We start from the raw sequence: 59,853 nt of genomic DNA, 5'->3' as shown, positions 1-59,853 counted from the left end.
AGACACTGTAGCGTTTTTGGTTTCGTAGATCAATATCGAGTTATTCGATCCTCATAGGGAAAAATATCTTCATTCATTTCAACCTTTTCTTTGGCTTTATCAAGTAGGCATTATAGTTCTGCTTGTAAAGACCAAAATCTTGACAAAACTCTTTATTTTCGTTGATTTCAAAAGGTTTTACATTCATGTAGCAGCAGCTATCGGTGTGATTCCCATAAACATCACATTGCTTGCACCATACCTTGCTTGCACCATTCCCAATAAATCTGTGAATGACCTTGGTTCCTCTTTGATGACTGAATCTATGACGTCTTCTTTTAGTTTGAATTGCTCCCCTTCTTGATGTCTGATTCTTCTTCATTCATATCAACCTGTTCTTTGGCTTTATCAAGGTAGGCATTGTAGTTTTGCTTGTAAAGACCAAAATCGTTGTTTTCTTTGCTTTCAAAAGGTTTCTCATATGTACCACCAGCTATTAGTGTGATTCCCATAAACATCACAATGCTTGCACCGTACCTTGCCATAAAATCCCATATCATCATTGCTGGAACATGAACTAGATCCCTTATTGAACCTTTCACTTGGTCTTGACATGTTAACTACAATTGTATTTTGATGACAAAACATCTTCCTGTAGTCAAATTCTATGGGAGCTGAAAAGTTGTCCTTTTCTTCATTTTGACTTTTGCTCCCCTTTTTGAAAGAAACCTTTTGTGGTGGCTTGAATTTGCCACTATTTTTCTTATACCATACCTTACTTGGTCCGTCTCTTTTAGGTAGTTTGGAAGGATCACCATAAATATCAAACACTTCATGGTTTGAATACACAGGATAAATCTGTGGATGACCTTCGTTCCTCTTTGGTGACTGAATCTATGACGTCTTCTTTTGGTTTGACATTTTGACTTTTGCTCCCCTTTTTAAAAGAAAACTTTTGTGGTGGATTGAATTTGCCACTATTTTTCTCATACCATACCTTACTAGGTCTATCTCTCTTAGGTAGTTTGGAAGGATCACCATAAATATCAAACACTTCATGGTTTGAATACACAGGATAAATCTGTGGATGACCTTGATTCCTCTTTGGTCACTGAACCTATGACTTCTTCTTTTGGTTTGAATTACTGCCTTATGAACATTTGTAGCTATAGCAACTTAATGAATTTTTACCTTCTTGGCTTGATTTAGTTGATGCTTCCTTACTCTATATTTCTTCAGATTTATTTGAGTCTTTATCATCATTACTGAAGTCTGTCTTGAATTCACTGTAATCGGTCTCTGACAAAGCAAACCTATCTTGTTTATCTACAACTACATTTTTATATTGCTTCACAAACTCTTTCTTGTCTTCAAAAACAGTCTTGAATTAGTTTAAATAAGCTTCTCTTTGTTCCTTATCAATTTTTAATGGATAGTTATCAATGAAAGGAAGAGGAACACATTTCTATTTATCCTCAGGTTTAACTTCTTTCATCCTTCTAATAATATTACCAGTTGAAAACTAAATTCTTTAGAAAACTAACTTGAATTTCCAATTCTATACAATTAAGCTTTTCTTCTGTAAATATCTTATTCAAACCCTCAATTTCAACCATGTATGTTGATTGAAGCTTGAGACCCTCTATACAATCATCTTCAACATTTTTAATTTGTTGCTCATAACTCTTCTCACTTTCTTCATATACTTCAATGATTCAATTCCTTTTACCAATTTCTTCCTTCAAACTTCCATTCTCCTTTCTCAAAACATCAATTACAATGTTTAAATCAGAAATAGAAAGATCAGTAGATGCTTTGGAAGATTCAGCATCTGACTTAATATTTTCCATGAAAGCATAATGTCCTCAAGCTATTTTCACTTGAATAATAAACAAAAGAAATTATAATACTGAAAATTTATAGATCTGACAAAATCAGGTTAGATCTGAGCCAAACAGATATATTAAATGGATTTAAAGCAAGATCTAGACCAAACAATAATCAAATAGAGTGTATATCTAGGATTAGAATACTTTTAAACCTCAATACTTTGTAGATCTAAAGCAATAATAAAGAAATAAGTTAAGGTTATGTCACTCTCAATGGAACAGTGCTCAACTGATGTCATCATCTTCAATTCTTAAAAATATTCAGCTTAAACAACATAGATCTGGAAACGAAACACTAATTCAGCACCTCGATAGTCTTCACAAAACAACACAGCTCTGATACCACTTGTCAGGATCGTGATGTCACACCTCAACCTAAGGCGGAAATGCCGGGGTGCGAACCGTTGGTTCACAGCTCACAAGGTACTATCATACAATTTAAATATGACAATATCTAATTATTTATTTATTACAAAATTTCAATCAAGTACACAAAGTTTAACAAATTACCAAAATAAAAATAGTACACATATATCTTTTATTTCATTAACTAAGGTCTCTCTAAGTGTTTCTTCATCTCAGCTTCAAACCAAATGATAACCTGCAAATGCGTACAAAATAATATAGATTTGTCAACATGAGGTTGAGTGAGAAAAGTCACTAGTTTTGACGCTAATCGTAATGTATAATTAAAATGAGCAAAACTAATATTGTGAATATAAATCAATCAAACCATGTGCAAATAGTTATGTTAGAATTCATCGATGGAAACAGTAAATACGTTATAGAGCCTCGGATCTAGTCGCAATACCGATACGTTTAGTTCGTGATCAATCAATACATTAAAAGAACAACACATTAATGGAGGATGAATACATTAAGGCCTGGAGAAAATCCGACAGCATAACGTTACATGGAGGATAAATAAGCATAGATCCCTATGCTAAATAACTAACTTAACCAATTGATAGGCATGACACATTCGTTAGAGCTCATTCGTTAACATCACTAACGAATGAGCCTTTCCACTAGCAAATAGCCTCTCATTCATTAACCTCCATTAACAAATGAGGTAATACCTTAATGAATGAGTCACCATTCGTTACGTTGTAGTAACGAATGGGCTCCTAACTTAACTGTTGCGCCTAGTCTTTAATGAATGAGCCTCATTCGCTAAACATGCTTAGTAAATGGGCCATTTTACATTAAGTGTAAAGACTAAACTACCCCTATCCTATTCGAACAGTTGCGGACACCAAATATGTGCACTAACAAACTCCCCCTTTTCCGTAGCTGTCAAATGCTTTCCAATACTTTAGTGACGAATACGTTAACGTCAAATAGGTTAACGTTTAATACTTTAACTGCAGATCATCGGCCGTAATACTTTAACTCCCCCTTGGCTGATGATTCTCGGGCTTGTGCAACAGACAAAGTATAACTCTTTGTAAGCAAACCAACAACTTGTAGCTACTCGTATCAAATCTCCCCCTCAAATAAGCATGTCCAGGTGATCATCCCAATCATCCAACTAGCATATGATATGGTTCAATCAAATGAATCAATTAGCAGCAAGTCATCGGCTATCTATCAGCACTTGGTAAAGTAAAAATGTCTTTACATTTGAACTCATCACACATCTTCATGAACAACCCGATCATTCCACATCTTTCACATCGGTCTTCACTCTCTTGATAACGTCTATCCCAAATCATTACTCTTTGAAGCTCTTCGGCAACCAAATACGCTTGGATGCACTACTGTTTTGGGCATATGATACCGAGATCCAACCTTTGTTAATCAATCCCGAACGATCAGATTCTTCAATCCAATAACAAGACCCGTATAATCCTCAACCAAATCAACCCATTCAAGAATTGTCCCCTTTCAACAGAAGCAATCCACCGAATACTCATAACCAACATTGTCAGGATAAAATCCCTCAGAAAGAAGTAAACGGACAGAAACTCATATCCCACATAGTCAGGTTTCAATCTTGAACAAACCAATCCACAATCGAAGAATAATAGCAGTCTCGAACTCAGTCAAACGTAGCTTTGCAATCGGATATTATCACCCGAATTGCAATAATTTTTCAAGAAATCCTTACAAGCGTAGGAAAATACCAATCGAATAAACTCTTTAAAATTTTTTATCTCCCCCATTTCTTGAAAAATTCGGCAAGGTCTTGAACAAATCTTCTAAAATCTTAAAAAAACGCCTCTTTAACTTAATCGGGTACTCCCTGTCGGCCCATCGAAATGCGTGAAAAGTCAGCCGGAAGATATATCACCAAATTTTTTGAGAAGAGTGTCCCGCATATTCGGAATATCCCAGAAAAATTTCGTTTAAGAAAATTTTCCGAAGATACTCTTTGTTTTTTAATCTCATACGTTAACCTTGGTCTCTTTCGCTACAACCCTTGTCTCCTTTCGTTAACCAGATATCCTCATTCGTTATGCTGATCTTCATTCGTTAAGCCCGTTAACGAATGAGCCTATACGTTAAATCTCATTCGTTAAATCCTCCTATTCGTTTGAACAGTGTACGAATGTGGTCTCATTCGTTGAAAATTCCACATTCGTTATGTCCCTTAATGAATGAACTCATTCATTAAAACTCCGTAACAAATGAGTTTAAATTAACGAATGAGTTGTTGGGCGGTTACTGTAACCGAAAAACCGTGATTCGCAGGAAAACTCATATCTTCAAGTTTATCAATGGTAGATACATCAAATCTTCAAATTAATCCAACAAAACACATCTGAAGACTCGGAATTTGATCAGGAACATGAATCTTCAATCAATTTCATCAATTAGTCATTGAATCCGGTCAAATTCCGATCAAACCATAACTTAACCATCCATGGAAGATTCTTCAATTCACCATTACTAAACATCAGAATGCATTACGAAGCATAGAATTCATCTTATGAACATGAATTCACTTTCAATTTCATCATTCATCCATCTAATCAGTTCAAATTTGATGAAATAATACATTAATACGAAGAACACGAACTGTTGCATATCACGAGCAACCTCCGGCTCTGATACCACTTGAGAATACAATTAACTCGAGCCGGATCTAGATCATGACGACATCGTGACGTTTGTAGACATGATTATACTGTTATGATTGATGAATTACATTAGTGTGTGTTTGTATGTGTATTCTGAAGGTATTTGGACAGAGTAACAATGCAAAAGGCGATTAATCGGAAAACTGTTATTACTTTAATGATAATTACAACTATATATAGGGGATGACCACATTCGTTAAGTTAACACTTAACGAATGTGTCATTCGTTACATTACAGACTACGAATGAGAAGTTTCATTCGTTATGCATTACATAACGCGAATGGCCCTACATTCGTTATCTCATTCGTTAAGCTAGGTTAACGAATAAGCTTACATTATACGAATGTGACACATTCGTTACAAGGTAACGAATGTGCCTTACAATTAAGTCGAATGGGCAGATTACATTAATTACCAAAATGCCCTTTTACATTAAACTTAATATAATAATATAAAGACCGGGACGCTCGTATGATGTATCAACAGGCAAGGCTAGAATCGGAGCATGCGTTAACCTCTTCTTTAATTTGAGAAAAGCCTCCTCCTGATCATCACCCCAAACAAACTTAACACTCTTCTTAGTCAACTTGGTCAACAACAAAGCTATTTTCGAAAAGTCAAGAATAAATCGGCGGTAATACCTCGCCAAGCCCAAAAAGCTAACGAATTTCAGACGGCTTCCATCTTTGCAGGGTCCACCAGTATGCCATCTGGGTTAATAACATGACCCAAGAATTGGACCTCGCGTAACCAGAAAGAGCACTTAGAAAATTTAGCGTATGTAAGGCCCCGAACCCCGGGAACCCCACAGTTGGTATTCATTCCAAAACACTCGTAAAAATAATTGAACTTAAAAACAATTCTTTGCATTAAAATAGCATTACAGAGTATAATTCGGCGGAAAACGTAAATAGATGAATAAGTTCCCAAAATCAAAATTTATTTATAACTTTTAAAAGTCTTTTGAAATAAAAGGTTCATAAGTAATTCTTCATTCCAGTATGCCCTTCACCGTCCAAGTAGCTCCGTGCACATTCAAGCGATAAGGCATCCTCTTCCTAACCTGAAACTCACACTAACATGCACACAAAGTCAGCTTAAGCTGAGTGAGTTCAAGTTTTAAATAAGTAGCAAAATTTTTAATAATCATTCCAACGGTTTTAAAACGGTAAACAGAAGTACATCGGTTAGGTTACCACATTCAATAAATAGTCATTCTTACGTATGAGCATCTCTATACGTGCATTCCTATATATATCAATATATATATATATATAACATTCAATAATAACATTCAGGGCCAAGAAAATATACAACCCAAATACGTAACATTCGGCGCATGCAAACACAAAGTAGGCATACGCAGCATTCAATAGTCGAGACGACTACAACATTCGCCAAATATTGGCCATTCTAAATATATATAAATATATATATACATACCCATTCTATTACATTCCAAGGCCTACCGATACTAGCAAGCCTATGTAAAACCATTCAAAACATTTCATCAAGTAAGAAAAACACTTAGGTGTGCATGCTAGCCCAAAACTTAAAAAGAGTTAAACGGCATCAAGAACTCACCTGAAATCAATCGAACACCTGCAACGAGCTAGGAAAATCCCTAAGTGCACAATCACAAGCAAGGGCATGTAAATTATACACAACATGTTACTAAACTAGACCATAAGAACACTCTTGCCTAACGGGCCGTTCAAGCCCAACACTATGGCCCAAGGCCCAACAACTTGGCCCAAGGCCCAACACTTGGCCCGAGGCCCAACAACTTGGCCCAAGGCCCAACACTTGGCTCAAGGCCCAACAACTTGGCCCAAGGATAATCAAATCGGGTCGAATGCGCGTGTAGTAAACCTTAAAACCATTTGTTAAACGAATCAGCCCCAAATGGACCAAATTCCATTTTAAATCTTTTCATTCATCAAGATTATGTCACCCGAGTTGATAGGGTTGACGGTTCCTTTTTACAACTCTTACTTTAACATATAAATGAAAATCCGCGCACCACCGACTCGATTGACGAAGCACTAACCACAACAGCCCCGAGCATCAAAAAAATAATTTTTCCACAGCCCTTAAACCCCCCTAGGGCTGTACAAACTGATTCGGTTGGTCACCCGATCAATCAACGCATCAAACTCAACAATTTGCAATTCTACACCCGATAAACCCTAGTTTTCGAACTAAAATCGATTGACCGACCTAAACACCTCCATTGGCCATGAAATTATAATATGATGTACATGTCATACCTAGTGGGATTTTGACGCGAAAACCTCACTCAAAACAGCTCCGGAAACGCTCAATTGGGCAGCCACCCGGTTAGACTACAACAAGACGTTTTTCGATCAATACGCGCAATATGAGGATCAATTAATGTGAAAAAGACTTGGGGAATCGTAGTACATACCTTGAATTGAAGTTCTAAGGTTTAGAATTGGCTGCAAAAAAGAAAAATCGCGGGTCTTGGCCTTGTTGTTTCTGCCGATCGCAAACAGCACAAGGGGGGCTAGGGTTTGTTATGTTATAACATAAGATATTACACTCTAGTCCCTCCAGATTGAGGTCTAAGGCAAAACGGAAGGAATAGTTAGGTTCTTTAACGTACCGGGATGACGTAAAGGCTTTCGAGAAAAGTCGGTTAAGTCCTGAGAGTTATACATACTCTACACGCTATAGTTCTTGAAACCGGAATTAACGGGTGTTACAGCGTATAACTTATTTCTTTGCAGGGCATCCAAAACTACCGTGAGGTGACGAGCGTGATCGATCTCGCTCTTGAAATACACGAGAATGTCATCAATGAAAACAATAACAGAACGGTCAAGCATCGGTCGACACACCCGGTTCATAAAATCCATGAACGCAGCCGATGCATTGGTCAAACTGAAAGACATAACGAAAAATTCATTTCGTTCGGCGCTAGACGGTAAGGTGCTCGAGCAACGGGTTTGGCACCAGGCACAAGGTCTATCTGAAACTCGACCTCGCGATCCGGCGGCACATCTGAAAAATCATCTGGAAATACATCCGGGTAATCCCGAACAATGGGAACAACACCAACTGTAGCAACCTCGGTTTTCACGTTTATAGCATACGCCAGATACGCCCCACAACCTCGCTGCATAAGTATTCCCGCCATAAGCATGGATTTAATGTGTGGTGTCGCACCACTTCGTTCACCGAAGACAATGATTTGGCTCCCATCCGGAGCCCTTACACGCACAAGTTTCTGACCACAGATAATCTGAGCCTCCACACTAGCAAGCCAATCCATCCCAAGCACCACATCGAAACAGCCATGCGGCATTAAATACAGTCGCACCGGAAATCTATTCCCAAACAACTCAATGAAGCAACCCTGAATAGCTCTAGAGACAGAAACGGACTTTCCTACAGCGACCTCAACCTCAAATATATCATTTACACGCTCGAGTGATTTATTTAGCGCGGAACAAAAGGCGGTAGACACAAAACTCCTACTGGCACCCGAGTCAAACTAGACCAAAGCCTATAATTCAACAAGTAAAAAGGTACCTGGAATGATATTAAGCTACTACTTAGCTAAACAATTACACATACGTTTTCGAAAGAATGAGGAATTTTAAAGGTTAGGATATATTAGAAGGATAAGGAAAAGAGTACCTGAAACAACGTCCGCGTCGTCTTTTGCTTCTTTCTTAGAGATGTGGAAAGCCCTAGCCTTGGCCTTCAGTTTATCTTCCACCTTCCTACTCGAGGAAGTCCGCTGCTCGGAACCCGCCGTCTTAAGATCAGGACACCTAGATGCCAGGTGCCCATACCCCCTACACAGGAACAAGTCAACGTCAAGCATTCAAAGTGGGAGTGCCCAGTCTTCGCACATCGGAAACAAGGAACAGGCCCAAATCTACATTCCCCCCTATGCGGTTTCCCACATGTTTTGCATCTATCCATCATCGCACTCCCCCTAGAATCCGAAGCCTCAGATCTCGCTTTCTTCCCAGCTGAAGTAAAGTTATTTCCCCCGAGCCTTTTGCCATTGGAGTTAAAGTTTGAGTTCAAATTCTTCTTAGCTTCGGACGGTATTATCTTCTCTCTCTGATCATACAAGGTACCAGCCATGGTAACCACCGAATGGAAAGAGCTCATGTCGGTGGTCACCACACCCCTACGAATATCCACCGGAGGACCCTTCACATACTTTTTTATTCTTTTAGTCTCAGGAGTAACCAGATCCGAACATAAACGAGCCATTTAGTTGAACTTCATAGTATACTCACGGTGGGTCATATTACCCGCTTCCAAGGTCAAGAATTCCTGCTCAATCTTATTCAATTCGTGCGGAGGACAAAACTGATCGAGAACCAACTGCTTCAACTCCTCCCAAGTCATCCTCCTAATAGACTAATCCCCCATGGCCTGAGCCAAATTGTCACCAACACAACGCCTCGGAACGAAACGAGGCAGTAGCGAAAGTAACCATATCCTCCCCCTTACACTTACTGATCCTCAACACGGCTTCCATTTCCCTCACCCATTGATGTGCTGCCGACGCATCCTTAGTACCATCAAAAGTGGGAGGGTCACACTTTTTGAAATCCCCATACGAACAACCCCGAGCAGTGACACTAATCGCACGAACCTCTTCTTCATCCTCGCTCGGTACAATCACCTCAGCTTCATCCTGATTCTTCTTAACCTTTTCTCCCTTATCCGAACTCTTACCAACAATCGTTTCTTTCATAGCCATAACAGCCTTAGCAACGATTTCGGGAATTGCACTATGAAGGACCCGATAAACCTCATCCGCGATGGCCGCGCGCATGGAAGGATCTAATGCGGGGTTATCCCCCTCCTCGCGAATCGGGGTCTCTTCTTGCTCAAGAACCGGGTTCTCTCTCTCAGTCTCGACACATGGCCTACGACCAAGACTGCTGGGACGACCTCTCTTAGCTGTACAAGTAATGGCCATGACTTATCCCTACAAAGACAGAACTTTAACACGAACAAGTACAAGTGGTATTTAGAACATGGGAAGGGTAAACTACTAATGACGTTGATCAAGTGTGATTAGTCATTACTTTACCCGCCCGTCCTAAGCACCCCCTCTTGGCATGCAGCTACTCGCGGTTAGCATTTCTAGTCCTCTCTATTACAGTTCGAGTCCAAGCATTCAAGAATGCTTGGATCCCTCGAACCTTGGCTCTGATACCAACTTGTAAGACCCCGAAACCCAGGAGTCAAACAGTTGGTCATCATACCCAAATTTTTCAAAAATTTAAAATCAAAACAAGTTCATTTTATTAAAACTAGTTTAGAGTAACAAGCAGCGGAAAATAAATAAGTAGCAAACCCCAACACACATGTGCCCAAAATCCAAAATAGAACAACATTCATTTTATTTAAAATCTTTGACTAGAGATGCCTTCAACCGTCCGAGTAGTCTCCAGCACGTCCAAGCGGTAACCTCCGATCCTTAACCTGAAAGTCAAACTAACATACACACAAAGTTAGCTTGAGCTGAGTGAGTTCACGTTTTTGTAAACAACATTCATAATTTAGTTTAAAGTTATAAATAATAAACAGTAGAAGGAATAATAAGCAACTAAATAAATAAATACCAAATAATTTTTCCTCGGTCGAGTGTGCATACACGGGTTTCCCCACCACGAGTCAAGACTCGAGTAATAAATTTGACCCGGACGCCGTAAGCCACAAGCACATGGCACGAGCCTCCCCACCACGAGTCAAACTCGAGTAATATATTTAACTCAGACACAGTTTATCAAAACCTAAACACATAATACGGGCCTCCCCACCACGAGTTAAAACTCAAGTAATATATTTGACCCGATCACGGTTTAGCAAACGACTTGCCTCCCCACAACGAGTCACGAGACACGAAGTCAAGGAATCGAGTAATATATTTGACCCGTCTAAATCATGATTATGCAACACGGGCCTCCCCACCACGGGTTAAACCCAAGTAATATATTTGACCGGTCACAAATCATCAAGCACACACATCAATAGGCCTACTCACATATATCTTAGTCACAAAGAACTAAATAACATCAACAAGTGTAGGCTATAGGGTAATATGTATAAGTCATTCCCAAAATATATCTAATACAAGTAAGTCTACACGTATTCGCTTAAACAGTTTAACGAGTGAAAACATAGTAAGGTGTGTATGCTAGCCCAAAACATAAAAATGTTAAAAAGGGCATCATGAACTCACCAGACACGAGTCACACAAATAGCAACGAGCTAGAAAACCCCTAAGTACTCCCACAAATCAAAGGCCTGTCGGATTGCACACAGTGATTACTAACTGAACCGTACCGACTCGCTTATCCTACGAGGCGTTCTAACATGGTTAATTGACCTAAATCCTCATCCATACAAATTCCAATTAAATCAGCCCCCGAGGCCTTCTATTTACTAAACCACCCTTAGTTTAATCCGGGGACAAAGGATTTCCAAACAACACCCGAAAGTCGTTAATTGTGTCGAATACACGCGATAACAAGTTGTTTAAGTAATTATCAACCAAATCAGCCTCGGGTGGATAAAATTTAGTATAATTACAGCCAACAAGTCCACACGACACTTCACAAGTTGAATGGGTCGGCAATACACTTGTACAACACACAAACTACCAATTAAACGAGAATTTGCGTTGTACCGACCCGTTTGAGCAACCGACAACCAATTCAACCCCGTTTACTTAAAATTAACTTTTTCTCAGCCCGTATATCATATCGAGGCTACACAATCTGAATTGGTTGTTAATCCCCTCAAACAATGCGCGAAACGCAACAATCAACAATCTAGACAACCGAAATCCTAGTTTTCAATCTATCGACAATTGACCCATCAAACTAACTTCATTGCTCAAGATATTATAGTATGATATATATGACATACCTAGGAAGGTGACAGGGCAAAAACTTCAAATGATTCAGCCCCGGAAGAAACTCAATTGGACAGCCACCGGTTAAGCCTAAACCAAACGCTTTTCGACCAATAAGCGAGCAATTAAGACAAATTAAGGTGAAAAAGACTTTCATGGAGGAAGTACTAACATGGAATTGGTCGGAATAGGGCTGGAACGTGGCTGAAGTGGCACAAAAACCGAGGTGGGGGCTGCTCTTTGGGCACCGATTGGACAGGAGAGGGAGGGGGAGAAAGCTAGGGTTTTTAATATAAAAATTTTACACTTTGATCCCACAACTTGCAAAACGTGATGTCTTGAGCCAAAATTTAAATAACATGACTTTCGAGAATGGCTAGGAGTTCCCTTAAGAATGCCAGATCGGTCCCGGTTAATATACAAACTCTACAAGGCTTACTTTCTTATTAACGAAATTAATGGGTGTTACACGTTAAGTAACGGCTAATTCCGATTGCAAAATAAAATAATCACCACATGTGTAATATCAACGAAAAATCCACCACAAGGTCGATTTTTTTGACTCTCACCATACCATCGAATCGGATTTAAGTCATCATAAAAAGTAGGGATGGTAATAGGTCGAGTTTAGCTATTCCCAGATCAATACCCGATTATTAAAGCCTGTCCCAAACCCGTCGGGTTTTTGGGTTTTCCCATCGAGTTTCGGGTTTCCTATTGGGTTTTGACAAAATACATGTTGGGTATATCCGGCCCAAAATCCGTCAGGTTTCTATCGGATTTTGACAAAATATAACCTAATTAATTGCAAACAATGATTACTATAAACTTGAAATGCCTCAAATAATTGTCATAAACAAGTTTCGACAATAATATATGTAGAATATTCTATTTTATATATATAATATAAAAAAAGTTATGTCGGCTACATCAGTTATATAATCAGGTAAATGGGTCAATGTTATCGGGTAATCAGGTATATTACAAATCTCAAACCGGTTCCAAACCAACAAAAACTTTCAAAACCAATTTCAAACTAGTCTCAAACCCTAACGGGTCGAGTATTACCCGTCCTATTTGTATCGAGTTTCTGATTTTTCTATCAAGTTCGAGTTTTACTGTCATCATCGCTGCTAATAAAACGTTAATAAAGGAAATCTTAAAAACCTGTTTAATGTTTTTCTTTATTGCAATATTGCTCTTTAATTATTAATAACAATAATAATAATAATAATAATAATAATAATTAATAGTTGAAGTCGACGGTGGAAACCGGCGACGTGGAGACTCTACGGCGGTGGAAAGCATCACATCAAATTCAATTGAATTCAATACATTCAACAACATATGACGTGTATAACATCTGGACCAACCATATTTGATGACGTGTACAGTTTCAAACCACAATTTTCCCTCCAAATTCTTCATATAGCATTGCATTAGCATCCTCACTCTCCGGCGACTACATGCTCATCAATGGCCTCTGCTTCATCTTCAACTGCCGTTCAACTAGGCAGAATCAGGGTTTTAAAGCAGGGATTAATAAATCAACCGTCGACTAAACTAGGCCCTGTTGTGTACTGGCTGTTCAGAGATCAACGAGTAAGAGACAACTGGGCGTTGATTCACGCAGTTGATCAGGCCAGCAGGCTCGACGTACCCGTTGCGGTTGCGTTTAATTTGTTTGATCACTTCTTAGGTGCTAAAGCCCGTCAGCTGGGGTTTATGCTTAGAGGATTGCAACAGCTTCGTCACGAGCTCGAACGAACTCTTCACATTCCCTTCTTCTTGTTTCAGGTTTTGATTCATTTTTGGCAGTGTGATTAATGATATTGATTTAGTGGTGTAGAAACCAGTTATTCACCCTGAAATGAAATGAATTTTCTTTAATTCTGCAAGTGGTAAATTTATATATTACAATAGAATGAAAGGTGGAATAAGACGGTAAAAGAGGTCGGCCTCACAAAACTGTAACACGTGACCGTGGATAGTTACTTATTTATCAGCAATAATATTTATTGTTTAGGTTTTTATTATAATCTTATATGAATAATAATAGGTATATATATAAATATATATTTAATATTTTCAATACAAACTAGTAGGATTCCTCCGCCCGATGCGGTGAGAATTCGGTTGGTATCCGTTCGCTACATTACTGGCACTCGTGGTCTCGCTATAGCAAATGAAAGAGAAAACCCATAAAATAAAGTTGTGATATGTCCAAAAGGATATTGGCACTCGTATTACGACACAAAATTTTGAACTCCATTTTCAACAAAATTTTTAACAAAATCTCGGGGAAGTATAATTAAACACTACTATGTTGTTGGGTTTTTTTAAAGTTAATGAACGTAAGTTATCAGAGAAAAAATCAAATTGAATGAAAATTAAATGGGTTAAAAACGTATATTATTTAAAGTATAAGGAGTGAAATTTTAACTTTAAAATACCGCTTGTTGCACAAAAATCGAGTAACCAATATTGATATTATAGTTATATAAGTAATAGGCTCGTTTAGGCTCACGAGTTATCTGGAGCTCAATAAGTGAAGCTCCGGCTCATGCTCGATTATTAGAAAAACTTATATGTAGGATCGAGCTTGACCAGATTCGAGCTTCTATCGAGTTGCGAGCGACTTGACTCGTTTACACCCCTCTTTGTATTGATCTATAAATGTATCTTGTGTTTTAGAATCTAATTTAAGTTAAGAACATATCTGTTTGATTCAGGGAGAAGCAGTTGATACCATTCCCAACTTTGTTAAAGAATGTGGAGCCTCACTTTTGGTAACTGATTTTTCGCCTCTAAGGCAAGTTCGCGGGTGGAAAGAAGAAATAAGCAAGAAGGTGTCTGGTTCTGTATCGATTCATGAAGTTGATGCGCATAATGTTGTACCCATGTGGGTGACATCAGATAAGTTAGAAGATTATGCTAGAACCATTAGACCCAAGATCAACAACCGGCTTCCTGAATACATGATCGAATTTCCTGCATTAAAGCCTCATGTTAAGAAGTGGGATACCGGTAACAGATCCATTGATTGGGAGAAACTTATTGAACATGTCACAAGGTAAGATTTTGTTTGACTTTTGTTGACTTTTGTTGAAACTTATTTAGTCTGATATCCGCAGTGAAGGAGATGAAGTTCCTGAAGTTGAGTGGTGTAAACCTGGAGAAAGCATTGCGTTAGAAAAGTTAAAGGAATTTGCAAAAAACAGATTGATGAACTACTCTGCAGATCGGAATAACCCAACGAAGCCCGAAGCGGTTTCTGGGCTTTCTCCGTATTTGCATTTTGGGCAGATTTCGGCCCAGCGTTGTGCTCTGGAGGCTCGTAAATATCACAAAGTTTACCAACAGGTTTGTACTTTTGTAGTGTGAGATCATAAGAAACAGAAACTTCATTTGGAATTCTTTTCTAATGCTATTTTATGATTTATTTATAAAATGAAGGGAGTTGATAAGTTTCTAGATGAACTGATTGTGTGGCGGGAGTTAGCTGATAACTTCTGTTATTACGAACCTCATTATGACTCGTTTCTGGGTGCGTGTGACTGGGGTCGTGCAACGTTGATGGACCATGCATTCGACAAACGCGAACGCATATGCACGTGAGTGCGTTAGTATTTGTTATTGTTTTAGACTTTGGTTGATTGCTTACATATGGTGTATGCAGGCTGGAGCAGTTGGAGAATGCACAAACAACAGATCCTGTAAACTACTTTGATCCATCTTGGAAGCATTGTTATTTGTGAATTAAACTGTTAGTTTGACCAGTTTTGACTTATGAATGGATTTTTGTTATTATTTTTAGCTTTGGAATGCTTCTCAGTTAGAGATGGTTCATCATGGGAAGATGCATGGTTATATGAGGTAGTTACCAATCTTCTTAAAGATTCTTTAATATTTACTAGGAACTTGTCTCAGGGTAGTTTTTCAATCTCAATCTCGGATAGGTTCTTGTTTATTAATTAATTTAGCGTAATTGCTATTTTGGCCCTGTGGTTTAGCTCCTATACTTGGTAATTAGTTTTTGTGTATTTTCTAATTATAAGTTTTGCATATAACATAATATTTATTAGTTAGTTATACTATATATGGCAATAATTATCATAAAAGTATATATTTATTATGTTAAATAAAAACTATATAAATCATAGGTTTGTTTAGGCTTGTGAACCAACTCGTTCCCAATAATGAAGCTTGGGCTCATATCTTATAGTTCAAAACAAGCTTATATTTTGGCTCAAGCTCGGCTTGTTTTGAGCTTTTGGCGAGCTGATATCAAGTAGCTCACGAGCAGCTTGGCTCGTTTAGAATGTGTGGAATTTTATAAATTGGAAATAAAGAATGAAGGAAAATATGAGATTTGATAAAAAAGGAAGTATATAATATCAAGATTGGAATTTTCTTGTATAGGATTTTATATTTTTAAACTTATTTTTGGTATCTAATTAATATAGCATGATAACAGAATGTATTGGGCTAAAAAGATCCTCGAATGGACGAGTAGCCCGCAAGAGGCTGTTGAAATCGCGGTCTATTTAAACGACAAGGTACTTGATAATCAATCATCAATTTTGTATCTGTTAGAAGGGTCTTTGCATAAATCTTGATGTCACAATCTTGACCTGTTTTCTTATCACGGTTTAACCCGCTCATTTTACTGCCACCGCTAAGTTTTGATATTTATTTATAGTATAGTATTGATGGGAGAGATCCGAATGGATATGCTGGAATAATGTGGTCCATTTGTGGTGTGCACGACAATGTACGTATTTTGTTACATGTTTATACTTCAATATTTAAATATAATCTAGAATCAAAAACTTACATATAAAAAAAAATCTAGAATCTATTAATTTTTGTGTCATTTTTCTTTTTTTTTTCAGGGTTTTCAAGAGAGGCCGGTTTATGGGAAAATAAGAAGCATGACATATGCAGGTTGCGCGAGGAAATTCGACATTGATGCATACATACGCAGTGTTAAGAAGCTAGTAAGAGATGTCAAGAAACGAAAAGGGGAAATCTTGGTTGATAGTTAAGCGTGACTTAATTAATAACACGCTAGATATGAGAGACTGTGATTTGCGAATTTGTTACTGAATATTCTTTTACTAATTTAAACAGAAAAAGGTAAAATAGTATTTTACACTATGGGTAACTTGTGTCATTGGCATAAATGTATTGATCTATGTATGCCTCCAGAACTATCGGTTTCTGATTGTTTTTATTTATTATATTATATGTTTCTAGATCTTTGATTTTGTATCAATACACATTGAATGAAAGTTTATTTGTTGTTGACTTTGATAATCTTTCTACCTTCATTTTAGATGATTTATAAGTCTTTGTTAAATATTTAATGACATGTATATACCTTAACTGCTATAACTAACTTAACCAACTTTGCAGGACATAAAAAGTTAGAGAAATCGAAACCAAATTTAAGCATTTGCTTTTTAAAAAAGATTTTTATTTTATTATTTTTATATATTTTTTGTGACATTTAGACACGTATCAATTCTAAGTGTATAAGAAAACATTTTTCTAAGTGTATTAAGAAAATATTGTTGTGGTATTTAAGGCTGTATATATTTATAACATACACATTGTATTTATTCATGCAATTTATTTATTAATAACATTTTTAATTATGTCAATTGTGTTGGGTTGATGAACCGACAAGTTTTAGATTTGCAGATTAAATTGTTTATCTCAGACATTACTTATATATATTTTTTTGCGTCAAAAATATCACTTTAATCCAAACACACTTAAAATCATGTAGCCCCAACGCACCCCGTTGAATAGTTAATCTCAGCGTGCCAAACGGGAGTATCGGTTTGCGGTGTTAATGAAGTTGGTAAACGTCTTGATGCAAATTGATGGGTTGGTGGGTTGCAATAACTGGGTTAAACGAGTAAACAAGCAGACATGACGACTTGTTTAAATAGACATTTTAACAGGTCAGCATATTTAGGGGGTGTTTGGGATTCTTTATTTTTACCTCCTTGTAACTAATTCACTTTTATAAATTAAAAAGGTGTTGGATAATTTGACTTTTTTAAATATTTAAAGAAGGAAATGAGTTTTTGATAAGTTAGAAGGGAGTAAATTATCAAAAACAACTTATTAGTTAAACAAGTCAGCCAGGTCAGTCCTACTTTCCACATAGATCCCATTGCGGACCATAACAATTCCCGAGATTGACTTTACCTGTTCAATCAGACATGACATATATTTATTTGTGTCAAAAACATCAACCTGAACCTAAACGCACTCAAAATAATGTAGCCCAAATGCAGCAAAATTATTTAAACGTGTCTAACAAGTTGTTGGATTTGCAGGTAATAATCAAGTTTTAAACGCGCTAATCAGATCGGTGGTCATAACAAATGAGTTAAATAAGATGTAAACGAGTTAACAATTCGAATGGTTTAATTAGACATGTTAAGTTAAAAGTCCCATAGCCGAATACGGATTTTCTACGGCCACCCCCCCCCCCAATTGCTAAAAAACCGACCAATACGCGGCGTATAGAGCTACACGCGGCGTATTGGTCGGTGTTTCTAGAAAAACACACCAATTTTTGTCTTATTATGTTTTTTCTTTGTTTTTGTTATTATTATTATTATTATTATTATTTATTTGTTTATTATTAATAAACCGTTTGGTAAAAGTTCGGTCAAAACAATTAACACATATATACACCAAAACTAATGTTATATAGATAAAGTATACAAATAAAAATAAATACAAGAACTGAGACATAAAAATCTACATAAAGGCCTCGTAGTCAAAGTCATCGTCGATGGCCCTGAACGCCACGTCGCCAACGTCGTCATCGCCCTCTGCCCTGTGTCTGGCCCCCGAACCCTCACCAGCGGCATCCACGTCGTCGCCCCGTTCGCGTCTCACACCAGACGTGCTCAACTTGTGGTCAAAACTGGGAGGGGGTGGCACAGGCACGGGGTAGTGCTGTCCAGAATGTATTGCCGCCAAATAGCCGACCATCCAGCTGATCTGGCGCCGCATATGGTCCATCCGCTGCCCCTATCGTAGCACCTCCTGCTCCGTGCTCGGCGACCGACGCTCAATGGCCTACAACCCGGCGTCGGTGGCGGGATCCAGACGCACTGCGCGATACGTACGTGGAACGTTGTGCGGCAGCGCCTAACAACAAAACAATAAAAATACGTTTAATAAGCAGGCGAATTAGAAGAAACAGTAAAATGATAATGTATTAAAACGTATCTGACATGAGCTCGGATCCTCATGTCCGTCACCACCATCGTCCGAATCCCCGTCAGCCCCCTCCCCCGCATCGATAGGCTCATCGACGATATGCACCCCCGATGCCGCGAGCGGGGGAGGCTCCACTAAAGGCACCGGGACCGTAAGGGGCACGTGCCCCCGGCCCGTCTACCAGTCGGTCATACTGGCTGTGGGGCCCGTGGAACGTACGCACAATGTGCCTGCTTTCGCAACGGCTGTGGTCCAGTGGGCTCGGAAGGGTCGGGGAGATAACCAGGCCATCCACCAAGGCTCCATGGCTTAAAGAGATCACAAGCTAGGTGGCGTACTCGCCACCCATCAAGGACCCTCGTGCCTGCCTGTGAAAGTAGGTGGCAAAAATAGTCTGCAAACCCCCTAGCGAGGTTGCAGTGCGTGCCAGTCAGTAGACACCTCAAAAAAATAGGTCGAGCAGGCTGCAGTGCTCCGTGCCCTGATTGCGACCCATGATGGATGTCGCAATCAGCATGTGTAGGTACCTGTGTAATATAATATAATATCTACCTATACTAATAAAAGAAAATAATGACGATGATGTGATAGTCCCATATTAATTCTTGGCTAATTTTTCCCGCTCAAATTCTTAATATCCTTTTATAGGCATTTTAGGAACTTTTCATATAAATAAATATTATAAATTCTAAAATTGGACAACTCCTAATAAAAAAAATATTGTTTATTGCAATTTAGATGAGAAAGTATAAAACTAAAAGTAGAATTGAAATATTTAATAATTTTAATTTTATTTTATATATAATAATTTATTAATGATATGTGTTTGATATGTTGTTTGAACATGACTCCATTTGAAAAAACACGTGGATTTATTCATATAATGAACTAATATTTTTTCTTACAGTTTAAACTGCTATGTTTGACCCTGTGGTCGTGTTCGGAGCGGCAATTGATGACATGACCCAGAAATAATCAGGTTTTGGGTTGGTTTGGTTAAACCTAATAACTTTTTTCCCTCCAAACTTATAATCATGTTATAAATCAATAATTATTCACTTTCTTTTTACACTTCATTTATGTTATATCTATAAAATGATTAAATTATTAACTTTTCTTTAAACTCTATTTTATTATATATACTATACACTTGTATAAAAATAAATATTTGATATAAATCTGAAAACTGAAAACGATATCAATTAAAAACTAATTACCATAATTGTCTCCCAATGCGTATCTTTCTTCCCATCAATTCCCATATGTAATCTCCTTTAAATTGTTTGAAACCTAATTGCAGACGTAGATCTAAGTCGAAGTTCGAAACCTAATTACAGACGGAGATCTAAGTCGAAGTTCGAGACGTATATCTATTTCTGATATTCATCTTAAATCAGGTACGTAAGAATGAATTGTTTACCATATGTGTTTTTTTTTTGTTTTTTTACACATATGTATTTGATATTCGATTGTGTGAATTTGATATTGTGAGTACGTATATCTATTTATTTTTTTCAGTTAAGCATTTGTTACATATATGATTTTAATTGATATACATGTGTATCTGCTTATGGAGTTGTTGGGCTGTTTTCGTTATTTACTTTGCATATATGTTACTTATGATGCACGGGAAATTCAAAAGAAATACACCTAAACTATAAATATTAAATGATTAAATTAAAAAAACTTATATTTTATCAAATTAAATAGTGTAATAAGTTCAAATTATATTTTCTAAAATGGAATATTCATACGAATACGTAATTTTTCCCGCTCAAATTCTTAATATCCTTTTATAGGCATTTTAGGAACTTTCCATATAAATAAATATTATAAATTCTAAAATTGAACAATTCCTAATAAAACAAATATTGTTTATTGAAATTTAGATGAGAAAATATAAAACTAAAAGTGGAATTGAAATATTTAATCAATTTTAATTTTAATCTTAATTTATTACATATAATAATTTAGTAATGATATGTGTTTGATTTATTGTTTGAACATGACTCCATTTGGAAAAACACGTGAATTTATTCATACAATGAAGTAATATTTTTTCTTATAGTTTAAGCGCTGCTCTGTTTGACCCAATGGTCGTGTTCGGAGCGGCAATTGATGACACGACCCAGAAATAATCAGGTTTTGGGTTGGTTTGGTTAAACCTAATAAATGTTTTACCTTCAAACTAATAACTATGTCATAAATCAATAAATATTAACTTTCCTTTTACACTCCATTTATATTATATCTATAACATGATTTAATTATTCGCTTTCATTTAAACTCTATTTTATTATATTTACTATACATTTTTATAAAAATAAATATTCTTATAAATCTGAAAATTGTAAATGATATCAATCAAAAACTAAATACCATAATTGTCTCCCAATGCTTATCTTTCTGCCCATCAGTTCCCATATCTTCTCTTTTAAATTGTTTGAAACCTAATTGCAGACGTAGATCCAAGTCGAAGTTCGAAACCTAATTGCAGACAGAGATCCAATTCGAAGTTCGAAACCTAATTGCAGACGAAGATCCAAGTCGAAGTTCGAGACGTATATCTATTTCTAATTGCAGACGGAGATCCAAGTCGAAGTTCGAGACGTATATCTATTTCTGATATTCATCTTAAATCAGGTACGTAAGAATGAATTGTTTACCATATGTGTTTTTTTTGTTTTTTTTACACATATGTATTTGATATTCGATTGTGTGAATTTGATATTGTGAGTACGTATATCTATTTATTTTTTTCAGTTAAGCATTTGTTACATATATGATTTTAATTGATATACATGTGTATCTGCTTATGGAGTTGTTGGGCTGTTTTCGTTATTTACTTTGCATATATGTTACTTATGATGAACGGGAAACTCAAAAGAAATACACCTAAACTATAAATATTAAATGATTAAATTAAAAAAACTTATATTTTATCAAATTAAATAGTGTAATAAGTTCAAATTATATTTTCTAAAATGGAATATTCATACGAATACGTAATTTTTCCCGCTCAAATTCTTAATATCCTTTTATAGGCATTTTAGGAACTTTCCATATAAATAAATATTATAAATTCTAAAATTGAACAATTCCTAATAAAACAAATATTGTTTATTGAAATTTAGATGAGAAAATATAAAACTAAAAGTGGAATTGAAATATTTAATCAATTTAAGTTTAATTTATTATATATAATAATTTAGTAATGATATGTGTTTGATTTGTTGTTTGAACATGACTCCATTTGGAAAAACACGTGAATTTATTCATACAATGAAGTAATATTTTTTCTTACAGTTTAAATTGCTCTGTTTGACCCAATTGTCGTGTTCGAAGCGACAATTGATGGCACAACCCAAAAATAATCAGGTTTTGGATTGGTTTGATTAAACCTAATAACTTTTTTCCCTCCAAACTAATAACTATGTCATAAATCAATAATTATTAACTTTCCTTTTACACTCCATTTATATTGTATCTATAACATGATTAAATTAATCACTTTTATTTAAACTCTATTTTATTATATATACTATACATTTTTTTAAAAATAAATATTCTTATAAATCTGAAAATTGAAAACGATATCAATCAAAAACTAATTACCATAATTGTCTCCCAATGTGTATCTTTCTTCCCATCAATTTCCATATCTTCTCCTTTAAATTGTTTAAAACCTAATTGCAGACGTAGATCCAAATCGAAGTTCGAAAACTAATTGCAGACAGAGATCCAAGTCGAAGTTCGAAACCTAATTGCAGACGAAGATCCAAGTCGAAGTTCGAGACGTATATCTATTTCTGATATTCATCTTAAAACAGGTATGTAAAAATGAATTGTTTACCATGAGTGTTTTTTATTATTATTTTTTACACATATGTATTTGATATTCGATTGTGTGAATTTGATATTGTGAGTACGTATATCTATTTATTTTTTTCAGTTAAGCATTTGTTACATATATGATTTTAATTGATATACACGTGTATCTACTTATGGAGTTGTTGGGCTATTTTTCTTATTTACTTTGCATATATGTTACTTACAGTTGCTATGAAATATTGCTTGTTGTATTTTAGTGCTTATGATACATATAAGAACGGTAAACAACATGCATGTGTTAATTGAAATAGTGATAGATGTTGAGATGTTTCAAACCTTTTTAGGGATGAGCAAATTCGGTATTGGTACCGGTACCGGTACCGGTTCCGAAATAGATACCGATTTGGTACCGTCGATACCGAATCCGTAACCAAAATTTGAGTTTCGGTATCGGTGCCGGTACCGGTACCGGTACCAGGATTCTCGAACCTTTTTACCTTTAGTACCGGTAACGTTACGGTATCGGTGCCAAACTAAATCCTTGTTTATTATTATTATGCATAATATTATTATGTATAACAAAATTAAAATTAAAATTGATTAAATATTTCAATTCCACTTTTAGTTTTATATTTTCTCATCTAAATTGCAATAAACAATATTTGTTTTATTAGGAATTGTCCAATTTTAGAATTTATAATGTTTATTTATATTGAAAGTTTCTAAAATGCCTATAAAAGAATATTAAGAATTTGAGCGGGAAGAATTAGCCAAAAATTACCATGGGACTGCCACATCATCTTCATTATTTTCTTTTGTTAGTATAGGTAAATATTATTCATAATAATAATAATAATAATAATAAACAAGGATTTAGGACCCTACGCTTCGCGATGGGGCCATTAAACCGAACAAAAAAACATGTGTAAAAACGTTAAACCACGGACGCGTTGTGAGTCGACACGAAAACAGCCTGTATGGGGTTACGACATCAAAATTAAACAAAATAAATAAACACGTCAATGCCAAAACACAACAAATTATCATATATTGAACAAAAACCCAGCATGTTACAGTTGCGAAACGACACAAATTCGGTATCAGCAGTACTAACACAAATTGGTAAACATGAATTAGTAAGCCAAGAAAATCATATTTTAAAGGCGAGGTATCAAACGTTGAGACATGGATATAAAAACATGTGATGATGGGATAATTTTAAATCATGAAAAACGTTTTGTTTTTTTGAAAGACCAACTATATCAAATACGAAAGCAAAGTTTAAGAAAATTGTATAACCGACAAATAAAGCATGTAAAGGCGACACTTGCGCAAGTTTAATGTTTAGAAATATAGTTTGTTAAATATTATAATTAGTTGAAACAAAACGTAAAATAAAGGGAATAAAAACCATCAGATAGTGTACCGATCTCTACTGTATTTTTATAAAACATAGATTAAAGTAAAACTTAAGTAATAAAAAAGTTAAATACAATATATGTAAAAAGTAGTGGAGCTAGAAGTGAAAAATAAAAAAAAGTGAATGGTAAATTGAATAGTGATTATGTGAGGGGTAGGAAATCCTATTTTTAATATATATATATTAATGCAACAACAACAATAATAATATACGATTTTAAAAGCCGCGGACCCCTCCTTGAGTTCAACGGGATCGTGGTTGTGAGTCTCGTTTACCACTTGAACCCTCCAACATGCATCCCTCGAGTCGTACCTGCCTAGGATCTTAAACGGACAACGTTTTTTAATGTTGCCGGTACGTCTCACCGTGACCTTTAGTTTCGGTTCGCTTCCACGATTGCATGCTAGGTCCACACCGTTTTTCTTTTACCGCTGGACCACAACAACAAACCCATGCTCCTGTCCTCTATTTTTCACCCATTTCTCCAGCTCCTCGGCCAGTGGCGGAGCCACATAGTAACGACCGGGTTCAACCGAACCCGGTAAATTTTCGGTTTTATATGTAATCTATAGATACATATTTACGAGCAAACTCATACTTTTTCTTCAAGCGAACCCAGTATCATTTTAAAAAAATATTCGAACCCATAAAAAAGCCTAAAGTTATTAATAAAATGAGTTAATAAGCCCAACCCAATTAACAATATAATACCTAAATAGAAATTAAAAAAAAGAAGAAGCTAAAACACAGGCGATTCAGTTTCTTGCGTACAGTATCACCCGGAAGGCCGGAATCGGAATTCGGCTGGCTGGCTGGCTCCTGCCTCCTTCTTCTACCTTCGTCAATCGGAATTCGGAAACCACCCGCTGGCCGCTAGTTACCGTTCCGGTTGGCGGTTGCGTAGTTCTGCAGCGTCCTCTTAATCCCTTCTGGTGTTAGGTGTGTTTTTTCTATTATTATGTTTGTGGTATTTAATAGATTTAAGCCTTATAGTAACATATCCATATTATTATTATTATTATTATTATTATTATTTTATATATTATTCCATTGTATTCTTATAACATAATACAATATTCATATTATATTATTATATGAGGCCATATTTATTTATATAATTCTATTTCTTTGTTCATAGTTTAATTAAAAGAATTTTTAAGTGGATCAACAACGGTCAATTGACTCTCGCTTTGATTGTTTCAAGTGTTTAAGGTTTCAATCGATCATTCGATCCGTACCTCACAATGACTCTTTCTTTGATTTTGATTTTTAAATAGTCAAATCAAGTATGAGTAAGAAAAAACAAGGTTAGTTTTATAATTACAATTATATTTATGTTTATCGTTTACAATTATGTTTAAATAGAATTATGTGTTGAATGTTGCTTACTAGTATGTTTTGAATTTGTGCATTTAGGGGACATTCATAGTTTTTTTAAAAGATCGCCAACCAATTTTGGTTCTTCGTCTTCAAATGCCACTCCTCAAAAAATAGATTTGAATATTGACAATGTACTATTGTTATGATGGTGATATTGTGTTTTATTTGTTTGACCGAATGACCAATCCGACCCGACCCATTTAGGCCCGAAAACTTGACGCCGGAAAAAAATCGAGTACCGAAAAATCCCGAACCCATAAGAAGAAATTCCTGGCTCCGCCACTGCTCGCGGCTCTCAAAAATCTGAAACAGTTTTACGCTATTTATTACATAACGTACAGATAAATAATATTAACTTAAACAAAACACACGGTGTCTTACAGCATCTGTTTTATACGAAACCCTCACCTCGCGTATGTAGTCATCGTCGTACTCATCTTCGTTATTTGGGTTTACCACGGCATCCTCATCATCGTCATGTAGACTCGGTTCCGTAAAACGGATCATTTGCTACTGGCATATGGTACGATGAGGAAGGCTGGCCTCCATAATCCGACCCAACGACAGGTGACTGGTACGATGGCTAACTATCGTAAACACCAGGTAGCTGATCTACATAATCCGACACGAAGTACTCCTAACATGTATAAATTATAAATCAGACTACAGTGTTACTAATAATAATAATAAAAATTTTAATACCTATAATAATATAAAATTTAATATTTTAATAATAAATAATAATATTAAAATAATAATAATAATATAACTATATATTTAGAATAATATTATTTTAATAATACTAATATTGTGATAATAATCGTAATATTCATAATAATATTAAAATAACAATAATAATACAATAATAATATTTTAATAACAATCACATTTTAATAATAACACTAATAATCCTGTAATAAAAAAATAACAATAACGGTAATAGTACGGGAAACCTGGTTCAAATTTGGGAAGCCCGGCGAGGCAGGGTTACCGTAAAACTGTTCAGGCTGACTATAATAACCGATTTGCTCCTAACAAAACGTAATGTAGCATGCTTTAGTTAAAGAGACAACCAACTTCATAGTAAAATAAATACAAATTACGAAACCTGGTTCAAATTCGTTAAGCCCAACGATCTAGCCTGACCGTAAGGTTGTTGGGGCTGGGTATTAAAGGCGACATACTCTTAACAAAACGTAATGTAACAAGTCTTAATTATAAAAACAACAACCAACATCATACTAGATAAATATATAACGAAACCTGGTTCAAGTCGGGTAATCACGACTTGCCAGGCTGATCGTTAGCGGCGTAACCCGGCTCCTTCTCCGGAAATAAATTGTTAAACCACGACATTATAGGTATATATATTGCCAAAAATAGTGTTATGTTGTTTGTTGGCTAAAGGTCGAGGAAAATACGAGTGCATGTATATATAATATAAAAAAGGAAAGGAGGAGAGGTAGGGAAGTCGGGCTCCAATAATTCATAACAATCAATATATCACATATAGCCGGCTAAGATGTCAAATCCACTAATACGCCGCGTATAGCCTACGTGACGTTTTAGTGGCGTGTGTAAGGTGTCCCTAACAGGACCCACCGAATATTGGTGGGGAGGGGGGAGCGACATCGAACTTTATGTCCAAGCAATGTGTGATGTGACATTAAATTTAAGTGGCAGAACAACGTGTACAACATCCGGACCAACCGTATCAGATGACGTGTACACTTTCAAACCACAACTTCCAACTCATTTTCCCTCCAAATTTGATCTTCTAACCAACTTCCATCTTCACTTTCCAAATCCAAACCAAACCAAAACATTTCAATGGCCGCCTCATCATCCACCGCCGTCCACTTAGGCAGAACCCGGGTTCTAAAACAGGGGTCATCGTCACCGAGTAAGCCCGGTCCCGTCGTGTATTGGATGTTCAGAGACCAACGCCTGAGAGACAACTGGGCGTTGATCCACGCCGTCGATCAAGCCAGCAGACTCAACGTCCCCGTTGCGGTTGCGTTTAATCTGTTCGATCAGTTCTTAGGCGCCAAAGCTCGTCAGTTAGGGTTTATGCTTAGGGGATTGCGACAATTGCACCGCGGAATCGAACAAACCCTTCAAATACCTTTCTTCTTGTTTCAGGCAAGTAATAATTTCCTATTTTATTATTAAAAATTATTACCAATTACTCATTTGTTGGAAGTAATTTCGGACTCCAATTCATAAGTCGGTGAACTTGAGGGACCAATGTTGACAAGCTGGTATGTGGTTATGTTTCCTAATTGTATTGTAATTATAATAAGTAATGTCTTTGCTAACAAGTTAGGTTAGTCTATATAAGCCAAGTTATGGTTAGACATTATAGCTTATGAAGTTGGTGCAACCGAGTTAGGGTTCATCAAGAGTCAAACCAAGTTAGGGTTTGGACGTTGTAATCAATTTTTTGAGTTATATATTCTGATTATTATAAACGAGAGTTAGTCGTTTTATTCGTGTTGATTATTGATCCAGGACTTGATCATTTAGGGACTGTTAGACGGGCCGTGCTTGTGAACTTGAATACGACACAGAAATGACCCGATTAACCACAACTTATTTTTTCGAAAGATTAATAATTTAATCAAATGTGTATAAAATAATTGCATTTTATTATAAATCTTATGTCAAGTTTTGTTAAGTTTTAGATTTTGGAATAAAATGCCCAACCAATTTAATGTACGACAAAAAACATTTTAAAAAATAAATGCGGCCAACCCGCAAACCTGTCGACTTGAGAAGAGTACGACATGTTTAGCTAAGTGGGTTTCTGAGTTAGACGCAAACCTGTTTGTACTAAACCCAAGCCCATGAGTTTCGTGTTAGGTTGGTGTCGTGTCAGAAATTAGCACCCCTGGTTTTGTTAATGACTTTTCTGTTTCTGGCAAGTACAAATCGTTAAACAATTAAAAAAAATCCCCAATTAGATGTAACTTTTTAAAATTTGATGCTGTTGATACAGGGAGAAGCCATTAATACCATTCCCGATTTCCTTCAAGAATGTGGAGCTTCACTTTTGGTTACAGATTTTTCGCCTCTGAGAGAAGTTTGTGAGTGGAAAGAAGAAATTATTAAACGGGTGCCCGATTATGTATCCATTCATGAAGTTGATGCACACAATATAGTACCCGTATGGGTGACATCAAATAAGTTAGAATATGGTGCTAGAACTATTAGGCAAAAGATTAATAACGAGCTTCCTGATTATCTGACCGAATTTCCAGTATTAAAGCCTCCGATTAGGAAATGGGTTGCCACAAACAGGCGCATAGACTGGGAGATGCTTATTGAAAATGTAACAAGGTACAAAGCCGGCATTTTAATTTGACAGTTTGGATCAGTTTTGGGCTCAAACTAAACCAAAATCCGGAAATTCTGCTTTTTTAGTTTTTGAAAACGATTTGGTTTCCGTTTTTTCGGTTTTACCATTTGGCTTGAAATTTTCGGGGCAAAAAATAATGAATATGAGCCTTAGACTTTGGACTAAATCTTTTTGTTGATTAATAATAATTGACTATTATACATTTCAGCTAAAATTATAGGTAACACTATTTATGAAATTCTTCTAAGTTACTTAAATTCTTATATTGAGGGTTCTTCTTCATTGTAATTACAACATTCAGATATTATTATTCCAGTATTTTAAATAACTAATAATCGTTGGATATGAGCAGGAAAGGAGCCGAAGTTCCTGAGATCAGGTGGTGTGAACCGGGAGAAGTTGCTGCAAGAGAAACGTTAATGGGAAATAAGAACGGGTTTTTAACTACTAGATTAAAAAACTACTCTACGGATCGGAATAATCCATTGAAGGCCAATGGGCTTTCTGGATTGTCCCCATATTTGCATTTTGGGCAGATTTCAGCCCAACGGTGTGCTCTAGAGGCGCGTAAACTACGCAAAGTTAATCCACAAGTATGTGTATTTTTGCTAGTGTTATTTAGATGTATTTTCTAACATTATATTATTATTTTGTAACTTTATGTGTTTGTGAAATGAAGGCGGTTGATACATTTTTGGAAGAACTGATTGTGCGAAGAGAACTATCTGATAATTTCTGTTATTATCAGCCTAATTATGATTCATTGGAGGGTGCGTGGGACTGGGCTCGTGCAACACTCATGGCACACGCTTCAGATAAACGTGAACATTTATACACGTGAGTGTGTTACTTTTGTTTTAGGGTTCAAAAAGATTGGTACGTTACTGACACATGATGCACAATATGCAGAAAGGAGCAGTTGGAGAAGGCACAAACTGCAGATCTTGTAACCCATTACCTTTTTTTTCATCAATCTTTGACGAGTCCTTATATTTGTTAGCAAAGTTGTGTACTTATGAATGGTTTGTTGTGTTTATTTTCAGCTTTGGAATGCTTCTCAGCTAGAGATGGTTCATCATGGAAAGATGCATGGATTTATGCGGTAAGTAGCAATCATTTAATGGTTCATTAAGGAATAGATATGGCCTTTTTAAATATTCTTTAGTATTTACATGATGTGTGTGTGTGTGTGTGTTGGTCAAGAAATGAAGATGTGATTGTGTTGATTTTATTATATACAATTGGAAATAATGAATTGACTCAAATGATGAGTTTCGATAAAAGGGAAGTAAAGAATATCAAGATCGGATTTTTCTTGTAAAGAGTTTTATAAATTTGAATTTATGTTTTGTATCTAACTTATGTAGCATGATAACAGAATGTATTGGGCTAAAAAGATCCTCGAATGGACGAGTAGCCCACAAGAAGCACTTGAAATAGCCATCTATTTAAACGACAAGGTACTTGATTTATGATCGAGTCAAACTTCTATTTCTTGGTCTTTGCTGAAATTCGATTGTTATGTAATGACTTTCATTTGTTCACAGTATCATATTGATGGGAGAGATCCAAATGGATATGTTGGTTGTATGTGGTCAATTTGTGGTGTGCATGATCAGGTTTGTATTGTATATTTTACATCTTTCTGCTTAATTATATATTTATACAATTTTTTTTCTAGAATTCATCGGTTTATATCATTTTGTTTATAGGGTTGGAAAGAGAGGCCTGTGTTTGGGAAGATACGATACATGAATTATGCAGGCTGCAAGAGGAAATTTGATGTTGATGGATATATTGCATACGTGAAGAAGTTAGTAGGAGGTACCAAGAAACGAAAAGGCGAAACCTTGCTTGATAGTAAAACCAAACAGGGTATTAATATACAAAACTTGCATAAGTAACCAACATTGTTTCGATATTCGATCTAGCACCTAAGTTACTGTAAGTCTGTAACATACAATTTAAGTATTGGATAGTTTTTATGTTTATTATCATTAAATATTTAGTATTGTTTTAATATAAGAATCATAATGCCAAAAAAAGATAATCTTTATTGCTTTAAACATCACAACCTTTTCAAAATCGTTTTATTGTTTTTAATGCAAGTGTTACATAACTGATCTATAACTTAATCAGTAGAAATAAATTATAGACCTGTGTTGGGAAAAAACAGCTTTTCAGACACATCAATCTCTATATTTCAAGATTATTCAGCGACTTCGGTTTCTGCAACTTCGGTTTCGTTCTCGTTGCTGTTCTCATTTTCGTCCACAGTTGGAGTCAGCGCCTTCACTTTCTGCAACGAAGGAAAAAAAATCAATTAGGATATTATTTGATTCAATCTAATAAATAAGTAAATAAATAACTACGCACTACCTCAACAAATTGGGCAGGATCATCAAGGCTAGATGAACCTAGAATGATCTCCCTCCTCAAATTTGATGTTAACTTGTGACAAACCCGCAGCTGAAAGAAATCAAAATGTATAATTATATATTTAATGCTGTTTGATGGTTGATTTGTCATATAATTTAGCAATTTTGTGAATACGTATATGTAATCATGAGTTACACATGTATAAGAAATCAAAATGCCAAAATGTATAGTTAATGTTTTGATGGTAGTTTGGTCATTTAATTTATGTAATTTTGTGAATACGTATATGTAATCACGAGTTTACATATGTAATAAACAAAATACATTTATGTAATCATAAAATTGCATATAATAAACGACAAAAATACCCTTATATAATATTACATATACAAACAAATAAATAAATAACATGATTGATTTTTAACAGTTCTCTCAAATTATTTGGAAGTTGTGAAATTATCTTGATCCATGTATATATGCATATATGTGTGTGTGTGTGTTTCCAACAAAACAGATAACAATTTTTTTTACCTCTGATCTAGTCGCCCCGCCAACTATTAAAACAAAAATACGTTTACCCATCTTCCTATACTCACTAATCGTGCGCCTAAGAACTGATTCGCTGCACACAAACATTAAAACATCACATCTCTTTTTACAACAATAAAAAAACTAAAGTTAAATAATAACACAGACACACGAAGTCACGCATACCTTGAAGATCCGTCATCAGAATAACGGGGGCGGGCCCACGATGACCGCCTGGATCTCATTGAGTGAGCCGAAGGAGTATCAAGAACGCGTGCTGACACATAATGTGAAGCCCCGTGAAAAGTTGGACTCGGGTCATTCATACACGGGTATTCGTTCACTGGTAGTTCATTTCTGCTAAGTTTTTGAATCAGTTCCTGAAATATCATTTATTTAATAAGTTTTTTGATTATTTTTTGTAATATGTGCGCACAATGTACCTCAATCATGGGATAAAAGCGTGTTAACTGCCAAGAAGTTTCGTCACCAGGACGATCTTTTCTTATACTGTGCTACTTTTGAATTCATGTTCAAAAACAAAAGTCATGTCAGAACTAATTTGACCTTAGTTATTTTACAACCTGGCATATATACATATAATATACCTTGTTATCAAAGCTTTTAATACTTTCTGGTGCTGCTTCAAGATATCTCATATTGTAAACAGCATTCATGTCATCAGGAGATATGTTTGCAAACTGAAAAGCCAAATAAATGTCAATTAATCTACAGATATAATATATAATATTAATAACGAAGAAATTTGTTACCTCCATTAACCTTGTAAGCTCATCACTCTCAAATTTCTCAGGATGAGTCGCTGCATAAATCATTAATAATCTCACCTTGGATTCATCTGTTACATCCTGCATGAATATGCAACGCAAATAAGTAAGAACATGGAGTCATAAAGACAAAAATGCAGACGTTGACATTGGTCGTTTATGTCCGTTCATTTAATAAACGAATAAACATGAACACTTGTCTTATTCGTTCATTTACATTCGTTTATGTTCGTTAGTTTATGTTTGTTTAAGTCCATTCGCCTACGTTCGTAATTATTCATTTAAATATTTTGGCCCGTTACACCTTAGTCTAGTTGTCTAGCACACTTTTAACTAGTTTTAGCTCGTTCGTTCATCGATGTTATGTTAGTTCGCTTATGTGCATAACCGTTCATTCATACTGTTAATGAACGCATATAAACGAACATGAGCATATTCATATTCTTCACGAAATAACATAAACAAGAAAATCCCGTTCATTTAATTGTCCATGCCTGATCATTGGTTCAGTTAAAGTTAAACGAACACGAATATGCTCCGTTCGTGTTCGTTCGGTTCGTCCACAAGCCTACTAACACATACACATATTCATAGCATTTTCTCACCATATTTTCTCTGAGGAAGTTAACAACTTCCCTGGTTCCTGCATCTCCAAACACAAGGTCTTGCTCTAGTTGCCCTAAATCTGTAAGTCCCATCTCGCGAATAATATTATTAATCTTCCCAGCAATCTATTTCAATCAAACCAAAATTTCTTTATTATTTTTTTCTTTTTTTATAAATAATGGCATTGTTTAAGTAATATGAAATTATTTGAAAACTTACACCAACATGGAGGGATAATCTATCCATTTGTTCATTATATTGTGGCAAGGCTTGAACCATCTTTTGCATTTCACGAGTAGTTATTTGACCACCATCTCTACATACAAATATCGGTTTGTAAACCATTTGTACGCATAAAAATTAATAATAGGGATATGCAAACTGACCTTGAACCTTGATGCATCTGTGCAGCTTTATTTTTTGACACAAAGTTTGTCATTTTGTCATGCAACCGCTCACTAGCCTGACAAGCGAAGATCAACGATTAAAAAAAATCAAGTCATTTTTTTAAAGAAATTGGAGTATGATGCTGACTAGACATACATCTGCTATGTGTGCATGGCGGAGCTCTAACCATACGGGGTCATGTTCCTCAAGAAGGACCTCTTTCGTTTCAAAACCACCTGATTTGCTCGGAACCTAACCAGTATAATTAATTGACATATAATAGCAAAAGAAGGTCAAACTTAGTCAACATTTTTGTTAGAGGTAGCAATTTCAACCCGTTGCTTATGAATGGGCCAATTCAGGTTATTTTTAAGCTTAAACAGATCCTAAAGGTTAAAAGTCGGTCAAACTGCATTTTTAATTCATGCAACCTCTTAACTCGTTTTATATCAAGATTCCTACTCAATTCATCAACTATTTGTTAAAAAAATTAACTAATTAAACCATCAACAACCAAAACCAATAAGCTTAATAAATAAACATTCAAACTCAATTTCTTAACAAGCGTTTAACCTTCAAAAAGTGACATTTTAACCCGAACCCTGTTACCCGACCCATCCATATTGCCACCTCTAGTTCTTATGGACAAGTGCAGGCTAACCTCATGAGAATATTTATTCCCATCCATTTCTAGTAAATCATGGCACATGGCATCATATGTCCATTCATGAATAATAGGCGCGACCTAAAAAGGAAAATTTGAGGACAAATTAAAGATGAAAAAACCTAAGAAACAAAAATATAAAACTAACCTGGTCTATTGATCTATCCAAGATGAGCAAATCACATGTTTCAACTTGAGGGAAATTGGAGAGAGTTTTATATTTCATAAGGCAATTCCAAACCGCAGCCGCAAGCTTTGTAGGGACTAAATCGCAAAGTGTTGTCATTGTGGTGGGATCGAGTGATTTGGCAGCACGGTAACGTACAAATGGGAATTCCTAAAGAATATAAACTTATAAAATACAATTTTAACAAAAATATAGTGAATAAACAGATTACCATTTACATACCAACATTGAAGCAAAAACGGTTGCAATACGGTTGGCCATTGCAGTCAAATATTCATCTCCATTTCGGCTAACTTCTTCGTCCCCATAAAGTTCTACCAATGCTTTCCCATGATCAGTTATAAAACATTGTATTGAATAACTTTGACTAGTCAACCTAATTTTAATTAATTAAAAGTAAGTTTATTAAAGAATGAAACCAGTTTACATAATCAAGATAACATACCTGACTGTCAATGGCAAAGTACTCCAAGTTCATCTGTAAATTACCCTAGAAAGTTAATATGGTGACAAATTTATTTATTATTATACAAAATAAAAACATGATTTAAAGTTTCTAACCTCTTTCATTGCTCGCAAGCGCGGTTTTATTGACGGCTCTTTTTTTATTTCAGCAACCAATTCTTTTGGAACAGATGAACTGAAAAAGATGTAGGCACTGAAAGCAGAAAGAAGTGGTAGTAATTAACCACCCTAAAGAATTTAATTAAAGTATTTGAAAAATATTAAAATATATATTCTCTTTAACATACTCTCGATATAGAGGCGAGTTTCCAGCCATGTCAGCTAACAGCTTGGCAATGCTGCATTTGAACAAAAGAATGAAAATGGGAACTAAATATAGTTGGATATGAATTGTTGATATTAAGTTACTAATTAGCATAATAATAATAATAATAATATTAATTACTTCTCTCCTGTTGGTTGTATGTAGTAAACTGCATCCAAATTGGGCAGTGGCTGTCTTCGCTTGTTTATGTCTTCCACCACTTTAGAAAAAATAAATAAACATGTATGTGACAATATGATCATTAAGTCAAAAATATGAATTATGACAGAAAAATCTTACATTTGTACGTATATTTATTTATTGAGATGTAAGATAAGGTGTATTTTTGTATCTTACATGAAATTCCTTCTTCTGTTAATTCAGCCATCTTGCATGAGTGTGACATGACTCTAACTGTAACTTTGTCCATTATAAGTACCTAAAAACCGCGCATCAAACACAAACAAACAAGAAAAATAATCCAACAACTGATTCAATGAGAATTAACAAGCTGACTGATTACTACAACTAAAAGTTGTGATATATATGTATGTATATATACCTTCCGGTTTGATCTTGAGTCTGGTCTTTTAGCTGATCTGATCATTTCATGCAACAATCCTGCACAATGTAGGAATAAATAATGATCAAATATTAAATAAACAGTACCACATTCACTTAATTAACCGAATCAAAACCGCAATTAAGCTATAATAATATATATACGCATGCAATAGATATACAACAAGACATGAGAAAAAACTCACGATCATGACCGATTTGTTTGAATTTTTTCTCTCCTTGAAAGGGTGAATCGTAATCCGAAATCGACATATTGGATTTGTTTTATCCAAGGGATTCAACAGATCGAATCAAACAGATGATTGAATTAAAGGGGTGGAAATGTACGTGTGACCGGAATCGTACCAGAATTTTTTAATTATTCTCCGATTTGAATAACGGCCATAGGTGGGTTGGTTTGTTTGTTTGTTACAAACGTGTTTATTGGAATTTTATACTTTTTCCTTTTTTAAAAAAAATAGTAATCAATTATTTTTAAAAAGAATTTATGAAACTTAATCTAATTTTTTTATTATGCAAGTTTGTAAAAAACAAAATTAAAATAGGTGTTTGATTAATGTTATTATGAAAGCCAGGCAGTCGTATTACAAGATTAAAATTCTAACACACAAATGAATCTAAGCAAGCTTAACAAATGAATTTGAATAAGAAAATCATATTTAACAAGTGAATTTGAATAAGAAAATCATATGTTCATTTGTTTAATTGCTTGTTTGCTTAAACTAATGAACGAATTGAACACATATAATTACTTTTCTATTATATTTGTGTACTAGAGGTTAGTCTTAGTAGAGATTGGCCTACGGTTAATAAACCCAACACATAATGGCCCACAAGCCTCCTAGCCCATATATCTCTCCATTTAAAGGGGATTGGAGGAGAGAGCTATTTTCAGGAACCGAAATCGGGTAGGAGCTAGTTTCAGGTATGATTAACAAAAGTCAAGAACCGGGTCAAGTAGGAACCGGTTCTGGGTATGATTGTGTATTTGACTTGGTTGGGCATGGTTTGCCGGGTTTCGGGTCGAGTCGGGTCTGGTTTTGACCGGGAGAGGTGGAACCGGTTTTGGAGGGTCTGGGTCCATGATAGGATTTTCTGAGGAACCGAAACCTTATTCATATCCGCGGGTTGGTCGGGTAGGAATGGTTCTAGGTCAGATCTGAAACCAAGTTTTTTGCCCATCTCGTGATTGGAGAGTATTTCTATCCTGATTATGACTAATTGACTATCGAAAGATTTACTTCATACTAATATGCTCTCTTCTCTCATCTTACCTATTTATATACATACCGATTATGATGCTAATATATTGACTTGAGCGTCGAATGGTAGTTCGGTCTCTGACTCACTCTAACAGAGAAGACGAAGTGTAGCGAGTAAATCTCCTCAAACGTTGCTAAGATCCATGTCTTCTATTCCGGTGAATAGATTTAGCCAAAAGAATTTGAGACAGTCAATATTTTTTTTTTGTGAGAGTTCCAATTCAATAAAAAAACAATCAAACGATTTACAATGAAGTGACAGATAAACAGGCAACAAGCTGCGCCACCACCGTTTTGGATAGCAAATACAATTCTACTAAACAACAAAGGTTTGGCTCAATATGATATTGTTGTTTTCATGCTTTATATTTACTTTTTATCATTTGTATTGTAATAATGAAATAGTAAAACCAATTAAAAATAGAAGGGGGGTATAGTGACAAACGATTTGATAATACCGATTTTTTTGTGACATTAAGTAGCTTTACTTAACTATTTGTTGGCGCAAAGTATGCCACAAAAGTTTTTTCTTTCTTAAAAAATGTACCACTATGGCACTATAAGCCTAAAAGCATAAAAAGTCATAACTAAAGAACCTAGTGATCGTTTTCTGTTTGATCGAAACATTGAATTTTGGTGTACCAAAATAAAGTGAATAGAGAAAAACAAAATTGACATATTATAGTGTTGCGAATATGAAAAACAAAAACACAATAAGGTATGAAAAACAAAAAACAATAAGGTATCCTTATTTTATGTCATTTTTTAAAATCTTTATATCTTTTTAACAGTTAACTAACCAACTTTTATAAATCATTTAAATCTAAAACGGAGACACCTTATCATCACACCGTATTTTTTGAGGGCTTCTAAATTTTTACATGGACATCACTATCAAGAAATCCTTAAAAAAGATTATTTTTCATGAATATTACATATTTCATCGATGATGATTGGAAGATGCAAAGTCATAAAATTGAGATATATCAATGTTGTTTATATCTAACTAATTCGTTTCAACTAATTGTCTAATTTCAAAATTTTCACAATGTTTATTTAATATTCTCTGTCTTTGTATGATTAGAACATAGATATGGAAATATCAATAACAATCCACACAATAAACGATTATGATTTTATTGATTCGATTATTAATCCACACAATAAACGATTTATGATTTATTGATTTGAATGTTACTAGCCAAACTATCTTTAGGCGGTATTATTTTGTGCGATGGCTGTTTTAGATGTGTTTTTTGGGCGATAGTAAATGTTGATGTGGAGATAGATAAAATTAGAATAATGTTGGGTTTTTAGATAGCAGCACAGAAACGACTTAAAAAATCTAAAAAAATTACTCGTCGTATCACAATGACATCATCAAAGGTTGTTATGCAATAAGAACACGTTTGAATTCAACATACTCAATGATGAACATTGTTATATATAGTAGTCCAATGTCTTAAACTACAAGACTTTTTTTAATTTCAGAAAGACTGAAAATTGCCTTCTAGTAGTTATCTGAAGTTGAAGGTATGATGTGACTGAGTAAACAGATAATTTCGAATAAATTCGAAATCCGATATATATTGATCAACAATGCATGGGGTTATAAGAGTAGTGGCTAATTTTGGTCCTCGTCACAAATGACAAATATTAAGTTAAGGTGATTAAAATCGAAAATCAATAAATAAATACACGTTCATTATTAAACATCTTACATCTTATCTTACATCTTACATAAGTAATAAAAGAAAATCCCTAATGCCACATGGCATCTCTTAACACCCCTCTATCCTATGTGGCACTACATAAGGCTTTCTAATCTCCTACTTTGCCACATATAAACTAATAAATACAAATAAATAATAACTACTCATAATAAATATAAACTAATAATTAATAATTAATAAATATTAATAATACATATGGAATAAATATAATACTATTGTTACTAATATTATTTATATCATCATTATTACTATTATAAGTAGCCTTTTAGTAATCAACAAAGATGTGTTAAAAAACAATAAAGTAGCTAAGAAAATAAGGATCGATCATTGGAATTTTAAAAGTTTATGAGTGCAAAAGAGTATTTTGTCGTGATTATTTTTTTACAATAGATTAGTTAAACTGAATCAAAGTTTTTGGACAATTTGGAAAAAAAAAATGTTTTCAAGTTATAATCTCTAGCAGGGGCAGTTTAGAACAACGTTTTTTTACTGCAAAATATTGTTAATTGATTCATAATTTGACAAAGGTTGAGGTGGTTTTTAAAAGAATTTTTATTTAAAAAGAGTTAGCGGGCCAAAGTGTGTTTCAACTTTCAGGTAATGACTTTGATGATAAATCTTTGGGGGGTCATGACTTTGGTGGCATATCAAAAGACTGATTTGGAAATTTAAATTTTGGTTTTAGGTTAGATTCAAAGTCAACATTTTTTGTCATGATATTTTTTATTTGATAGAGGTCAAATTTCTAAAAATAACATTTTCTGCATCTTGGTTTCTTTTAAACTACTACCGGGTCAAAGAAGAATCAATCCGTGCAAAAGTTTGAAGAGGCACGTATGTTAGTCTATTTAGATTATATGCTAGCTCACAATAATATCTCATTGTATGCATAATTTGTCTTGGTTGCTAAAATTTGTGACATGACGTGGTGATATAGGCCACAAGAAAAAAAACTGTAATAATGTTATCGATTTACAAAAGTATGAAATGATTTATGGTTCAAATGTAATTCGGGGATATTCATGATTATTGAACATTTCATATATCTTGAGTTTCTTATTACTTATATAATTTAAATTGTTAAACCCGTGTAATACACGGGTAGCTAAGCTAGTTATTAAATAAAAGGTAACGAGAATGGAAGGAACCACAAATATTATAAGGTAACTTTAATACTGATAAGAGTGAAAGTGAGTTGCTTGACAACGCCACATCATGCATGATCTATGATACCGTATTTTAGTTATTACATTCATCTTCAATTAATACAATAAAACTTCATTCAAACGTCCCGACAGGTTTGTGCCTAAACATGAAACATAATTATATCCCGAAATGTGCTATTAAACTCCAGATAAACAAATGTCTAGCTATGAAAGTATGAAACATAATTTTATCACCTAAACCTCATTAAATATCCCAACAGATATAACTTTGAAACATAACACTCAGACAAGCTATTAAACTCCCGACAAGCATATCTCTATCTATAGCACATAATTTTATACAACGAAAGTTCATTAAACCTCCCAACAAGTCTGCATCTAACTATGAAACATAGTAACATGTTATTAAAGTCCCGAAATTAAACACAATTCTACACCCAAGTATATTATTAAAATTAGCATGCTAATTTTAATTTTATTTTCTTTTTCAAATAATAAAATAATTTACAAAGCAAAATATTGAGGAATTATTTTTTTTAATAATGCAAAAAATGAGCAGAAAATAACCGAAAATTCAATTTGAAAACAATTATTAATAATAAATAATGCAGCAAGCAAGTAAGCATTAAAGCAAAAATTTAGGTATCCCGTAATAGAACCTCTGTGGCAGGCAGCTGATTTTCATTTTATCCTTCTTCGACATTCAAAATCAAAATCTTTCGATCCATCTCTGTGACAGGTATCATCTATATTTAGGGTTTCGTTTACAAAGGTTTTTCTTGTAATTTGATGGACCAGATTCTGATTAGGTTTATACGCTTTTTGTTACTACTTTTGGGTGTCTAATTTTTTGTGTATGCTGATCAATTTATAGGTTTAGGTTTGATTGTTTGAAATTGGGTCAATTTGCTTAATTGAAGATCTTATTGGTCTTGTCATCATGTTTAATTTTTGATAATTTGCCATCTAGATAATGCTCACATCCATAGTTAATTAGTTACTAAAGGCAAAAATTTAGTCGAGAAAGAAAACAAATTTTAACCTTTTTTTGTGCTCAGAGTTGCTACATATGTTTGTAATTCTATAAGGGCGCTTTCATTTCATAGAATGGAATTGGAATTTGCATAGGATTTGGAATTGGAAGGAATTGGATTTGAAATCTGAACATTACAATAGGAATTGGAATTTGAAGGAATTGAAATCCAATTCTATTCTTATTGTGTTCGTTTGAAAAATAAAGTGAAATTGAGGGTTTTTTTTAACGAGGATAACTGTGGAAACATTTTAGTTTTTTTTAGATTTTTTGTTTTTTATTTATATTTTGTGTTATGATTTTTTTTTATTATTTTTTTGAATTTTTTTAGGGGTCTTCTATTAAGATCAAAAACCCCTCAAAAAATTATTCAAAAATAATAATAAAAAATTCATAACTCAAAATATAAATCGAAAACAAAAAAAGTAAAAAAGCTAAAATGTCTTATTCATTGTTCTCGTTAAAAATAATAATAAAAAAAAAACCTTGAGAAAAGATTCCAACGAATTCACTTGAAATCCTCCACATTTTGGAAGGATTTAGAATCCCTTTATTTAAAGGAATTTGAAGGAATTGAATTCCAATTCCAATTCCATTTCTTTGAACCGAACACACCAAAATGGAATTAAGATTCCAATTCCAACGAAACAAACACGCCATGTCATGGGATTTTAATTCCAATTCCTTTGAATTTCCACGAATTCTGTGAAACGAAAGCGCCCTTAATTGTTTAAACTGAAAGTGCATTTGTGACCATCAATTTAGATGTTGTTTGCAGGATGATTTAAATATTATGCATTTACAATTGATTTTTGATCTTAATGTTTCGTTGGTTTGTGAGGATATGTCGCTATTGTTAGAATACAAAGATGTAATAAGTTGCCATTGATTGCACACTCTTTCTTTCTAGATTCTGGATTCGTTTTGAATATTTGCATCAGATACATTTCTGACTTGATTGATCGTGTCTGTATTTGGTCCACAAGCTTTAAATGTTATTGGATTTTCTTTTAAGTTTTTATTTTTTATTTTTTAAATTGGTTGTGTTTTACCAGTGAGATAGTTTGAAGAACAAGATGCAAGGTGGAAGGGGAAGAGGCAATCCTTTCTTCGGTTTTGGTGACCCGTTTTCTAGTTTTGGCATGCCTGATCATTTTGGAGGACGGGACCCGTTTGATGACCCGTTCTTCACCCGCCCATTTGGTGGAATATTCTCCTCTGGCCCATTAGGTAGTTCTCCTTTCACGGACTTCAATCCATTTGGATCAAGCATCTTTGGCCAAAGAGCAAACCCGTTCATGGTTGACCAACCGCCTAGAATCCATGAAACCAGACCCTCGTTGCCAAACACTTCACGTGGACCAATTATCGAAGAAATTAACTCTGATGATGAAAAAGATGAACCTGATGCTGAAAATAAGAACCAGAGATCTAATAAGCATGTTAGATCTGAAACACAACCTTACATTGTTCATCCTGATGATGACTTTGAAGGTAAACTGTGTTTTTTTGTTATTTACTTATTGCCTTTACAAATATCTTTCGTGTGTTTAAAACCGTCTTCATTCATGATAGCGCATAATGGGCATGAGCTGAATATTATCAATAATAATACGCGCTCAAACCCGCAAGCTAGCAGCTTCACTTTTCAAAGCTCTACGGTTACATATGGTGGTTCAGATGGAGCATATTATACGAACTCTATGACCAAAAGGACTGGCAGTGATGGAGTAAGTAAAAATACATGCTTTTTTAAAAAAAAAATTATATTGTTTGTGCCTCTAATGCTGTCTTATGTTGGGTTTCAGTTAAGATTTGAAGAATATAAAGAAGCGGATTCGGTTACAGGTCAGGCAGCTCATAGAGTTTCAAGGGGAATCCATGAAAAGGGACATACGGTTACAAGGAATTTGAAGTCAGATGGTCAGGTGGATACAATGCAAGTGTTACACAACATTGATGAAGGTATTTTGTGTAATACGATTACAATTATAACTACAATGCATTCGTATATGAAACAACGTGTATTGATGTGCGTTTGTGTGTGCGTTAGATGAAGTTGGTGGTTTTGAAGATGCTTGGAAACGAAAAGCTAGGAAACATCTACCTGGATGGACCGGTGGGTCTAATACTCATGAAGGTATAAGTTGCCATTATTGCTAGGAAAAATGACCAAAATGCTCATTTGGCTGTTCAAAGTTATCATTTTGTTTATTAAAATATAGTCTTTTCAAAATGCCCATCTCAAATCCAGTCCATCAGCCTAGATAATAATCATTACCTGACTAGATTTTCAACCACCTAGGTCACGCCACATGTTGATATCTAGTCGAGACGACTGGATTTTTTGAAAAACCTGTCGAACCACCCGGAATTTAAAAATAAGTTTTTTTCAAAGAACCAGTCAAATCGCCTAGTTTTACCCAAAAAAAGACCAGCCGAACCGCCTTAGTTTTTCCAAAAACCAACCTGGATTTGGATGGATGTTTAGAGGATATCATATTTCAAAGGACAAAATGCTAACTTTGACCAGTCAACTGGTCATTTTGGTCATTTTCCACTACTGTTATTATTGTTTTTATTATGCTTTGATTTAATATAGGTAACCAAGCGATATATATATTTTTAGGGCTAGGTGAGGCGAGAAGGGGTGGTTGGGCACTGCCATCAAGTGAGGGATTGAGGAACCATGGGGGTTCATCTGGGTCACATGCAGGTATGAGAAGGAAGTCAGATAGTGGCAACCATGGTCAGTCATCAAAGATGAGGAGGGTTTAGATCAAATGGGATATGGTTTGCGAGTGGGGTGGCGTGGGTGCTAGTATTGTAGATTATTGCAAGAGTTTGTTGACTAGTAGCTTATATTATCTACATGATTATTGATAGTTTTGTTCTCATAACATGAATGAAGAATAAAAAGACATTTTGATTAACGTACGTTCCCACTCGTGCACGATGAAGGTTCGAATTTTTTGAATGTTATGTGCTTGTTTATGTGGTTATAACAGATGAACATTTTTTTTTTGAAAAGTATACAGAATAGGATTAATCTTTTTATATTTTGAATCTTTTAGGAGTTATACAATTTGCGTAAATCTTTTTCGACTCCTTGATTCATGTTCATTATTGTCTGAAGCTCCTTTGTTGCCTGTTGGTGATTCAAAATTGCTGTCTATGCTGTATTTGATTCTTTATATCTTATTAGACACTTCCATGTTATCTAGAATCAGGCTCTAGAATGAACTTTTTTTTTTTTTGAAACAACAAATTTTTTCACCTAAAATCCCTCTAATCTTGCACTTGCAAGGATTTGAACCCACCACCTCCACTTTAAAAGGTGGACACCATACCACTAGACCATTAGGTCATGGGTAGGCTCTAGAATGAACTAAAGAAGAAATCAGTAGTAGAGTTATAGGAAAACTGTTACAAAGACTATTGTGGCTTCTAAGTTCTAACACAGGCAAGACTCCTTTTATGTTGTTATGTTACGTGGGTCAAATTATTCTACAAATGGAGACAAAAATGAGAATGATGAGAAGGATTTGTAGCCACACAAAAAAATAAATAAAAAAAGTCATAACTTAAATTTAATAAAAAAACAAAAAAAGTAAAAACACATAAATGTTTTCACCGTCTTTCTCGTTCTTAAAAAAAACAAAAAACAAAACAATGTTGAGTGAAAAAGCATCACTGTGTCATTTTGTTTATCATTGTGTTTTGTGTTTATTTTCGTCATTGATTGTGTCTTTTTTTCTTGACATTGTGTCTTTTTTATTGTGTTATAAAATTCAACATTATGTTAGATTTTGTTCGGCATTGTGTTATATTTTGCGATATATTGTGTCTTTTCTTAGTTATAATTGTGTCTTTTGTTTATTTTCGTTATTGTGTCTTTGATCTCGGTATTGTGTCTTTTCGTCGCTTTTTTTTTGAACGGGAAAGATGGGGCAAACATTTTAGTTTTTAAATTTTTTTGTTTATTATTTATATTTTGAGTTACGATTTTTTTATTAATTTTTTTGAATTTATTTTTAAGGGGTTTTTTGTGTGGTAAAAAATTCTTCCCATACTTCTTATTTTTGTCTCCCTTTGTATTTAAACTTTACCCAATGTTATGTTATGTAACACGTTTATTTTATATGATAAGTTAGCTATTAAGATTGATCCACTTGGCAGTGAACTGGAAGAAAAATCCCAATTGTGGGAGAGTGAAAAGCTAGAGGTGGTTAATTATGTTCATTCATGTTATGTATCTTCAAATGAGACTTTCTTACAGTAAAATAGCATTGGTAGAGTGTTTATGCAAACTTGTTCTTGTATTTGATTGGATTATAAATATTTAGAGGATGTTAGGAAGGATGTGGCTTCTTGTTTTGCATTATTTCATATCATTCACTCTTTTAACAAAATTTTAACAGGGATTATGAATAGGGTTTACAATCGGGTACCCTGATCGATTCAACTTATTTGTTACCGGTACTCTGTCTGATTCAGCTTTTTTGTTACTCGTACCGGTACCAGTACCAAGATCGTTGGAAATTTGGGAAAAAAACAAAAACATAAAAAACAAAATGGTCCAAAAGCGGTACGGTACCGATGGTATTGGCATTCGTTTTTATTATCGGTACCCTGATCGATTCAACCTTTTTGTTTCTCGTACCATTACTGGTATCAAGATTGTCGGAGATTTGAAACAAATGCAAAGCGGTTCAAAAACGAGTACCGCACCGATACAGGGTACTGTACCGAAACAAAGAAGGTAGACATTGATTTTGGAAAACAAACAAAAATTGCTAATAAAGCCATAAAATGAAATGCAACATAGAAGTATTTGTTTTCTACTGCTTATAAAATAATAAAAGTAAACCTTTAAGTTTTGATAAGAAACTCAACAATCAATTTTAAATTAAGATGTCTCAAAAAACGTAATTAAGGTTAAGTTCAAGTAACACACTAAAAGGATTTATTTAAGTCCAACTAAGCCCCACCTTGACAAGGTTAAAGTGTGATGAGTGGACCTCTTTCTCACATATTTGACCTCTTTTCTCCCCTAAGTGCATTTCCAATCCGTCCCCCGTCTTCATCTCTATAATTACACCAAAAACACTATATTTCTCTTCTTTGTTTAATTAAATAATATTTTTTATACCTTTATCATTACAGTTGTCTCTCTCCTCTACTCACAACCAATTCAACAAATATTAAAAAATAAATAGGGCAAACAAAGTTTTCCCAAATTTATAAAAAATCACTACCGTTTCTCTCTCTTCCCTATAATTAACACTCACAACTACTCCCAAACTCACCTTAAAATTTGCAAAATCTCCTCACAAAATTTTAGAAAATTGGTTGAGAATGCTCTAAAAGAGCACTTATTCTTCCCAACATATCCTCTAATTAAGAACAAACAATGCAATTCAATAATGATAAATTACATCCCCTCCATTTCTAATCCTTTAACTAATAACTAGGTACTTAAAATTATTATCTTCTTTTATAAAAAAAACATATGCAATATAAAGTACGTGTGACTTTTAATTTTGAAGACCCAAAACGATACAAAATTCTAAGCTCTTATTTTAAATTCTCTCTCTCTCTCAACCACCTAATTCGTACATTCAATTTCAATTTAATATGAGTATATGTTGGTTCGGGTTATGTTCATCTCTAGCGAGATACATATAAAAAAAATAGGTAAGAATGTAATGAGTGATACATGGGACCGAAATATTGTACTTTAGTTGGTTCAAGTGAAATTCAGATTACTTTATACCTTAATGCATGATGTTTGATTAAAAAAAACAATGATTTTGTACAGGAACTAATAACTATATTTTAGCGAAATCTATTACAAAATGCATTAAAATAATAACTATTATATGGAGGCATGTTAGTGGAATGATAATTGAGTAATAAAATTGAATATAGACGAGAAGGAAAATGGTCAAAACGTAGGGAGACTTTAACCACTCCAACAAAACTTCATTTACGATATCTAACTACTATATTAAACCAATACATATTCACATGGCCTTTAACTAAGCTATCTACATAAGATTCCACCTTAATAATTTTTAAAATTATAATTTACAAATAAGTTTCAATTTTTACAATTTTCACTTCATGAATAATAAAATGAAAATATATTGTTGGTGGAAATCAAACTCATTACATTACTTTTAAAAACCTTGAAACTTACCAACTTAACTATGATAAATTGATATTAACCGTATATTTTTCTTAATCGGTATAGACTCACAAGATATGTATATTATTAAAGTTAACTTTTTTGTTTTATTTTTTTAACCACCTGTGTTTCACATGGGCTATATCCTAGTCCTGTATATATAAAAAAACTAACTACGAAATCAAGAGGCTATAATTTGGGGGGGGGGGGGGGGGAAGCTATAGCCTTATAAAACTAACGGGTCCCTGATCATAAATAGATTTTCCCCTTAGTATATATAGAGAGCTTATTGTGGAAAGGATAGCCTCTTTACAACTCTAAACTAGCCACCACCAACACCATGTAGAAATCGGCTCCTTTCTCTCTCTCTCTCTAGACCTTGAGACCCGATCTCACCTAATACCATTCTAATGGTACACCCTAGACGGGAACTCAATCATCATCATTAAGATCAGAATAATGCCTTCCTTCTTCGTGTTCTAAGATCTAAAAGGTACACATTATTCATCTCATTCTCGTTTTCAATTATCATGTTTAAAGAATTAGCGTGCTCTCTATTATTCCGTTCTCAATAGCTATCATCTCTATCTTGCTAAGTCTTTCTTTAGACATTGCGGATTGTAAATAAGATTTCAATAACTATAATTTCGAAAAACTCCTTTCTGCAGATGCTATCGTGACTGCTGATGTTCTAAGTCAACTTTGTTGTTATCCTACCTATTCGTTTATTTCATTTATTTATCAGTTAAAAATAACGGATATGTTTCAATTTTCAATGGGCCTGTAAGTCTTTAGACAATCTAAAAAAAGTAGGTTTAAAAGGTGTTTGAGTATTATAAAGATAATGAAATTATAAGTGTTCAAGTATTTTATATATAATATCGGGAGTTTTTAAAATTTTTTGTGCTCATGAAAAAACATGCTCCAGCCGGGCGCCCGCATGGCACACCCTAAAAGCCGGCACTGACATAGCTTATTAGAAGATACGTGACAAAATCCTTCAAGGAAGCTGGGGGAGAAAGGAGGTGGTAGGGGATTTGCTGAAGAAAGGGATCGTTCTTTTCAAGATTAAAAGTTCTGAGGGCCATGTAGAGGTATGGCAAACGAACATAGAGATAAGGTTAAGTTTGATTGGTTACACAAGGAGGCTGCGGATCAGTTTAAAATGACTAGTGGTACATTCTATGTCACTTACATGAATGAAGGCAACAAAACTTTGCTTACAACTGAAAACGCGTTGCCAACATGTTTAATGGTGATGGTGAATAAAGTTGTGGAGATGGTTATGGCAAAGTGAGTGGCTGCCTATTACTTGTACGAATTTATTTGTTATTTATTTATTTATTTTTGTATGAAATACTCTGTGGTTCAATTGCATATTGAAATATCTGTTAAAACAATTGGGTTAAAGTAACACTTTTCAAAATTATCCATAATGTTTATATTAGAAATTAGAAAGCTATAACTAACCAGACTGTAGACCCAATTATAACCCCACATTTAGTTATGTCTAGTTCTTGCCAGCGCTTACTATAAATTTTATAGGGATTTTTGAACAGATTGAATACAATCTTACGTTCCCCTCCATGACTGTATCATGTGACTAAATTCAGCAACATGGACTAGGGTGTGGATGGACCTGCTGGTCCACGAACCTAGTTTGAGAAGTTGCATCATGTTCTACGATTACACTCATAGACATGCTCTATCAACTTTAGGTGCCATGTCACCATTTTAACCGATATTGAGGTTATCATTTTAAACATACTGCTAAAACACATATAAAGCATAATATAATTTATCAAAGTGATCAAAGGTATGAAAAACAAGAAAGAAAATACCATACCTTATCATATTATAAAAAACAAAGGAATTAGCTTTTGATGTTAACTTCTCAATTACAAGAGTTTAAACATTTATGTCAACCCAAAAGTTTTGACTTTTTTTAAATACATTTTACATAAGAAAATTATGGTTTGTGCCCCCTGTCCTTTATGTGCAAGGGCACTCTATGGGTCTCATTCTCAATTGGCTCGTTCTGTGCCATCGGACTTTTTTGGTGCGTACACTATGCCTCCCGCTGTCATGACTACGCCCAACTTGGTGCTATAATGACTATTATGCCCTTTTCTGATGGTTCATACTCTTGTGCTATCAAAAAATTTAATTTGTGATCCTCTGGCTTAATTTTCCTTCAATATTTAAATTAAATGTTTTTTTAATATCTCTCCTCAAAGTTAAAAAATAATTTTTCTTCTTCAATAACTTTTATAAATTACCAAAGTGAAGGAAAAATTAGTCGCAAAAGTTATAAAAATAGTTATACAAAATTGATTTTTTTTAACTTTTCAACCAAACGAGCCCAAAACTTCAACCTGAAACAAGTTTATTTAAGTTTTGAACCAAATAACATCCAAATTTCAATCCGGAACTTATAAAAAATTGATTTTTTAAAACTTTTGAACCAAACAAGCCCGAAACTTCAACCCCAAACACGTTTTTTTTTTTAACTTTTTGACCAATAACATCCAAATTTCAACCCGAACCTCATAAAAGATTGATTTTTTTAAAAAGATTTTGAACCAAACGAGCCCAAAACTTCAACGCGAAACAAGTATTTTTAAAGTTTTGACCAAATAGCATCCAAATTTCAACCCAAAACTTATAAAAAATTGATTTTTTTAAAACTTTTGAACAAACAAGCCTGGAAGTTCAACCGAAACAAGTTTGTTTTTAAGTTTTGAACCAAATAACATCCAAATTTCAACCCGAAACTTATAAAAAGTTGATTAAAAAAAAAAAACTTTTGAACCAAATGAGCCCGAAACTTCAACGCGAAACAAGTATTTTTAATGTTTTCTACCAAATAACATTCAAATTTTAACACGAAACTTATGAAATTTATTTTTTTAGAACATGCTCGTGCTCGCTGGTGATGTGGTGGTGCTTTTGCTCGCCGGTGATGGGTACGGTGGTGGTGCTCGTGCTCGCCAGTGACGAGTATGGTGGTGGTGTTGTCACTCATGCTCGTGCTCGTTGGTAACGGGTATGGTGGTGGTGCTTGTGCTCGCCAGTGATGTGGTAGTGGTTCTCGCACTCGTGCTCGCCTGTGACGGGGTGTAGGTGATCGGGGTTGGAGGTGGAGATGAGTGGATGGTGGTGGTGATTAGGTATTTAAGGAATTGTAAATTGAAGTGATATGGACAAGATTGAGGAAAGGGATAAGGTGTGTAGAAGAATGGAGAAGTAAAGGGTTTGGAGAAGAAGGGATAAGAGCATTCTCATTCCATCCATTAAAACACCCCTATCTTTAAATTTTAAAAAAATCTTTTAATTCGTCACTTCATCCAATCCCCTATTCATATACCTTATCTCTAATTTATAAAAATATGCTACAGTAACTCTTTATTTATAAAAATATGCTACTGTATCCCTCCCTATCTCAACTCCTGGACTTTCACCCGCCAATTTCATCATCTCCCGCCCATCTTCCTTTCCCTCTTACTCTGAAGTAGGTTAATCTACTTTCTCCTTTCTTGCTTCTTTCCCTATGAAACAAATCGGTGGCAAAACCTAAATCAAAGAAATCTTTGTTCATCGACAAAAGCTACAGCAGGTACTCTCTCCATCTCTCAGTTTCAATATGTTTATTGTAGGATTAAAACTATTAGTATGATTTGGAGGTGTTCTTACAAATATGCCGGCATGATAAGAGATGTTAATTAGGGTTTGTAGATGTTCTAGTTCCATGTTCTTGGATAGTAATTTGGGTTTATTGGTGTTTGTTGATGGATTGTAATTTGGTTCATGATTAGGGTTTAGGGTTTGTAGATGCTTAGAGTTGTATACAAATATGTTCATAGAGGATAAACATGGTGGTTTCTTTTATCATCATATTTTTAACACGTTTCAGTTTTGTGTGGATTTCTTTAATTTATTTGGTCCATGTTGTTGTTTTCAGAGTATGCACGTTGTTTTCTTTTCTTGGTTTAATACATTTGAAGTTACAAATAGCACTAATAGTGGAATTACCCACATAGGATGCAAGTTTTGTAGAACATGAAACAATTAGGGTAATTAAATTGTGTTCATTTATATAATTAGTATGTGTTATAAATATTGGTCAACTAATGAAACTATTATAATAGATAAGAGAACACATTCATTTATTGTTTTATGTTATGTGTTTGGATTAATATGAGAGTAAAAAAAAGCAAGGTTGATTATATATACATGCATGCATATGATCAATAAAATGCCGTATTTCTTTATCAATCCTAATATAATGATCTTTGTATCATATTTTAGTTTTGAGCATGGGTTCACAAGATCAAGGTTTATCCTACACCAAACTTCTTTGTGGGAAATCTATTGTGAGCCTTGACGACTCTCCACCCTTACCCACAAATCCAAACAGTGTTAAGAAATCAAAAAGGGGAGTGAACTTCACTACTAAAGAAGACGAGCTAGTCGTCGCTGCATGGCTTAATCATAGCCTTGATTCCATTCAAGGAACGGATCAGAAATACTCTCAATTGTGGGAAAATATCTATTTGTTCTTCGAGCAACATAAAGAAACCACAAACGAAAGGTCAATCAAGTCTTTATCAAATCGATGGTCTTGCATTCAAAAGGCCACTAATACTTTTTGTTCGTGCCTAGATCAAGTTGAACGATTAAATACAAGTGGCATAACCGATCATGATAAGGTAGAAATTCCACACTCTAACTTGTTTTGAGAGTATTTTATAATGTTGGTTTAATCTTGACGAGTCGGGTCAAAGTTGGTTATGAAATCAAATTAAGTTTGCATTTAATGGGTAAGTGCCAATAAAGCAAAGAGAGTACAAACCAGCATAAAAAATACTTATTTTGTTTATCTAACATGTATTTTATTTGTTTAAATGCAAGTTTGAAAAGGCAAAGTTTATGTACCATAAACAAGAAAACTGCAGCTTCCCGTTCGAGCATTGTTGGAACCTATTAAAGAACCAACCCAAGTGGATTTCACGAAAGGATGACTCAAAGCAAAAGAGGACAATGGTCCTATCCCTGACCCCAACCACAACCCCATCCGAGGCTGGCAATGCAATTGAGAATGAAGTTATCGATTTGGATCGACCACTGGGTAGGAAAGCTGCAAAACGATTATGAAAAGCGGAAAGTGAGCAAACCGAGGAAATCAAACAACTCAGAATGATGAAGTATACACTTTTAGAGGAGTCGCAGGCTCAAGAGAAAGAGTTTTATCGCCTTCGGGCCGAGAAGATGGAGTATGACAGACTTGCTGAAGAAGAAAGGATGAGGTTGAAGGCAGAAAAGTTGAGAATTGAAGCTGAGAAAGCGGAGCTTGCAAAGAATGAATCCGATCAACGGATTATGATGTAGGATGCGAGTGCTATGACAGAACTCCAGCGACTATATTTTGAAGAACTTCAAAGGGAAATCATAATAAAACGCAGTCGTGCTTGAGATAATCGCTTTAAAGGCCGAACACTGGTGCATAGATATTGGTGCTACAAGGAAATCTAATTCCCCTTTTTGGTGTTACATGGAAATCTTACTGCACAAGTACATATATTTTGTCGTATTGTCTAAACTCTTACTTTTATAGTTTTTGGGTTCCATGGAATTCAGTTTGTAGCCTTCTCTAGCCTTGTGGATGTTGGTCTTATTTTGTTTTTAATTAAAGGTTGTTGAAATGTTACTTTGTTTGAAATTAATGTGATTTAAGATGCAATTTAATGTGCTTTGTTTGGGTGTGTGGTTGCTTCAAATTAATGTGCTTTAAGCTGCATTTTTGTTATGCTTCTCTATGTAGCTGTACTTTTTTTTACACGTTAAAGGGACATTAGTATCATTCTGCAGCTCTTGTTATTCTATATGTTCATGTGATATTTTCTTTTGTATTGCATCACCTCCTACTGCATTGGTGTTTGGATTGCTGCTGTGATTTGTTTGCATTGTAGCATAATAGATGTGATTTGTTCTTGTGATTTCTTTGTTTGAATTGCATCAATTGTTAATGTGATTTGCAGCAGTTAATGTGTTTGAATTGCAGCAATTAATGTGATTTGCAACAATGAAACAAATCCGTCTTCAATCGCACAACTTAGGAGAGCTTTATTTAGTTAGTTTTTTTCCTCTGTATTCTTCCATGATTTTGATTTTCATTTATGCTTCTATTGAATTTGTAATTATTGAATTTGTAATTATTGAATTTGTAATTCGCTTTTAATATTATTATTTATAGTGATTCTTGATAACTTGATTTACAAGCAGTAAGAAAGTCATGTTTGGATAAATTTAGGTTGCACAAAAACTCAAAGATTGATGAGATAATAGCAATTAAGTAGCAACTAGGGATGAGCATTTTCGGTATTGGTACTGAATTCGGTACCGAATCGATACCATGTTTTGAGTTTTCGGTAACCGGTACCAAACCAAACATATCGGTACCGTTACCGGTACCAACTATTTCCGAATTTCGGGATCTGGATTTTCGGGATCGGTACCGGTCAGTACCGATACCTTCCCGAGCTCATCCCTAGTAGCAACAATAAAAATAGCAGCTTGAAGTGATATATATTATTGTTTATCCTGCTGTCGGATTGTGTACAAGCATGTGGACAAGAATTTATAAGACAAAAGCCATCTGAATATATTTTTGAAGTTATGTTTTAAAATTGGATGGGGATTGTTATAGTTTGCTTACTGTTGTTTTATTTTAGTTGGCCTGTTAGTTCTAGTTTTTCTTTTTGGTGGCATGATGATAACACAATATTTAATATACAAAAGATAACAGATCACCATGGTTAAAGCATTTACTAGCCCATGTGGACTTAGACACACAGGAATGTGCAGCTCACATACTTGGAATTGTGTCTTGTGGGCTTTCTTTGCCTACTGCAATGATATGTGTTCTCTTGGATAGACCACTGCAAACTGTTTGTTAAGAACTCCTACTGTAATTTTGGTATTTATTTACCTAAGGGTAATTTTGGTATTTTATTTACCCTCACTAGTGGTAGCAGGTTATAGATTTTTAGAAGGCTAATATGAGTCATTCATAATTACAAGTGCAGTTTAGTGAAGCTTCTTTTCGCGTTACAATGTATAATTGTTTCGGGTTACAATGTAGTGCAGTTTAGTGAAGTTTCTTTCCACGTTTCACTGAAGAGTCGAAATTTGGTATGCTATATAGTTGGATTGAAAATTGATATTAATATAGGTCAAGTTTGCTGCGAATTTGCAGACGGGTCAAAGTCAACAAAATAAATGGAACTCAGTCAAAGTTTCGTTCAGACAAATGCTTTTTTAGATGAAGTTAATTGGGACCTACACATAAATTAAACGCATATCGATATAATGTTTGGTTTAGTATATTGTATGAGTTCGACCGGAGTTTAGGCTCGCTTAATGTTTGTGATTTTTCTAAAAGTTATTAGAATTTTGTAGATGAAAAATATAATAAGACAAAATAGTAAGTAGTTAAAATTGTAAATGAATAGAAAGAGAAAAAATAATTAAAAAAAATATATAGAGGTAGATATAGAGGATAGGATGTGAGGTGTTTTTTAAAATGAGAGGCATATTTTAAAAAGTAGTAATTTTTTGTTAAATTATAGGGTTAAGTATGGTGGAAGGGATGTGAATGCTCTAAGGTGTATTTGTTTAATGTATAACCGGTATTTACGTGCAAATAGAACAAAAAAACCTCATTCTTCAGCTTTTTATTTAAAGGTTTAAAAAATAAAATATAAAAAAAAATTCTTATTTCATTCTTGAGTTTTTTTATTAAAAGAAAAAAAAAAGAATAGAAAGAAAAGTTAGGCATTTTTTCCTTCAAAACTTTCCTGTCAAATATGACCGGATTATGAAGGAAAAGTTTATATATTACTAATTTACCCATCTTTTCCTTCCTATCTAATTCAAGAATCAGGGCATAATTGTAAAGTTACAATTTTGTTTTCCTATCTTTTCCTTCATATCTAACTCAAGAATGTAATTAACGCTATCTTTTCTTTTTTTTATTTTAACTCGATAATGTCTTTTAAGTATATAATTTCTTTTCCTTTCTTCCCTTATCCAATCTTATTATTTTTTTTCCTTGTATTTTAAACCCGAGAATGTAGTGCTAAAGTTGACGACCCATAACGTCTAAAACTAACGGCGGGAGGCATAGTGTGTCATTCGGAAAACTTCGATGGCAGAAACGCGCAAATTGAGAATGAGACCCGCCCCGCCCATAAGGACATGGGCACAAACCATAATCTTCTCCTTTTCTTTTTTGAGACTTGTAAATGTATTACTAAACCAAGCTAACATGTCTACTACAGAATCTAAACACTCAACCTCACAAAAGAAGAAGCACTCATTAGTCATTACATACCCGAATATCATTGTGCTAATGCCCTTTGCTACATTTTAGTATTTTACATAGTTAGTCAACCACGAAAAATACCTTTTTACATGTAGTTCTTAATGCCGTTACTTACTAGAGCTGGTTATTGATATAATTTCCTAGTAATTTTAAATTTAAAACTGACAATTATATTTACCAATAATTGGTAATAAGTAGATAATAGTTTAATTACACAATTTAAAACTTTTCTGAACATATTATAAAGCAACACATGGGCAGTGCTCTAGTGGTTTACCTGTTCAGATCTCGTATCTAACAAAATGTCGTGCGTGAGCCCTGGTTTTACCACAGTTGGCTTTCGGGTGACGGGTTTCCTTTAAAATTAATGACGGACTGGGTCACCAACGTTGCTTGCCGTCGTGGGCATGGACTTGCCAACAGGTATACCCAAGTTTCTTCATCGTTCAAACAAAAGTATGATTAAAAAGCAACCAATAGTTTGTGAACACGTCACCCCACCATTGCTGCGGTTGGGAATGTAAGCGGAATATGAATCCTCTCCCTCTCATTCAACCACTGTTGAGAAGTTGCATCATGTTCTGATGGCACTATTAAAACTGAACTTGTGGTGATGATAGGGTAGGGGCTTCTAAAGATTCTTATTTTTAAGATGAGGCGCATGTATGCATGATTAAATATAAAAACAAATATTTAGCCAAGTGATTGATAAGTATCTGATATACCACCACATATTGAATTAGTTTCTAAGAATGGCAATAGAAAGAATTATTAACACGATGGAAAGTATCTGATATTCTACCACATAAAAAAAGGCCACAAACAAACATGTGTGCGAAACTAAACCATTATAGTTTATTTTACGAACCAACACAAAACAATCAAGTGAACCCGACAAGCAAAATGGGACATTGTTTGAGCCTCTCGTTATCCATTACACCCATTTTGACGCAAATGGTTCTTAACTTGACATCATTTTCATCCTTCCCATTTTTTTTTCCTTTTGTAAACAATGCTTTAGTTGGTTTTGTTTTAAACGAAACAAAAAAAAATTGAAAAAAATCGAAACCGAAAAAACAAACATAACGAAACAAAATACAAAACTGAACCGAAACTAAACCAATCATCAAAGTCCCAACAATCAATTTTAAAATAAGATGTCCCAAACTAGTTGTGTAAAACGTAATTAAGGTTAAGTTCAAGTAACACAATAAAAGGAGTATATATATAACTAAGCCCCACCTTGACTAGGTTAAAGTGACGATTGGACCTCTTTCCCACATATTTGACCTCTTTTCTCCTATAAAAGGGCACTTATTCTTCCCAACATATCCTCTAATCAAGAACAGACAGTGTAATTCATTAGTGATAAAGGCTCTGGTTATCCACACATCATTAACTTATCCACACACCCAGGGCTGTCTCTAAGAGCACGATGGTCGTCGTGGGCCTTGCACGAGCTATGAAAATGGGCCTCGAAATATATTAAAAGAAATTAAAACCTCATATAATATATATGAAATATATTCAAAGAAATTAAAAACGTATGGGCCTCAAACCTTGATGGGCCTTGCATGATTGCCTAGCCCGCACATGCTCTAAGACAGCCCTGCACACACCCTTTCATGTGGGGTTCCATACGATCGTATAATCTCTATACGATCGTATGTAGGGTGTGTGAGTTTTGAGAGGGTGTGCGAATATCATATCCAATGATAAATTACACCCCTCCATTTCTAATCCTTTAACTAGTAGCTAGTAACGAATATCATATCCCATGATAAACTATGACCGGGTCAAATATATTACTCGAGGAAGACTCGTGGTGAGGAGGCCCGTGTTGCATGTTTATGCTAAGGCGGGTCAAATATATTACTTGAGTCATTGACTTCGTGTTTCGTGACTTGGGATGAGGAGGCCTGCTGTTTTGTTGAACAGTGACTGAGTCAAATATATTACTCGAGGAAGACTCGGGGTGAGAAGGCTCGTGTTACGTGATTATGTTTTGTTAAACCGTGACCGAGTCAAATATATTACTCAAGGAAGACTTGGGGTGAGGAGGCTCGTGTTACGTGATTATGTTTTGTTAAACCGCAACCGGGTCAAATATATTACTCGAGGAAGACTCGGGGTGAGGAGGCCCGTGTTGCTGATGGTTGGGTAAAAGTTAGCTAGTTTTATATATTAATTAGTTATATTTAGTTAAATAATCGAATGAACATTGGTACTTCAAGCATTGTTTACGTGTTTTCAGGATATTGGAAGCTATGGAGCTTAACGAGGATATTTACGGGCTTGGAACAAAGATCGAGAAGTGAGAGATTGGACGTACACGCATCACGAGGCATTCAAGAAAAGAAAAAATGAAAATCTGAAGTTTTACATCTTCGCGGTACGCAAAGATGCAACGGAGGGCAACTTCGCGATACGCGACGTTGCAGGATGTCGGCCGCGACTATTTTGTTCTCCGCGATACGCGAAGAAGCATGCTGGGACATCTGCGCAATACGCGAAGATGCTTAAGTCGGCCAAAAATTTAGGTTTTCCCTATTTAAACCCCTTAACCTCCCCATTCAGCTAATAACGACTTCCAGAGGCAAAAGAGGCTGCTTAGGACGATCTTCCCATTCCAAGGCTTCCGGTTCATCTAGGGTTTGCATGTTCATCAAGATAAGTGATATAATCAATATGTCGATGCTTGGCTAGGTTTCTTGTTCATTCTAGGCTAGGTTTTTGTGTACTTTAACTTCTGACCAGATTCGTATGTTTAATGTTTATGAGCTTGATTAAGTTATTGCCTTAGTCTTGCTTAATTGTTGATTGATTATTTAAACAATTTGTGTTTGGGATTATTAATTAATGCATTATTTGTTTGGTTGGTTTTATCAACATTTAGGGTTTAAGCTCTTGTGTCATTGATTAGTTATCATCAAATATTGTCTCTCAATTGGTTTTAACAAACATAAGTTGGTGATTAGGTAAACCGAGTTTCATTGTGTCATCAATTAGGTTAGGGTATCGTTTGACATCACAATCCAACTACTAGGTTTAGTAATTACTGCGTAATCAATATAATCGAATCTGGGATTAAGTTAAATGTCACATTAACCGAACCTAGAATAAATGTTTTTATTAATATTATTTACAAATCGTTTTAAATTAATAATTAGTTTTAAATCTTTTTCTAAAAAACCGCTTGACATCGTTTGTCCGCCTTAGTTAATTAATTAATTTAGTTATATTAAATTAGCACTTTCCTTCAGTCCTTGTGGAGACGACCTTACTTATCCGTACTAGTTATAGGTATTTAAGTTCTTAATTAATTGTTTTTAAGTAGACCGCGACAGTCTACGTCAGTTGCGTGTTTGACCAAGGAAATTATTTATTTATTTACTTATGATTTGACCAAGGAAAATTATTTATTTATTTACCCTTATGATCTTCTCCATTATTTTTATATTTATTAATTTAAATTGATTTATAAATGTCATTTATAAAAAACATAATCTCACTCATGTTAAGCTGACTTTGTGTGTATGTTATTGATTTTCAGGTTGAGAAATTGGGAATTACCGCTTGGACGTGCTCGAGACTACCCGGATGGTTGAAGACGTATCTAGTCGAAGAATTTAATAAAGCAAACTGTTTACTTTACTTTCATTACTAGACGTATTTAAAAATTTGGTTTTTGGGCATAATTCCCGGTTTTGGTTTTGTACTTGAATATTTTCCGCTGCATGTAACTCTAGATTTGTTTTTAATCAATTGAAACTGTTTTAACATTTACATACAAATCTTATGGTATGATGACCAACTGTTTGGCTCCCAGGTTTCGAGTTCTTACATATCGCCAAAATGTTCAAGAAGAATGCCCCATTTATTAGGAATATCCCAGAAAAATTTCGATCAAGAAAATTTTCCCAACATATTTTTTTTATTGGGGACACTCGTCTTCCATGTGGTAAGCGAAATCATCCTCATTCACCAAATAATATCCTCATTCGCTACTAATTTCCTCATTCGCTAATATGAATCCACATTCGCTAAGGTGGTCCTCATTCGCTAGACAATTGAATGTCACATTCGC

General features: G+C 34.6%; 3 protein-coding genes and 1 pseudogene across 3 annotated transcripts; 3 read left to right on the top strand and 1 right to left on the bottom strand.

Annotated features, from left to right (window-relative positions):
* Positions 1–13,345: 13,345 nt before the first annotated feature.
* Positions 13,346–16,967, top strand: LOC143548088 (deoxyribodipyrimidine photo-lyase-like). Its single transcript, XM_077039348.1, has 9 exons — positions 13,346–13,666; positions 14,602–14,942; positions 15,004–15,232; positions 15,326–15,483; positions 15,549–15,585; positions 15,687–15,745; positions 16,347–16,428; positions 16,572–16,643; positions 16,765–16,967. The coding sequence occupies exons 1-9, from the start codon at positions 13,346–13,348 to the stop codon at positions 16,915–16,917; spliced, it is 1,452 nt and encodes a 483-aa protein (XP_076895463.1). The 3' UTR covers positions 16,918–16,967.
* Positions 16,968–27,469: 10,502 nt separating this feature from the next.
* Positions 27,470–31,069, top strand: LOC143548099 (deoxyribodipyrimidine photo-lyase-like). Its single transcript, XM_077039356.1, has 9 exons — positions 27,470–27,893; positions 28,750–29,090; positions 29,462–29,702; positions 29,789–29,946; positions 30,019–30,055; positions 30,153–30,211; positions 30,488–30,569; positions 30,657–30,728; positions 30,822–31,069. The coding sequence occupies exons 1-9, from the start codon at positions 27,582–27,584 to the stop codon at positions 31,011–31,013; spliced, it is 1,494 nt and encodes a 497-aa protein (XP_076895471.1). The 5' UTR covers positions 27,470–27,581; the 3' UTR covers positions 31,014–31,069.
* A 249-nt stretch (positions 31,070–31,318) lies between these two features.
* LOC143548077 (SNARE-interacting protein KEULE-like) lies at positions 31,319–36,327 on the bottom strand (annotated as a pseudogene).
* A 5,924-nt stretch (positions 36,328–42,251) lies between these two features.
* Positions 42,252–43,993, top strand: LOC143547625 (uncharacterized). Its single transcript, XM_077039011.1, has 5 exons — positions 42,252–42,687; positions 42,769–42,923; positions 43,002–43,158; positions 43,247–43,333; positions 43,823–43,993. Exons 1-5 carry the CDS (start codon positions 42,270–42,272, stop codon positions 43,969–43,971), a joined length of 966 nt encoding a protein of 321 aa, XP_076895126.1. The 5' UTR covers positions 42,252–42,269; the 3' UTR covers positions 43,972–43,993.
* Positions 43,994–59,853: the final 15,860 nt, after the last annotated feature.

Source organism: Bidens hawaiensis, unplaced genomic scaffold (assembly GCF_021521415.1).
Source record: "Bidens hawaiensis isolate Kalapana, Puna unplaced genomic scaffold, B.hawaiensis_p1.1 tig00000905_1, whole genome shotgun sequence".
NCBI classification, from domain to species: domain Eukaryota; kingdom Viridiplantae; phylum Streptophyta; class Magnoliopsida; order Asterales; family Asteraceae; genus Bidens; species Bidens hawaiensis.
The sequence above is the reverse complement of the archived record's forward strand: the minus strand, read 5'-3'. Positions and strand labels throughout refer to the sequence as shown.

Coding starts and splice junctions, on each gene's coding strand:
- LOC143548088 (XM_077039348.1), top strand. CDS start 13,346: ATGGCCTCTGCTTCATCTTCAACTGCCGTTCAACTAGGCAGAATCAGG. Junction 14,943..15,003: donor CTTATTGAACATGTCACAAG/GTAAGATTTTGT, acceptor TGATATCCGCAG/TGAAGGAGATGAAGTTCCTG. Junction 15,746..16,346: donor AAGATGCATGGTTATATGAG/GTAGTTACCAAT, acceptor GCATGATAACAG/AATGTATTGGGCTAAAAAGA.
- LOC143548099 (XM_077039356.1), top strand. CDS start 27,582: ATGGCCGCCTCATCATCCACCGCCGTCCACTTAGGCAGAACCCGGGTT. Junction 29,703..29,788: donor TACGCAAAGTTAATCCACAA/GTATGTGTATTT, acceptor TGTGAAATGAAG/GCGGTTGATACATTTTTGGA. Junction 30,056..30,152: donor AGGCACAAACTGCAGATCTT/GTAACCCATTAC, acceptor GTTTATTTTCAG/CTTTGGAATGCTTCTCAGCT.
- LOC143547625 (XM_077039011.1), top strand. CDS start 42,270: ATGCAAGGTGGAAGGGGAAGAGGCAATCCTTTCTTCGGTTTTGGTGAC. Junction 42,924..43,001: donor AAAGGACTGGCAGTGATGGA/GTAAGTAAAAAT, acceptor GTTGGGTTTCAG/TTAAGATTTGAAGAATATAA. Junction 43,159..43,246: donor GTTACACAACATTGATGAAG/GTATTTTGTGTA, acceptor TGTGTGCGTTAG/ATGAAGTTGGTGGTTTTGAA.